The following is a 70,823-nucleotide window of genomic DNA, read 5'->3' as shown; positions in this document are numbered from 1 at the left end:
ATAGGCCAAATAATGGGGCTACCCTCTCCCTCAGAGCTTACAGGCGGCGCGCCCAAGATTCTGAGGTGATGGTAGTCTCTCTTTTGAAATGTCGGTCATTATCCAAATTATTATTGTAGGTAAACTTTGTACTGTCATTTGTTTCGAAATAGGCCAAATAATGGGGCTACCCTCTCCCTCAGAGCTTACAGGCGGCGCGCCCAAGATTCTGAGGTGATGGTAGTCTCTCTTTTAAAATGTCTGTCATTTATCCAAATTATTATTGTAGGTTATTTTTGTTTCGTCATTTATTTTTGAAATAGGCCAAATTAATTATGGGGCTACCCTCTCCCTCAGAGCTTACAGGCGGCGCGCCCAAGATTCTGAGGTGATGGTAGTCTCTCTTTTGAAATGTCTGTCATTTATCCAAATTATTATTGTAGGTCATTTTTGTTTCGTCATTTGTTTCTGAAATAGGCCAAATTATGGGGCTACCCTCTCCCTCAGAGCTTACAGGCGGCGCGCCCAAGATTCTGAGGTGATGGTAGTCTCTCTTTTGAAATGTCGGTCATTATGCAAATTATTATTGTAGGTCATCTTTGTACTGTCATTTGTTTCGAAACAGGCCAAATTATGGGGCTACCCTCTCCCTCAGAGCTTACAGGCGGCGCGCCCAAGATTCTGAGGTGATGGTAGTCTCTCTTTTAAAATGTCTGTCATTTATCCAAATTATTATTGTAGGTTATTTTTGTTTCGTCATTTATTTTTGAAATAGGCCAAATTAATTATGGGGCTACCCTCTCCCTCAGAGCTTACAGGCGGCGCGCCCAAGATTCTGAGGTGATGGTAGTCTCTCTTTTGAAATGTCGGTCATTATGCAAATTATTATTGTAGGTCATCTTTGTACTGTCATTTGTTTCGAAATAGGCCAAATAATGGGGCTACCCTCTCCCTCAGAGCTTACAGGCGGCGCGCCCAAGATTCTGAGGTGATGGTAGTCTCTCTTTTGAAATGTCGGTCATTATGCAAATTATTATTGTAGGTCATCTTTGTACTGTCATTTGTTTCGAAATAAGCCAAATTATGGGGCTACCCTCTCCCTCAGAGCTTACAGGCGGCGCGCCCAAGATTCTGAGGTGATGGTAGTCTCTCTTTTGAAATGTCGGTCATTATGCAAATTATTATTGTAGGTCATCTTTGTACTGTCATTTGTTTCGAAATAAGCCAAATTATGGGGCTACCCTCTCCCTCAGAGCTTACAGGCGGCGCGCCCAAGATTCTGAGGTGATGGTAGTCTCTCTTTTGAAATGTCGGTCATTATGCAAATTATTATTGTAGGTCATCTTTGTACTGTCATTTGTTTCGAAATAGGCCAAATTATGGGGCTACCCTCTCCCTCAGAGCTTACAGGCGGCGCGCCCAAGTTTCTGAGGTGATAGTAGTCTCCCTTTTGAAATTATAATTGTAGGTTATTTTTGTAGTGTCATTTGTTTTTGAAATAGGCCAAATTATGGGGCTTCCCACTCCCTCAGAGCTTACAGGCGGCGCGCCCAAGATTCTGAGGTGATGGTAGTCTCTCTTTTGAAATGTCGGTCATTATGCAAATTATTATTGTAGGTCATCTTTGTACTGTCATTTGTTTCGAAATAGGCCAAATAATGGGGCTACCCTCTCCCTCAGAGCTTACAGGCGGCGCGCCCAAGATTCTGAGGTGATGGTAGTCTCTCTTTTGAAATGTCGGTCATTATACAAATTATTATTGTAGGTCATCTTTGTACTGTCATTTGTTTCGAAATAAGCCAAATTATGGGGCTACCCTCTCCCTCAGAGCTTACAGGCGGCGCGCCCAAGATTCTGAGGTGATGGTAGTCTCTCTTTTGAAATGTCGGTCATTATGCAAATTATTATTGTAGGTCATCTTTGTACTGTCATTTGTTTCGAAATAAGCCAAATTATGGGGCTACCCTCTCCCTCAGAGCTTACAGGCGGCGCGCCCAAGAATCTGAGGTGATGGTAGTCTCTCTTTTGAAATGTCGGTCATTATGCAAATTATTATTGTAGGTCATCTTTGTACTGTCATTTGTTTCGAAATAGGCCAAATTATGGGGCTACCCTCTCCCTCAGAGCTTACAGGCGGCGCGCCCAAGTTTCTGAGGTGATAGTAGTCTCCCTTTTGAAATTATAATTGTAGGTTATTTTTGTAGTGTCATTTGTTTTTGAAATAGGCCAAATTATGGGGCTTCCCACTCCCTCAGAGCTTACAGGCGGCGCGCCCAAGATTCTGAGGTGAAGGTTGTCTCTCTTTTAAACTGTCAGTCGTCAACCATAGTATTATTGAATTTTCATTTTCCAGAGTTCATAGTGGTACCTTCTTTATAGTTTTACGTGATTTGTGGCAAAGACAAGACCAGGCTAACAAATTTATTCTACTTTATGCGTGGTGCGACAATCACCGTGGCTGAGTGGCCTCCAAAGTTCCTTAATAATTTGGACGCTTCTCAGGAGTTCCTTCACTGCTTGTAATCCAGAATTGGCGATTCTCAGCAGCTTGAAGCTCTTGCATTGCATCAGTTGTTCCTTGGACGACGGCCTTTTCTTGTCCCGAGTACAATATCGATTCTCGATTCTCGACTCTCGATTACCGTATCTTGCTCGTGCAAGGTTTCGGCAACGGGACCAGTACTAAGACCATTGCAGGAAAACTGTTTGGTAGAAGAAGAGTGAAATGGTGGCTTCGGCGCGTTACCTGTCTGATACTCGGTATATCACTGCCAAACTGCGCAACAGAATGCGCGAAATACCCCTCCGGTACTTGAAAAAAAAGAAAAAAACCTGAGCGATGTAATTTAGTAACTTATTCATGGTGTTCAGCTTCTGGTTTATTCAGCTTATTGCCAGTTGTAGGTAAAGTTCACGCGCACATTATCGCACTCGAACTGGGTCGATTGTGAGGAAACTCTTATGTCAGTCATTGACTAAAAACCCCCGCGCGTTAAGCCTTTGTGTGACGGACGTCCCTTAGAAATATAAATTGCCCACACTGATCGCCAATTCTACTTGCAAAGTGTTGCTGATTGAGTTGTGTAATGTATTCTAGAGTGTAAATTTAGTACTAACCTCGAAGACAAGGATGCAATGAGACATTTATTTGCGTAGTTAGGCCTACTATCCATGGGGCAAGCATCCCTTTTATTTTCTTTCGATAGCCTGTCCATGCACTAACCTTTGGGTACAGAAACTAGCCGCTGATAGTTTTGGCGTTCAATATTCTTAAAGGGTGCTCACAAAACACCGGGACTGCATCGTGCGCCTTTGGCGCCTAGGTACCCTGCGAGCTTTGGTTCATCGCGTTTTGAAAGATAGAAATTTTGATATTCCCGCGTAAAAGAAGACCGATAAAACGTGTCTTTCATTGGCTACAGTGAAACGCCCGGAAATGAAGGATGTTTTGAAAGAAACGGGAAAACTGATAAAAGTAAATATTTGTTTTGATAAGTAAAATTAATGAGAAATAACCATAAACTAGTTTTGTTGTTTTGTTTTTTAAAAGCGGTTTGTCTGGTACCAGATTTGTACAATTACTCTCAATCAAACATGAATCGGGTTTTGTTAATTATGACAGAATGTAATTAAAAAGCATTATGTTGACAGCTACAAGGCACATGCTTGCCTTAAGCTGCGAGTATCCCGCCAAGTTTTAAACAAAGGGCCTCTGACCAGACCGGCATTCTAATCCGCCACAAATATGTGAGGCACGCGTCTTTCAAAGTCGCCTAGTACTTAAAATCGGGGCTCTGGCCTGTTATGACGCTCGGTCCAGTTTTGTTCACGTTATACGTCAACGACCTTCTCTCTGTACCGAAGAAGTGCGAAGCCATGGACTATGTAGACGACACCAACCTGCTTTTGACTCTTCCCCCGACTGACATCAGCGTTGCGATTTCTGAAAGGTGATCTCCGCGAGATCGCAAAAAAGTGTTCAACAAACTATCTGTTAATTAACCCAAACAAAACTAAGCTCCTCGTTTTTGGCGTTCCACAACTAACTCGAAACTTGCCTTTACCTCCGGTCTGTCTATTAGGGACGAACATCAAGCCCTCTCCCCTTGTAAAAGACTTTGCCAAACTGTAGATGGTTTGGCAGAGTAGTCAGTGAATATATCTCATAAACACCAATGAAATACCAGGTGAGCTTTCGCGCGAAAACTTGATATCTTCACATGTGAAAGTAACATGTTATCTTCACATGTGAAAATATCACCTTTGCTATGGCTACATAATAAATCGCGCCTTTCACACCAAAAAAACTATTAAAGTGAAATGGTTTGGTATTTCATTGGTGTTTATATAATAAATAGAACATTACATGGCCGCTTGGAGATACGAAATTTCTCTTCTCGTGTTGAAAAAATATTTCACGAATGAGCGCAGCGATCGAGTGAAATTTTTTTCAACACGAGAAGAGAAATTTCTTATCTCCAAGCGGCCATGTAATATCCTCTACATATATCACAAACTAGATTTTTTATTGAACATGGTATTCTTTGGCACAAGTTCCCCCCTCCCCCCACCACTCCATCCACCTAGTCTGCTTACCTGTTCTTTGGGATTCTCGATAATAGTATGCTTACGATATTGTGATAAATTGGGTTGAGTACCGTTGAACTGCATAGAAAACGTTAGGCACATTAGCTACTTAAACTTGTTATAAAACCAAAACATCACATAAAAACATGTGGTCCACCTTTTTGCATTCATGTAAACAATAATCCCCACAACCTTTCACGGTAAAAACTGACTTAATAAGTTAAAGCAGGCAGCATGCAGACATTTCATGTCTCTAAGATGATGTGCCAGCTGTTTCTTGGATGTAACTTGAGGCTCTCTCCCCTCAGTTATTAGTTTTGGGGGTTAGAGAAGGCCATTCACTTGCAATGGGCTGTAGACTACTGACTTAGCACCTTTCTACAGGGATTCTAATCTCGGAAATGAAAAAAAACTTTGTCTATATTTTTTCAAACTATATTTCACGTTTAAAATTTGTTTTTGCGTTCTTTAACAATAACAAACACGCTAGCCAGTGACTACATTTCCAGCGAAAGCAAAGATCCCAACCAACAAATTAGACACCGTGATGATAAAAAAGGCTTGTTTCATACTACAAAGTGCATCTAGTAAAACCACGAGCAAACGGAAACCACGGTTGACGCCACTTTTTAAACAATTTTCTGGCAACCTGAATAGAACTATAAAATATGATACATTAAAATCAAGAGAGGATAAAGGGGACAGAGAAGGCATCACCCATACACACCCTATTCCATAGGTAATTCGTCTAGAGTTATTTTTAGAATCGGGGTAAAGTTACCTCGCGCGCTGCGTGGATGTTTCGTGGAGGTTTCGCATGACTAAGGGTTAGGGTTAGGGTTAGGGTTAGGGTTAGGGTTAAAACATGTTGGGTGAAAGGCAATGAAAACGTAAAGAGATCGAGAGCATTCCTGAATATTGAAGCGAAATGAGTCGGCGCTCATCTGGGAAAAGGGAATTGCTGGACTCTTTGACAAATGAAACCAGTTTAACTCGAAGTTATCGTAACCTCAGTGCTTTAATAAACAGAGAAATTTCGCCGGTCTATCGAAACCGGTCGTTTGTACAATAAAGCAAGTAGAACGCCAAGTGTTATTTTTGTTGAATAATAAAAGACTAATAAAAGGATAAATATCAAACCAGAAATTACTCTCTTCAAACTGTAAATTATAAATGATCCTGAGAGAATATTCAGTGTGTTAAGGATTTCACTGCTGTACTGTAGCTCTATACAAGAGAGTAAAGGCGATTCTTTTTTAATTTCCGTTTCGCTGACACAGCTTTAGCAGAAATCTCTCTGTAGTCGTTTTCGTCGACAAGACGAATAGCAATATCGCTCCCCGCGTCGTCCACCATTTTTTCTGCGTCAATTCGTGAAGGGCGCATGGCTATGCGCGTGGGTCATCCATGCGCAACATATTCGCGCTATGTGATTGGCTGTTGTCTAATCCCCCTTGAGATTTGTGGTGTTAAAAATAACTCGGGACGAATTACCTGTGGAATAGGGTGTGTATGAGGGATGCCTTCTCTGTCCCCTTTATCCTCTCTTGATTAAAATACATTTTCGTTAATAAGGTCCATTAATCCTTCAAAAATACGTTTCACGTAGAAGTCAAATGTATGCACATGTATTTCCACAGAAAGGAAAAAATTTACCTTTAGCCGAGAGACAATTGCCTGAACAATGGCGTCTTCATGCAAAGTAGCACAAAAAGAAAGCTTCAGGAAAACAACACAACCATGACTTAAAGTTTGTATGCGTGTGGGTTCTTAGAATGACATGAAAAGAAATATGCAGCAGGAAACTTACCGACGAAAAGCCTGAATGTCAAAAAAAAAAAATCCAATTGACAATCCACAAATTTACCCGCGAAAGCACCGGTCAGAGATATGACAAAATGGGCCGAAGCGAACGTTTTACGCAGCAAGCATCTTGGGAAGACGTTTTAATCCTCGTTGAAACTCTGATCAGACCTATAAGTGTCTTAATCATAACTATAACAAAATTCTCAAATCTGATTGGTTCTCAACTGCCCTGATTTCAGCCTTAATAGGACAGTTTAATAGGACAGTACGCGTCATGCCTAAGTAATTGGACAGTACGCACCATCACGCGCGCGCTTAAATGGCTTTTTTTTTTCATAGCTAGCGAAAAAATCTTGGAATTTCTTGTATTTTGATTTAAAAAGAGCCCTATATATCACAAATTTTGTTAAAGTTATGATTAATTGGTAACAGAACTTCGTGTCGTCCAATTCGGTCTGTAATCATACTCGTGATTAAACAAATCGGACTCCCGCTACGCGGTCGTCCGATTTTGTTAATCACTCGTATGATTACAGACCGAATTGGACTCCACTCAGTCCTGTTACCATTACTTATTTGCGGTGAAACCCGAGTCGGTTCAGTTCATCAATGATATTTTACATATCGAACTGCTCAAGAAAGTAGTATAGGAGGGATGTTTTAGGCCTCTTTTTTGGGGAGGATTCTCATTAAGGTGGTGGTGGAGGGAAAACAATAGAAATGAGGAGGAGGAGGAGGAGGGAAAAATGGGAATAAAATTATTGCGGAAGGAAAATAACAAAATTGTGAAAAGGAGAGGGGTAAGTAAAACATTGTTTGCAGTGTAAAAAAAGAGCTATTTTGCCTTTTCCCTCATTAATATGCACGATTTGCCCGCCAAAAATCAGTGAACGGGAACTAGGACAATCACAGCAGCAGCAAATAGGAGATTTGCCCGCCAAAAGTCAGTGAACCGGAACGAGGACAATCACAGCAGCAGGAAATAGGACTTGCATAATTACATTACGCCTCCGTGATTTTAAGTCACAGACAAGTTTGACTTTACTCCTCAGACAGTATGTCATAGACGCTAATTTATTCCACCGCGTTTTATTCATGAGTTCAAGACAATAGGTTATGTCATAAAACAAAAATAAACCAGTCATATCAACCAGGCTAAAAATAGAACCTGACAAACCGGTCAAACCAGTATACTTAATTAAATCCACCGCATTTTATTCATGAGATGAGGACAAAAGCCTATGACGTCATCGGCGTTAATGTATTCCTCCCCACCTTAATGAGAATCCTCCCCAAAAAAGAGGCCTAAAACATCCCTCGTATACTACTCAAGAAGTTGAGTAACTTTCTTGCTTTATTTCGGTTTGCTGAAAGGGTTTAGATGTTTCAGTTAAAGTTGCTCAGCAAAAAAAAGTATCTGTTTTAAACATGCATTCAACCTCAATAATAATTTCTTTTTCAGTTTTTCGACCTTTTTATCACGATCGAGAGCGTTTTTTTCAAGAATTACGTGTCCTGTGCTCTTCGTGGGTAAATAATCTATGTCTGTGTCTATTCATTTGTTGTACAGGAGTAGTGGTGAAGTTAATGGGTAAATGAGGCTATGCAGAATCTCTTCCTCCTGATTCTTAAGCCACTGGTTGAGAAACAGAATTTCTGTATCATTTATATGCCGTGCAGTTTTTCGCATTTCGTTGCGCCTTATGATAATGTTCAGAATAAATATGGATGATTAAAATAATTGTAATTTCGTCGTTATTACAGGATATGATAAGCTTTTAGCTCTCCGCCATGGTTAAAAGAGGTAAATAAAAGAAGTATAACGAACTTAAGCGGTTACAAATAATATCAGGCCCGTATCCAGATTTTTTTTTACGGGGAGGCGCGATCCAACGAGGAGACGGATCAAATGAGGCGGAAGGTGTAAGTCTCTAGGGGGAGGGAGCTTTGATTGTCTGAGACTGAATTGGGTAGCAAGTTCTCAACTGGGCGGCTCACTTCGAACGCGTTAGTGTGAGTCAACTAAGGGTATTCGGGAGCATGCTTTAAATTTAAGCCCTCTGAAATGGCTGGAAATGCATTTAAAACTAGGCATGGTGTGGTGAAACTTTCAGCAACAGAAAACGTCACCATAAAAAAAAAACTTTTCTTCACAAAACGCATGATGCAACAACAACTATTCTCCGAACCTTCGACCTTGTTCGATAACGGAAGTTTACCTCCATGTTGAACTAGAGCAGCTGATGCGCTTAGCGAACAAAAATCTATTTCGTCCTTCAGTGCCGAGCTGGGATACAAATAATAAAAGTTAATTTACAACCTCTGACCGCTGTGAATAATCCTAGAGGGAATTTTATTGAGCAATGAAAAAATGTCTTGTAGGCACAACAAATTCCCTTTTTATACTTTACAAAGGCTATTAAAATCATATTTTCTGGAAAGGGTGAGTCAGGCTGAGTGTGACCTTTTTTGTAGCATTTTCAATTATACTACCTAATCAGTAAATTCGAATAGAATAGTCCTACTTCACTTCGTTTTAAATCGCTGATCAACGAAAAGTGAACCACTGTTGCCCATGGAGGGCTGCGAGGGCACCCGTTGCACCCCTCTCTATACGGGCCTGAATATTACAGGAAAGGAAGAAGCACCTGTTTTACTGAGTGTTAAACATTGATAACTTTAAAACTTAAAATCGGACATCTTGTCGTCTTCAACTTTAAAGGTGCTCAGAAGACCTACAATATAAATTATGGCCAACAAATTAAGGGGCTTAACAAGATTTCAACATGGCGAAATGTTATGTAAGATGAACAAGTGAATAAAAGTGCCACATGTTAAATAAGAGTACAATAGATAACAGTGTTTGTTTGAAAAGGTGAACAACGGTGCCTGCAAACCGTGTGTCAATCAATAAACGGTTGAATGGTTCATTGATCAAAACAGGTGATGCTTCTTTATGAACTTGTTGGTTGAATAGTTTAACGGTTTTTAAGACACATTTTATTTAAACTGATCTGTAGTACAGTTATCTAAAGGAGAGTGGAATATTTCGATCTCTTTTGAGAGGAGTTATGTCTCTAATGTAACAAAATCTGTCGAGAGCCGGAAATGAACTGCAGCGTTATCGGACAGTCAACCTTTATCTTCAGTTTCCTTTATATAAAGCTGGTTTCTGTTAGTGTTGAAAGCGTGCACAATACAGGTATACGAGATTTGATGGATTCAAGAGGAGAAAAGTTTCAAAGAAAGCAAGTGGAGGTAACGTTTTTAATAAACTGTACTTTGTTCTTAAGTTATGTTTATGACCTTTAACTGTTAGTGAAATGAAGTGTATAGCAGTTCATCTCGCCAAAGTTCGAGAATGAACGCACAAGAACTCCGTTGGAACATAATCTCTCGCATGAGTCGTAACTGCTTTACTCAATGAATCTCAGAATGTGCAACGGAAAAAATATTTTTATTCAGAAGGAGAACCATTTCCCTGCTAACTGATATGATGCTTATAAGCGGAGTGGTATCCACGTTTAAAACTTCTGGTAACAGTCAAACTATCCCTTTGAATTCTGATTTAGTCTTGTTTGGTCTTTGATAATTTAGTTAGAATTCCGTAAAAGCGTTAAAGCGTAACTTGCACGCTTGGTCACTTTTAGTATCAGTCGTTATTCAGAGTATTCTTTCATGTAGATATGGGTGGCCAGCAGCCGGGCTCAAAAATAATGATAACAATGTTAACGCTCTCCACCTCTAATTGCCGTAATCGTGTGGACTGATGTAAATGGATACTTCCGAAAACGATGAAGTCACAGTAAGTGATCTCCGACCAGACAAGAATTTTTCCCTGCCACTTTTCCTTTTGCAAGAAGCACATTTTAGATTTTTTTTCTTTTAAATTAATCTCAAAGCTTGTTATTTCAGAATAAAGCTGGATCAGTGAGGCTTCCTTTAGTTCTGGTTTTGAAAATCGAAGCGTTAAACTATTTGACAGATGCCTGATACAGAAGAGTATTTCAAAGTGATTGGTGAAACAACTTTGGCGACCAAACAATTATTTTAGAGGGAGAGCAAAAAATAATCACATTGATACTACATTCTGGTGCCTTAATTGTGAAACCTTGAGGGACACGTTTCCGTCGTCAATTTTAAATAGACTTATGTCTCTTTGAGGGACTTAAACTTTCTTCCTACATTCACTTTGCTACTAATTTATATTTTTATGGCGAGCGTTTTTGAAACAGTCCTATTTATCCTACAGATAAACTTGCGAGCAGAAGACACGGATTACGCTTCTTTTTTGGACTCTTTCATCCAACCAGCAAGGATCAAGAAGCTAAAAACTGTCCAGAGAATACTGGGGAATTACAAAAGAAAGAGCGTTCCTGTGAATCACGATAGACTTGAAGAAAATATTAGACAAGCGCTAGAGCAACACATTGAAGAAATGGAACCGAACTTTCGGTCAGCGTCCTTTCTGCGGCTATGGCAGGAGTTACGAAAACCACTGACTGATGTAATAAGACCGCGAAAGCTCGAAGAGATGCTTGGTGATTTAGATAAGTGTAAACATGCTAATGTGCAAGACTTTTACAAATTTCCCTATGATGTTGACAATATTCAAAGGGACTTAACTATTTGCAAGATCTGTGAAATATTGGTGAAGGAGACGGAATCGTCATCCGCGCCTGATCACAACGGGAGTAATTACGTTTACATGTGGAGCCTATTGAAGAATCCGCTGACAAGATGCTTTAAGATCGCACGGTTGTCTTTGTTGATGGAAGAACTCGCACAATGTCTGCCTCGTTTTGAATTGGCAGGAATTAAGTATAAGATGCCGAGTAAAATGTCCGAAGTGAAAAGAGACGTAATCATTTGTAAGGTTGACGAACTACTTAATGAACCTTTTGGCTATGATGGGATGTTGGGAAGTGCATAAAAACCTTTAGAGAATGGTCTTAACAACAGCTGATAATATAACGAAGTGCAATCGAATAACCTTGTGACTACCGAATTTGTGATGCATTAGGAATGCCAAACGAGTCGTTGATTTGCACTGAATCAGGCTATTAAGGTAATACTACGAATCACGAGAAACATTTTGATTACAAATGTTTAGTATGTTTACTAGACCTTTCCCACCAACGAATAAGGGCACCACTTCCGGGTTAAATCCCATTGCCAATCTTGATGCATTGCTTACCACGAACACAAATCCCGCGAATTTCTTGTTACATGAAATTACCGATAGTTGTGAAACGCTTTTGTTTCAAAGATTTGGTATCTTTTCGAACAGATTTGGCTATCCGTTCGAAAAAGAAATGTCCGTCCGTTTGAATGACTCGTTCAATAAAAATTGTTATCATTCGAACGGCTCGAGCGATCCGTTGGAAAAAAACCGTCATCCGTTCCAAAGGCTCGGGCTATCCGCCTGAAAAAAATTGTCATCCGTTCGAACGCCTTGAGATATCCGTTCAAAACGATTGTCAGCCGCACTACTGTTCTAAACTACTTTCAGCCGAGCCGTTTGCGACGAGCCTGTCAAAAAATGTAAGGGACGGACCATTCTTTTTTGACGGGGTGGGGGGGGGGGGTGGTTGGAAAATTTTGAAATAAATTGTTTGCAGAAGTTTTAAACACTGAAATGAATTGTATGCAAGCAAAAAAAGGTGTTTGCAGAGCAAGCCGCATACAAAAAATGTTTACATGTGAAAAATTTTCCAACCCCTCCCCCCCCGGGCAAAAAATAATAGTCCGTCCTTAAGCTGAAATAACTCTTCAGCGCGTTGTTTACCATCCCCTCATGAATTTTCAGGGTACATTTTCTGCTGAATAGCCTACTTTGCTTTCATAACATTCGATTATCTATACACGTTTTATTCAAGAACAAATTTCCCGAACAAGTTGTTTTGATCTATCAAAGTCTTTTGGTAGTCTGGTATCTCCCGTGGGAGTAGATTCTCACTGTCAATAAACTTTGCCTAAATCATGTTTATTACCATCATCTTCCTGATTTCCGGTGATTAAAAGCTATTGCCACGGTACAGATCTGGAAAATAAAATTGTTCCTTACATCTTACAAGGCGGCTTACATGTTATAAACTTGAACCCAGGTGTAATCTTATATTTTGTCATTCGCTCGGCATCTTCAGAGTCGTGCACCACCATAATGACGGAGCCGTGCACGTTTCTTTCAGGTAAACCTGAAATGTCAATGGACTCATTCACTTCCATGAGAAATAATACTTATTTATTAACGTTACAGGGAAAAACACATCACCGACGCGACCACAGCCGGCTATTTTTTAGTTGTCTTTTTGTGAGAAAGCCTGGCAAAAGGGTTGACCAATCAGAGCACGCCATTTACAAAAGCGCGATTCAAAACGTTAACAAATGAACGCGTTGCATCAAGTTTGGCAATGGGCCTTTAATGATGGCAGTCAAAAATGATCAAGCATCAACGACTGAACAAAACTTATAAACTTAGATTTCAAATGCACTGTAAGCCCCCTTATAAAAATTTCTTTGCGAGTGAAAACCTCGCGGAATTAAAAAGAGGTTTCGGGCAGCGACAAAAACAAACAGACAACATCAATAAACGGTGAATGAAATCTTAAATTTTCACAGATGCCTTCTGATTGGACGAAAGTTTTCTAGAGGAGTACGTAAGAGATTAGGTCTCATTGGAAAAAGATTTGTATCCAAGATACGTGGGGTTAGTACACATCATCCTCCGAGTTCGTTCTTAGTATAGTACCTTAATAATGAAATTATAAATGATTTGAATTAAGCGCATATCTTGACCCGCTACCCAGCCAAGTTTAGATTACCTCAAGCAAAAGACGATACATCTGGAATTTTTGTGAACCTCACATATTCAAATCTACTCGATGTCGTCATCATTCCAAACTTGAAGGAATAAAATGGAAAAAATTAATACTAGCTAACAGCAAATCCAAACAAATACTGGCTCTTCTGTGCTCAGTCGACAACTAGGATAAACTAAAACCTTATATTTGAAAAATAAAAGGGACTGGCACTCATTGGGGCATGATGGTCAATGCATTTACGTAGAAGCTAATTCAGCATTTTCGGCTGCATTTCGGGCTTCTAGCTGCGCCTCGTATTTTTTTCTCGTTTCGCTTTCCTGCACCATGGCTCAAGATCCGGAAAACCCCGAAGCTGACGCTGTTGTCGCGGCTGTGCAGGCTAAAGAAGACGATGTTGAAGAAATTAATGCTGTTGCTGCAAACGCGGCTCCGCCTGTGGCCCTTAGTTAGCTTTCTACATTTTGCGTTCGTTAGTTTCCGAGCTCGTTCCCGGCTCACGTTTGTATTTTTTATCTCGGCTTCCTCGCCTTACCGTTCGTGTCGTTATCATTTATGTTTTACTCTTACGTGGCACTTAGTTTACTGTTTTTTTTTTGTGCCGTGTGTTCGTACGTTAATTTGTTCTACGCGTCTGTGTGACAGTTGTCGCAGTCAGGTCTGTGCTTCCTTCATCTTACGTCTTGCTTGCGTCTGTGTGACTGGCTGTATATGTCATAATTTTATATTAAACGGCGGATTACGTTTTTCTTCTGTGTGACATACCAACCTTTTCTCTAGTGTGTTTTTAAACGCTTGTGCCTGTACCACGGGTCTGTGTGACGGATGTCGTTCGCCTGTGTGCCGAATTTGTCCTGTCGTGTCTGTGTGACCAATTTACTTTCTATTCTTGCGTGTTTATGACTTGCATTAGTCTTGGTACGCTGTGTGAAGATTTGATTTGCGTCTGTGTGACGAGTCTTTGTACTCTGTGTGGAGATTTGATTTGCGTCTGTGTCTTTGCAAACTACTCTTAATGCATCAAAGTAGAAAAGGCTTTAGAATCTGCTCAACAGCTCGTAAGCCGCTTTCCCTTGCTCCTGGATCCACTCGCGCTTCTCGCGTGCCTGGAACAGTTGGCTATCACGCTAGGTAGGTCAACTGACGTGGACTCTGTTAATCAAGTGACTCGTCTCCCTGCATTCTTACAAAAGCTATGTGTTAGGGCGACTATTTGTGTAAGCGTATTTCTGGTGTCCTACTTGCGAAGTATCAAGTGTTTCGAAGCTCGCAATAAAAAGTTGGTCCTTCATGAACACAGGGCTTGAGCTTTCTTCACCAACCACCCGGACAAAAGACGTATGTACGCAATTAACAAACGGTGTCGTCCTCTGGCGAAATCTACTACGCTTGCCTAGGTGGTTTGCAGCTGCTTGGGGTTAAGGAAGAGAGAGACGTCACAGCACATATCAGGAAAATCTTTATAGGCGGGCACTCATCTGGGAGATCGGCGGCAGAGCCCTTTTCTGATACCTGGAAAGAGTCGCTCCGTGCTCATCGCCCGACGCCATAATTTACAGGTTCGTTTTGTCATAAAGTAGTATTGGCCTAAAATGAAGTTAATAAAAAACACATTGAGGTTAAAAAGATCCTGAAGCAGTGCGGACATCATACTGATGTAAAAAAATTAAATAATGTGTAATAATGATGCTTAAATAGTATCGATTTCGGTAGCGCGCAGAATGCAATTAATTTCTTCTTTCCCTTTAGAGGGGTCATAGCACGCGCGAAGGACCGACATAAAATTATCTGGGCGCCGCGATTTATTTTGGTCATTTTTCATCCAACCCCGTCACTTTTGCGCGACGACAAAAAGAACGATTGAGGGAGCCACTGCAGATTATTTTGCTCGGTACTCAATAAAAAAATGAGCTTAACTTCCTAACTTAATATAAAAAGGTTAAGGTTATAGTTCCTTGTCTCGATACTTGGAGATGTGTGATTAAGAACCTGAAGCGAAAGCAAGTCAAGTAAAACACTGCTCTCAGCTCCGCAATGAATAAATTTGCACGAAGTTCAAATTCTTCCGTCGGTGAAACTTCATTATTCACAGTGCACAGTGCAGTGTAGCACTCCCAACCCCCCCCCGGTTCGCAAGTTTGTCACGCCAAAGGTTTCCGATTATTCAAACAAACTTCGGCTTGGTCTGGGCAGGTGTTACCTGGAACAAAGAGCCTATTGTTGAACGTTAATTGGGAAATTCAGCTCGGTACGATGGACCATTTCTTGATACGGTGGTCTAGGGTCGCGCGCCCGACCTTCTTACAGGTAGAATGAGGTAACCCCCACACGATGCTTTCATTGCAGGCAGGTTGCTTATCACGTTAGACAGTGCCCTGTGCTAAGTCTAGTTGTAAGCAATAACTTGTACTTTTTCTCTTTGTCACATCAACTAGCGTAAATCTCTTTAAGAAATTAGAGTGGCTCCCATTTTATGACGAAGCCAAAGTTAATAAGTGTTCGTTTTAACGATATGTATTTTGGGTTCTTGATTTTTTAATTTTTGTTGTTATAGTTTAAAGTTTGAGGGCCACTAGTTATTCAGTTAAAGTAGTGTCCCGTGTTACCCTCGTTAAATAAAGTTGATTATTATTATTATTATTATTATTATTATTATTGTTATTATTATTATTATCATTGTTGTTATTTTTATTAGTATTATTATAACTACATAGTACAGTTTCCTGTATCACTAGTTTGTCTGATTTTCCTTCCCAAAGTCAACCGCTGGTATGCCTTGGAGTGGGTTGTCTAATACCCTTAATTTCTCTGTCCCTTGACAGGGTATTTCGACGATGCTTCGCGGTTGGCTTTTACCCTTTCCTATCATTTCGTTAGTTAGTTTTGCACTCGTTTTTATTTGTAGGCCTCGCCCTGTGATTAGGCTCGTTGCGATTTCCTCCCGGATCAGATATCACTTTATATTATCCGGTGGTGCAATCGGGAAGGGGAAAAGTCTCGCGTTGCAGGCCCTCTCACTTCGCCTTCCATAAGGATATCGGTGAACTTTAGAACTTTACACTAGTTTTCCCGTGAGATTGTTTCACTTTTCTCTCCCTCTTTAGCCATCGTGCTGGGACTGCCGAGAGTTTTCAATAAACTTTTTCTTTTGTGTTTTGGGGAGAGTTACGTGTTTTTTGTTTATTGTGGTAGCACGGTGTCAGTTTGCCCTAAGCTCTAGGGAAGTGGCCACCGTAGGGCTCGCCTCTTCCCATAACTCATCCCAACCCGGGGGCGTTTGGGAGTGGGGGCTCCCAGTGAGAATTTATTACTAAGTATACTTGGAACCTACTTTGAGTGTGAAGGGGTAAAATGTACCAACTTTACTTGGTGACGATGGAAACGTTCGTAGTTCAAAGAAGCCAAAGTTAGCCCCAAAGTATGGTCAACACCACACTCTAGAACACACTTGACCAATAAGAAATGAAAGCCATGTGCACGAAGTGCGCTTGCAGTAGTTCCAAGATTCTAATAAACTGGAGAGATTAACAGCTTTTACTTCAAGTAATAGACTTTGTCAACAAGTGGGAACTGAGCCATGTTTTCTACCGAGCGACTTAAGCTTCCAAGTGCACTTGAATCAAGTGCTTACCTGAAACTGACTTCCCTTTAGTATGAAGCCAACATTCATTTCAGCGTTTGTCGAATTTATTTAATTTTTAAGGGCAAGAGGCTGAGATGACTGTCTAACTGGTAAATAACGCACGCGCTGGTTGTAGAATAACTGAACAAGAAATTCCAAAACTGTACGATCCATAGCCTAGTAAAGTATTAAAGATTTCTTCTGAAGTATGTTCCAAAGTCCATAAAATGGCCGGGAAAGAACGCACACGCACACCATCCCTGATCAAACTGGCTCCTCGCGAACGTTAAAACATCACTGTGGCCTAAATAAAGCTAAGAATCAAGCAGTGGCTTCAGCATCAGCGAATTGATCGAGTTTTCTTTCTCCGAAGTTACTCCAGTTATTCAAGCTTAGATTAAAAGTCCCACAAAATTCTAAGGGATTCGGTCAGTGATAAGCTTAAATGATCAGTGAAGTCAAAACCCTCTGTTCATCGGGATAAAAGGAACAAAAGACGGAAACAAGATTCCTCAAAAATTTCTGACGTTACGATGACTTGCGCGCTGAAGCGTTACCAGTCGATGCAACTGCCCCCCGCTGAATCATCCAAAGCATCCAAAGACAAATCCAAACCTTTCCTCACACTTTCCACCATTGTGATCATCGTGGAAAATTCCTTAGTAACCACGTCTTTGTCCTTGTAGAAAATGTGACGTCAAAGTAGGAATCTATAGGAATTGGTAGTTATCGACAACCATACATGGTGCCAAGGAAAATTTAATAATTCTGTTACGCTTTTCGCGGTACGTCCTATCATTATAATTATCATAAGCATAATTATTCAGATTTGAAACTCAGCCAAGAATACCTGAAATGAAATCTTAATTTTGAAAACAGCAATATTTTTATCAAACGAGCTTCACTTCACAGAGGCCTGAATCTTGATTTTAGTCCTTGGCCAATACAGACACTAAATTTCCTTATTCCTATTGACTCGCTCCAGGGACATTAAGTTATGAGAAAGAGAGCTATGATTGAAATAGTCGGAGATGCTGAACAGGATTAATCTAGATACCGAAAAACACTAACGGAAAAACAGTTCATCAGAGTTTCAGAGGTGCTTTCATTTTCTACCAGTATACTATCAGCTACACAATCAGTTTACATAAATGCATTTATTCAAACTTGCATATTTATGAGCGAATATTTTATTCTTTAGCTCGAAACCCAAAACTAAAAGTACAGAAGATCGAAACACTCTCCTCAGCACGTCAAACGTTTTGATCTTTACATTAAATTGGTGAAGGCAAAACCATCAAAACACTTTCAAAAACTTTTGGTAGACAGTTTTCAGTACTCGAAGAGGAAAAACCGCAACACCAAGCCATAAACAGCTTCCTCAAGATGAAAGGGTTTATTTTCCTTGCTGTTCTTGCTACGTCAGTCTATTCGAAAAGGGTCAGCTACAAAAATTGTTCATCGCAAAAGCAGCTTGGAGAGACCATCTATGTGGATGTCACCCCTTGTGATGAAGATCCCTGTATACTCAAAGCAGGCGATAACGCGACGATTACCGTCAGTTTTAAACCGTACGAAACTGTCACAAGGGCCAAGCTTTTCGCGTACGCAGACGACTATCCATTGCCGATTCCGAATCCCAATGCATGTGATGGTCATGGACTTGCCTGTCCGCTGAAGGTTAACACACCCGTGAAGCTTGTGTTCAGCCAGGAAATCAGGGAGTACTACCCATCTGGTACATACACGCTGGAAGCCGGGTTAAAGGATCAGAATGGAGTTATAATTATTTGTGTCGTCTTTCACTTGAAAATTGTATAAATACATGAACATTTTCAATTTTGTGAGCGTAGGATATTAAGATAGAGTGTAACGTGCAGTGTTGTTCCATTATAAAACCTGAGTGGACATATGTATTGCTAAATATGATTTTTAATGTAAAGAAATTAAATCAGAATTTTCCGTTACAAGCTGATTCGTTTAGAAATGGATTTAGCTGGAATTGTGTGGTTTGATGGTCTCAGATAAAAATTAAAGAATAGACCGAATTTTTCAATGAAAAGAGAAAAGACAGCAATGTTCGAAACCTAGAATAAGTTAACGCACTTGTTGGAATCTGATTACAAGTATCGAATCTACCTTATTTTCGACGCGTTAGGCTACAGCTGCGGAAGCGATTCTGTTATATGCTACATGATATAGTGGAAGTTAAATTCTGTTTCCTTAATTCCTCGAGATTAAATCTCTCCTGAGTAGGAAGGTATTTAATCATTTTATAGGCACTATGCTCTTCGAATTTCAGTTTAAATGAAAAATCGAGCAAGATTTTGATTTCGTGGGAAGAGTTGAAAAATCAATTTCTTTCATTTTTTTGTCCAAAGCTAGCTTTTAGGTAGATAAGAAACCTGATGTAGATTGTTCCCGCCAGAAGCCTTTTATTTGTGAGAAAAATTAGCCTAATTTATGGGGTGAAATTCGTTAACATCAACTTTCCTCGCGTTAGCAAACGAAGAGGCACAGAAATTTGGACACTTTCTAGAAGATGCTTTCAGGGCAATAGCGAGGCTCGTCGCACTGAAATAATTCAATAATGAGAGATAGGTTTTCATGATAATAAAAGGTTAAGTTCGGTACTCATTTTCGAAAGCAATATTTAAAATGTGGTATAACTCCAAATTAGGATATTTCGCCTTGTTACATTACGAAACGAGGAAACTTGGAGCCGTTAAATAAGTTATTTCTGTCACGCTTCACTGTATTTACCGGACTTTGATGTTTTCGTTTGGAGGGTGCCTTCAGGAACCCAAGCCAATTCTCAGGTATGTTTCAGATGAATGTCTAAATGTGTGAATAAACGAGGAATAGGAAAATTTGGCGCTATACCACATGAAGAATAATGCCGCAGAAAACAATAGTACTACTAAATTAAAGTTTTTGTCACCGCAAAAACCTGTTCTTCGTTTTTGCATTATGTCAGCTCAACGAGTCTCGATATTACTTTGACAGTGTCTTCTAGTGAAAAAAAGAAGATTTGTTCTTTTGATGGAAAGTGTTCAAATTTCTCCTTGCGACTTTTCCTTGCGAACGCGAGGAAAGCAGATGTTATCAAATTTTGGGTTTGAAATAAGGCCATTTTGTGACTCCGACGACGAAATCTGATATTCACCGCTAACTTTTCTCGAAAATAAAAGGATTTTTGCTAGAACAATTTTCATCAGATTACTTATCTACCTAAAAGCTACCCATGGACAAAAAAATTAAGGAAACCACCTTTTCAACTCTTGCCATTCGCGATGCTCTATTTTTCCTGACCGTCGCTCTTAACCTGTAGAAAAGCAAAAGCAAGGTAAAGCGTCCTTATTTCATGTCGTAGCTGCCCGAACTAGTAATCATGTGACTAACCAACCTGAGGCCGGGTATGATGTGCTCATATGATGTGCTCGGTATTTAAGGGCAAATGTTTTATGCGTCAAAACACCGTATTCTCAGAGCAAACGGAATTGATCAGGATGCCTTACAGTGGAAAAGGAAACAACCTTCGAGACACCTCTGAAACTTTTTAAATTAAGACATTATAGTTCTGTCCTTTAGTCCCATTGTAAAGCAATTGTGTAAACGGACTAACGATGCATACAAATTGGTGCTTTGGTCGTGTTCGGTACCGATGCCAACTGGATTGATTGCCAATGGAAAGTAATTACAGTAGATCAAAGATATTTATCAAAAACGCTGCTTAATGGTTAGTAAAGACATTTGCTTATTCTGTAGTCTAATGATCGAGAATGTACGTTAAAAATCAAAAATAACTATGAAACAATTTGATCATAGTCACATATATTTTGCACAATCATGTTAGCTCAAGGTCCAGATCTATAAAAAGGAACTGAAAGCAGAATTGGAAACCCAGAGTCAATTTCAACTGCCATATAGTACAGTATTTAAATAAGCAGCCAACTTATTTTTAATGAAATTTGAAATCCCTTTTGATCACGTAATTGTTAGAATACTTGTCAGCTTTATAAAATGTTTAAGGCCGTCCTTTCTTACCAATCTTTGTTTTTTTCCTTTCGAACATAAGAACTCACTTTCAGTTCCTCAGGGATCGGTTGGGGGTTGGGAAATGACTTTCATTGAATTAAACCCCTAAAGGAGACCAATCTGGGCGTGGCTTAAGCTTCATTTGACCTTTCAAAGAGTCATGGTGACTCGAACTCCTCCGATAACTCTAAATAAGTCCCATTTCCCTTGGGGTTGGCCCCGCTTTTCAGGCATTTTTACTCGGTGAACGTGAACTTCGATAACTCGAATTTGCAGCGAACTCGAATAAATCTCGTCTGCCTTGATGAGAATTTACACCGTTAAGTTAAACCAGTAAACTGTCAATATTAATAACATGACTAATTGAATATTCAATGTACCTCGACAACTTGAACTGTTTCGTTTCCCTTAAGGGTTTGAGTTACCAGGTTTCTACTGTCGTTCATAAACAGACATCCAATAAGAGCTCCAATTCACCATAATTTTAATTGTGCTAAAGAAGTCTTCAATAACCGTTTAATTCTTTTCGTGATATCCTTTACTCTATCTGCATATAAAGCCAAGAGAGAATAATGCTTTTTCTCTCGAGTTGAGAATTTATAGGAAACTTTATCTGAGAGTCTCCAATGTATGTTACAGTGATGAAAAAAGGCGTTTTTAAACAGCAAAACAGGACTCAGCTGAGCTTCGTTTAAGCTTAATTTGACTCCAAAAAGAAAATTCAGCTGCGACAAAGAAGTTTTCATTGAGCGCTCTCTTCTTTCTCCATTTAAAATTCGTCTGCTGCCGTTCTTATTTAACCACTCACGTACTTAGGCCGCGAATCATCCCGAGCCGTCCTAACCAAATCTTTCCACACGACCTGATCAAGCATTGCATCTCTTATTTCTTTGGTATTGTCCAGTCCAGTGACAGCCTTGATGGTGTCACGGTGTACCTCTTGGTCTACCTCGATTTGGGTGACTGTTGGGGTTCCCGCACAGCGCTTTCAACCAATCTCTTCATTGTCAAGAGCACGGTGGCTAGGTAATCTTAATCCTCTCGCACCAATTGTTTGACCAACCCATGGGAGGCTCCATGTTGTTGCCAATCACATTAAGGGCCGTTCGCAGCATTCTGGTGTAGCATCCACACACATCCTTGAGTGATACATGTGTAGGCAAACCTATTGGCGTTCGGTTCCAAATAATACCAAAAACTGTATTTCACATTGCCTAAACGAGACTATTGACGTCTGCAATCAGTTATGTGGTGAATGTAAAACCTGGCCACATGAGTAGTGTATTGGCTTCACGAAAGCGCAAGTTAAATATTACTGGATTACTGGAATAATCCATAAATAGAATGGTCGACTGTGGCTTGTACTTCCTTTCTTTTAGGGACGACTGGATTATGTAATAGAAATGGAAAAGGAGAACGAAGATGTTTTATTAACAACGACGGAGGTTTCAAGGTTTGGAGGAAACGAAGTTGTATGTGCAAATGTTGGATCAATAAGTGAAAATGTTAAGACGGAATCCACCAGAATATTGAGTAATTTTAATTTTCAGTGAACTAAAACCTTATTGTACTAGAATAATTTAAAGAAGATTACATTCGTTTTTACATTTTTCAAGGATTAGAGATGTAATTAGTTATCTATAATAACACCAAAGAAAATTTCCTATGGGAGCCCTAGAAAATGAATGTCAAATTTCACAAAAATCGTCAAAACACAGGTAAAATTCTGCAAATTTCATGTGCAAGTTGTCATTTTGTTAAGTTTGAGATTAATTTTCTCCGACCCCCATAAGAAATTCTCTTTGATGTTATTACAACTCTGAAGTTGTTATTACAACTCTGAACTCTGTTGAAATCCTAGCAGATTTTAAAGAGGAATTAGTGAAAAGAGGTTAAATATATTAGTAGTGATTGCTAATAGTAATAGTAATAATAATTAGTAGAGAAACATTTTCGTGGAATATATTTCAAGAGATATTGAGACATTATGATCTTTTCTTTTCTTTTTAGCAGATGTAAAGGTACAAATTTCGTTTTAATTCTTTTTAAGCGAAGCACTGTACATGGGTCTTTTTTACGATTATTATTATTATTAATATTATTATCCTCATTAAACACAGCTTCTGGATGGCTTGCTGGAGTCTTCCTTAAACATCAAGTCATGCCCGTGACCTTAGGTGTCCAAGACTTTGCAAAGGATTCTGGCTGTACCCAGTAAGCACGCTCTCTGCGATGATTCCAAACGACATGTGACACCAATCTCTGCTAACCACTCTTCTGTATCTTTCGAGACAGTTCGTAATGCAATAATATGTCCCTTGCTCTCTAGCAAAGCGCTTTGTACCATAAATAACTAGTTGCAAAGGGCCTGTTTCAATTTAAATTCCACGAAATAATGTTTCACATCTTACAATATTGTATGAAACAACAGTCAAACCTCACAATACTGTTTTTTCTTATTGTATCAAGGCTATAATCAATCCGTCACTTTATCCGCAGATTGGACTCTATGATGTATGCAGAGGAAGCAAGGAAAGTCAGCAAAAACAGCCAGAAAAAGAGTCGATCAAAAGAGACCGCAATGGCACGCCATATTTTTCTGTTTTCTTCGTCATTCGGTTCACTCTCATTTTTCTTGATTGGCGGGTGTTCACTTTCGGGTCTTGAGGGCGGAGAAACCGACTCCGTATTGTTTTCCACTCTCGTCAGCTCGCTGTCAATGGCATTTCGATTCATAAGCCTTTTCATTTTGAATTTTGTTTCAGTTATATTAAGGATCTTTTTCTTCCCCTTTTTATTAAACATTCTGTACAGAGCTCTGCAGCAAGCGGGTGGTTCACTTGTTGAATGGTAGGCTCTAAGCACTAGGATGGTAGCTACCAGGACGCAGGCGATCTCCACCATGGTGATAGTGTAGTAGATACCGAGAATGGGCAGATTATCTGATTTCTCTGGGAGCATGTCCGCTATGAGAAGGAGAAATACACTGACAGAGACCATTATAGTCGAGCAGAAACCAATCCGTTCGCCATTTTCAGGAGGAAGTGCAAAGCTAAACAGAACTAGTACAGTGCAAATAACACAAGGAAGGATCAGGAACATGGCGTAATAGAACCACTGTCGCTCAATTATCAGCGTGTACTTGATGAACGAGAACTCCTGGAAAGACATTGGTCTTTTTCCACTATAAACTTCTAGGTATGTTTTCTCGATACACCACTCACCATTGCCCTCTGAAAGAAGGAAAAGAAAACAAGATTGGTTTGGCGTGAAAAGAAACTTTTTGAATGATCAACACCATCTCTTCGAAAGACTTCCCATCACATCAAGAGAATCAACTCAAGTTAATTACTTGTTACTAAATCAACAATAGTTTTTTCGTTAATGATTGTTCGTACTCTTGAAGAATTAGTTGCTGTTCCCTCAATTATTCACGCCCATGGCGGCAAGGCTTGACGGAGGAAAAAATTTATCCGGGTATATTTCAGATATTTTAGTGTTTAGTTTTTATTACCAGGTTTTACTTTGTTTTTGCGCCATTCCAAAAACAGTTCCAAGTAAATACGATACCTGTTTCGGTTCTTTTATGTCCCACTGAATTCATAAGGTGGATACGTAGTAATTCGCTTCCATAGGCCACAGATCCAAAGGAAAGCGAGCACTTTTGCTTGTCAAAAGGAAAGGAGCTGATATCAATATCACACGCACTCTCCAGGTTAGCAGGTGCGTTCCATACGCATGTCCCGTTGCTGTATAGCAATACCCAGCTCTTGAAGAATTCAGTATGTCCTGCTTGAATGACTTGTTTATCACTACTGCAAGGATATATAATTTACGGTTTGATCGTGAATACCAAGATAAAAGTAGAATTCCTTCATCAGTAGAAGTAAGCTATCGCCAGATTACCGAGACTTAATCAAAGATTTAGAGCTTACACAATTAAATTCAGGTTGAAAACGCTAATGGAAATGTAAACAATCAAACAAACAAATTAACGGACCGCAAGTAAAATGACAGACCACTTACTTATTGTATAGAATTATATCTGGAACCCATATTTCCGTCGGACTGACGTGGATATATTCAATGTCTCCGTGCTTGTTTTTGTCCCACTCAAGAAAGGGATTGTGCCATTTCTGATAAAATAAAAAGTAAAAATTAAAATTAAACTTAACAAAGAAAGAAAGAAAGAAAGAAAGAAAGAAAAAATTACTGCGAAGAAGACGAAGAATCAAAAGAGATTTGGGTGAGTTGCAAGTACTTAAAGTAGCCACTCGAGAATGTGAATGTAGTTCCAGGCTCTGTAATGTATACGTACCTACATGTATGACAGATTGTATTTTGTTACTTCGGTTTCAAGTTATGAAATGGAGTTTTATTTCATTTTACTCTTTTTCAATTTTATATTTTTATTACTATAATAATTGGTATTAAATAAATAAGTTACTGTAATACAACAAAGATACATACTATAGTAAAACAAGTTAGCCATGTAACTCAAAAAGAAAAAAAAAACACTAATAAAATATACAATACAATATTGATAAAAGCAAAAAACAAAAACAAAAACAAAAACAACAGCACATATTTGAAGTTATTAACCCGAGAAGTCACAAAACATATCAAAAATGCACAAGGAGGTCCGCTTATTTCTGTATTTGGTGTGGTTTCCAGTTTTAATTAGCGATTTCTCTTTCGCATCGAATTTTAGTTGCCAGAAGAACAATGAAAACATCGCAATATACTTGTACAAGTGTTGCACACAAACCGATAACCACCTGGTTACGACGACTAATTAGAAATGTCAAGGACAAAGACCGAACCGGAGGACAGACAGGGAGCAGTATACAAGAACAAATGCTGCGACTGCAAGAACAAACCTTAGCACGCGACTGGCCAAACACAAACGAGCGACGAGAAATGGTGACGTGAACAATCACATTGTTGAACGAAGATCACCATTTACAGACGAAACATTAAATCGACTGGGACTCTGCGACATGTATTATGTGTTCTACAGACTACTATCAACGACTTATTATTAATTTAGAAAGCTGGTTTACTAGCTTAGAACAAACGTCACTGAATCGGAATCAACAGTTACCAGCACAATCGAAACGACTTATTGACGAGATCGAGCAAAACTACACAACAATACAATGAGAACGACTGGAGAAGTGACAATTTGACTAACAATAGACGACTGTTTAACTGTAACAATAGACGGATCGAAACGCACCAATTACATTTCGAGTCTTCATAGCCAATAACACCACGGCTTAACTGACAGACGACGAATAACATCGCGACGTAATTGACCAATCGGATCAATAACCATAGTATAATACCATCAACTGACGTGATACGACTCACTTTGACTCTGAAGATGACTACCGCACAGGTTGTCGAAACGTCAGTCACTGTCAACAGCAATAGTCGATTTATTCAGGACTACGTTCACCCGGACGATCAAACTCAACCTACTTTTGAAATGACTCCTAGGTTCAAACCTTTCACAAAATGTTAATTCTGATTAAAATTATGTTGAGGCCACCCTTTGCTATTGGTCCAGTCAGCGTATTTCTTTTGATTTTGGCACGTTTGAGATTCCAAAGAAATGGGAAGGCTATACAATTAACTTTTCTAGCGAAATTGTTAGGTACTTCAAGTAAAGAACAATTATAAACCAGTTTTGAGAGTACTAGTGTTTTGATAATGGCAAGTCTTCCCAAAATTGTTTTAACAATTTGTTTGTTTTAAAAATGTCGGCCGGACCAAAGGCTTAAAACTTTTTTTAATTTACAAGCTTTTCGTCAAAGTTGATTTTGTCACCAACGTCTTTTTCGTAAGCGAACACTACACCAAAAGTATACTGCTTCGGCCAAGAAATGCCAAAAGGTTCATCGTTTCCTAATCTACTTTTCCACGATCCTAGCCACAGCCCTTCGGTTTTTGTTTTGTTTATTTTCAACCCGGAAAAGGAGCCAAATTTTTCAAGCAGAGAGAATAAGGATATTGCAGAGGAATCGTCGCGAGTAAAGGTAGTGGTATCGTCAGCACTACAAACTAAGTTTAGTCACGCAGGAGGTTCTACAGCAAGAATGAAAAGTAACGCTGAGAAAGGGCACCCTTGTCTCCAGAAGGAAAGAAATAAGTCTGAAGTATATCCATTATTTACAACGCAGCTCGTGGTGTTTTGATAAAATAATCCAGCTGTGGAAATTTGGACCAAAATCATTGTGTTTAGAACCTCGAAGGGGTAACCTCATTCCAGGGAGTCAAAGGCTTTTGCAAAATCGAGAAAAAGAATCGCCCCTTCTTCTTTTTCATTTTGTTTGATAATGTCAGAAATTAGACGGATATTTTCACCTGTAAATTCTACCCTTGATGTAACCTGTTTGGTCTCTTCCTATGACAAGCGGAAGAACTTTCTCCAGCCGTTTTGCGTAACATCTCGTTGCAAGTTTGTAATCTGCGTATAAGAGAGAGATAGGGCGCCAGTTTTTAAGAAGCAGTGGGTCCTTATTCTTTTTTGGAATCAAAGGAATGATCCCTTGTCTCTGGGAGATGGAGAGCTCTGCAAATTACTCCCCATTATTGAGACAGTCAATCAAAGGGTTGGAGATCTCATTCTTGAAACAAAGGTGAACACCGCCGATAAACCATCCGTTCCGGTTGTCTTATTACTTTGAAGTGATTTCGGGGCAGATAAACATTCTTCCTCAGCAATCGGACCTTCACAGGGGCTTTGCTTTACATTGTCTGAGTCTTGGCAACGATTCAAAAAAGTTGAGAAAATATGAAAGATATGCAGGTGCGTGGCCTTGCGAGGCCATAGTTGTTCATAAAAGTTTCTCATTTCATTTAAAATTAGTTTTGTGTCTTCCGAGACAGAACCTTCAGCATGTTTCAATTTTGTTATAGGCTTTTTGTTATAGCTTCTTTTCGAAAGATCGAAAAAATGTTTGTTACATTTTTCACCCGATTCATACCATCGATTTCTGCTTCGGACAATAAAACTTTTAGTGTTTTGTTCAGCAATTTGGTCTAATTTTATTTTTAGCGTTTGTGTTGCGCTGACGAGATGATCGTCATTCGAAGAAGTTCCTGCTCTGTGTTTCTTTTATCCTTAGCTTTTTCTTCGGTGAACCGAATGAAGAAAATCCTGATCTCCATTTTCAGTATTTCCCAAAAGTTCCTAGCGTGGGTAACGTCTTTGTATTTCTCCTTGGCGTTTATAACAATAGACTTCATTTTTAAGGCAAATTCTTCGTTTTCAAGCAAAGACTTGTTGAACTTCCGAAAACCTGGCCTTCTTTGTCCTTTGTGACGGGAGAGTGATTAGAGTCATAGTAGGCGTTCATGCCCATTTTAATGACACGGCACAGTAATTGTTTAAATCCTGTTATGTTGTATTTGAATTATTTGTTTCTAAGTATTTGAGCGGAGTGCCTGTAAACTAGCTGAATAAGCTAGGTGCACTTCCTACTATTAACAAGCCTTTAATCCTTTTTTAACATTTTAATCGGAAAAAGTCTACTTGCTGGGTTTGGTCATTAGGCACGTAAATACTGACCAAACATAACTCGCCTTGGTTGATATTTACATTTGTGACAAGAACGAGGCCGTTTTTATCTGCGGTTGTTTTTAGGACATGGACGTTTAAAGGCAGTTTTAAAAGAATCATCACACCCTTACTGTGTTTAGAGCCATGCGCGAATAGTATTTCACCGCCTCACTATTTCATTTAAATAATTAACCTAGAACGCAGGTAGGCAAGAAAAAACTAACACATATAACAATATAAGCACTATAATTAAGCTGCGGAGCAGCTTGTTGTTTAGGAAGAGCGATTTTATGCAAAAAAAGCATGTGAACCTTAAGGCGAGGAAGAACAGAAAGCCCGCTTCCTACTTACCGCTAGTAAAAAATGTGAAAGTGAATTCCAACATGGATAAGAGGAAAAAAGGGCGAGGTGTCTTTTTAAAACTAAGGTGGCGAGCAAAGATGAATTTTGAAAGATTTCAAACTGTTGTCGGGGAAAAAAATTACAGCGAAAAAGAAAGGATTTAGTAGCAAGAAAGAAAAAAAAAACGATTAACTAAGTCTTCTCAGTTCTTCTTCAGCAAAAACCCTCTTTGTTAGGTCCTGCTTGTTTTTCTTGATAGTTTTAAGTAAACCTAGCTAAGAATGAAAAGCTTTACTAAAAAGATGCGTCTTTAAAAATTTTTTGAAAGTGTCAACAGATTTGGCCATTCTAATTTCCAGAGGTAAATCATTCCAGAGTTTAGGCACCGCAGCAACAAGAGCACTGTCACCCAGGGTTGTTGAAGTTTTAAAATTCGGGTGACACAGCAGTATTCCGTCGTTAGATCGCAAGCTATATCTTGAGTTTAAAGGCTTCATTTTAACAAGATCATTGATATAGGACGGTGCTAATTCATAAATGGCTTTCAAAGTTAAAAGTAAAATCTTAAAGTTAATACGAAATGAGAGAGGAAGCCAATGCGGCTGATGGAGCACTGGGGTAATATGGCAAAATTTGCCCTGCATAAAGACAAGTCTGGTGGCTGCGTTTTGAACTCTCTGCAACTTTTCAATATGGCACTTAGGCACACCATATAATAGACTATTGCAGTAGTCTATTCGGCTACTAACAAAAGAGTGGATAAGAGTGGCGGCTGCATCCATTGAAAGGTATTTCCTTATGCGTCTAATGTTGTGCAAGTGATAGAAAGCAGCACTGCTTATTTGGTAATGTCTACGATCATAGTAAGTTGATCATCGAACCACGCACCTAAATTCCGCATAACAGACACTTTGCTTACATCGCAATCCCCTACCCTGATAGTGTTAACAGCAGCCTTTTTCAATAGTGGTGATGCTTTTAAAATAAATTCGGTTTTGTCGTCAAAAGGATAAGTTTGTCCGAGGTCATCCACTGCTTAACATCCAAGATACAGGTTTCCATTGATCTAATCGCCTCATCTTGACTAAAACTAAGCACGGCTTGGGTTAAGCGATAAATAAAGCTGGGAGTCATCTGCTTAACAATGAACTTTTGGAGGGTTACGACCGACAATGTCAAAGATTTTGCTTGAATATATGTTAAACAAAAGTGGACCTAGGCGTCATCCCTGGGGAACGCCACAACGAAAATGAATCCATTTGAAAGGGCTCTCTGAACAGATATTCGTTGTGTTCTTCCAGGTAGATAAGAGCAGAACCACGAAAGAGCAGTTCCATTCAGACCCAGCTTTGATCTTAAACGTGTTAGCAAAATACTAGGGTCGACAGTATCGAAGGCAGCGCTCAAGTCTAACAGAACGAGGAGAGTCACATGCTGCTTGTTCATGTTTGTCAGAATATTATTGTGAACTTTCATCAAAGCTGTTTCCGTACTATGAAGTTTCCTGTATGCAGACTGGAAAACTGGACACAGATTGTTCTTATCCAAGTGCGACTGAATCGTATCCGCAACAGCACTCTCTGTGAGCTTGGAAATATACGATAGATTACTAACAGGACGAAGATTCTTAAAATTGGACGAGTCAGATGCACACTTCTTTAATAAAGGTGTCACTATTGCCTCTTTCATACTTCAGGGAAATGACCAGACTGCAAGGATAAATTAATAATTAACGTAATTACAGGCACAAGTTCATCGATACACTTAACTACCAGTGACGTGGGTATAGGATCTAATGAACATGACTTTTTTGAAGATCGCATAATAATGTGCCGTACGTCGTCAATTGACAGCGATTTAAAGCTGGTAAATGAATTAGAAGCAAGATTGTTCTCCATGTCTTGTGTCGACACAGTAGAACCTGCCTATGCTATTCGCAACCACCTCAGCGTTAGATCCACCGGGCAGGGATGATTTCTTGGATTCTGATAATAAGGAGGTAGTGGCTTTAAACAGCCTGCTCTGGTCGAAGCTGTTTTTCTCAATGAACGCATCGTAGACCATTGTAATATGTCCAACGCGCCTGGTTCATCAGGAGTATTGGATGATTCTTTTGCTGTTTGAATGCAGAATAATGCATTGGAACCTTTGTAGCCCTCCATTTCCGCTCCGCTTTTATACTTTCTCTGATAGCAGCCTTGATCGAATCATTAAACCAGGGCACACGAGGCCTGTTAACCACGGTTCTAGTCTTCAAAGGAGCGTGAGATTCGATGAGTAACGAAAGGGTTGAATTATAACTGGAGACGAGGTTATAACTTAAATTGACAATGTTTTCATTACACAGGGCTGATTTAGCAAGATCACTTTTAAAAGATTCAATGTTAACTGACTTGAAGTTCCTGTTGGTGACAGTTTTGACACTTGCTTCAGGCTTTATGGAATTAAGGTCACAAAGAACAGCTGCACGGTCAGAGAAAAATTGACCGATTGTGGGATTATTCTTTATGATCGAGTCAGATTGACGAGTGATTATCAGATCCAAAGTATGACGGGGTTGTGAGTAGGTCCAGCTACGTGTTGTTCGAGGTCCATGGATTCCAGAATATCCAGAAAATCGCCAGCGACTGCATCACCAGCTACGTCAACGTGAAGATTAAAAGCGCCAACGATCAGGATTGGTTCCGTGGATAAAATAATAGATTCCAAATACGACGTGAATTCACTAACAAAGGATTTGGTGCAAGGAGGATGATTCATAAGCTTGTAGCCAGAAGGAATAATCTCTAGTTTCGCGGCGGTGTCATTGGCTGTCAACCAGCTTTCAGAAAGAGCAAACAAATCAGCTTTGTAGTCACTCACTAATTCCAAAAAGTCGGCAGCAAGAGCCATGGCTCTTGGTGGGCAGATTTTGTTCAATAAATGAACTTACCGTCCTTGAAGTTACCTATCCCTACTCAAGGCATTAGGTGGTTTTCAGCGGTAAAGCGCTTTTGAAAACTACTTCTGCTGCAGATTGGTCTCCATTCTTAGCAAGAGAGATAGCCAAGCTCAGCGCTTAAAATAGACCGATTTATCGATACCGTTCCAGTCCCGGCGGGGGAGTACTCGACCAATATTCTCTACTCTTAAGGATAGACTTGAGCGAAATTTTATACCCTGTTAAGGACAGACTCAGGCAAAATTATATGCCATGTTTAGGAATGAGAGGACGAAAACCATACTCTGTCCAGCGGCACATCCCCGTAAAGGCCATACAGGTGAGGGAGTACTCCCCGGGGGTTCCAGTGCCATGCAGTGTAGCCTTACACGACCTATACAATCGACGGAGAGTGTTGCATGAACTGAATCTAAGACAACAACAGCACATGGAAAGCGTACCGCTGACGTTTTAATGGATATAAACCCAATAACTCTTTAGTCGAAAACACGACATAGCCCATCAGAGTGGAATAAATCTCGACTGCAACTTCGCAAACCTTCGCAAACATCATTCACGAAGGCTGCGTCTGTCGTCGAAAGACATTTTGCTCTTAACGAATGATCTTCTTTAACCTTCGGCGTTTTGTGGCCTTTCCAAATCTTTCTTCGGAAAAATGGACTCACTACCTAACTTAAGTACACTACATGATGATATGTAGAGTTGGTATTGCTTAACTCCTTGGAAGCTAAAACAACAGCCGACAAGATGAGATCAACTTACCTGAGATATCCACACGCTGGTGGAAAGTACTTGTCGCTTGTTATCCTGAAAAAAAGGTCCCAGTATGAACTTCTAATCTAATTATTAACTAAGATTTGATTATGATTCGAAGTCGGTCTTCGTGACAAGTGACAGGTGATGTACAAATGACATTTGTACCGTGGGCATCAGTTCAGTGTGAGGGCTGTTGAGGTGACAGGTGAAGAATAATTTGACCTACATCTGACCCCACATTACGCGCTTAAGGGCATTTTTGGCCCCTTCAAAGTTTATTTTATTCTATTTTTTTTTTAAATTTAGGGTCAAGGTTAGAGCCTTGTGCAGTCGAAAGCACTCCTTGTATCTTAACACTTATTCACTTTGTAGCGTTATTGAGAAATTAACCAGGGAAAATACATGATAGGGAGATTGTCAAAGTCCCTTAATGGTTGAAATTATATGTTTTATAAAGTGACTCGTACCAAGCCGTTTAACGATCTGACAACCAATGAAAAAGATACATTAGTGACATCACTGTGAGACTTGACGGGGCGAACCATTACATCCATATTTCCAAGAATCTCAAGTCGTAGTTTGTATTCAGTCGAGGCGTCTATTTGCAGACCGGTTGCTAAAAAAGGAAGAATTTCAATAGTGATTGGCAACTGCTTATTGGAAGAGGGTCCATCGATGGTACTCTCATCTAGAATTTGACTAAACTAACTCCAGTCTTACTTCAGTATTGTTACTTAAATCCTATGTAAAACGGGTTCGACGCTTCAGTTACCAGGATTTCTTTTCCGAGTCGAAAAAAAAAAACAACAAAAAAATTCATCTTTCTTTCCCTTAAGTGGGATAGTAGGGACCGGATAAACTGGTTGACAAAAAACTATAAAAGAAGTATTCATTAAGAAACCTTTTTTCTTTTCCAGTTTTTTAAACTTTCTGTGTAGATCCTTAACGCTAGAAATTTCAACTCCAATTCCTATCTATACAAAACGAAATTCAAATACTTTATGATAAATGCAACTGGAATAAATGGAAAGTATTATCAAAATTTGAGGAATAGTATAGATGCTCACCCAAGGAAAATCACTTTTTAATTGATTTCACGTATCTATCAGCGTTAAAACACTGATGATACGTGTTATATTATTGATATTATCGATAACTTTCTATAAAATTTGAATCCTTACCTTTGAAAATGAGTAGTCCGAAAATGCAAAATAAAATTGTCCATGAGGCTGACCATTTGAAGGCCATCTATGACGATTAAAGATATTAAAGTATGAGCTGAATTGCACTATATAAGGTTTCCAAATCTGGAGTAAAACACATACGATGAATTATGATGTTTGCTTTTATCAGTTTTGAACTGAGTCTGTCCAGCTTCAGCTTTACTGAAATAATAAGAATGACTTTAAAAAGGACATAAAAATAAAATAGTCACAACCAGTATTCACAAAATCTAGAAGCGCCTGTAACTCTCCAGGCTACCTTTTTCATTTTGAAACAAAAAAAAAAATTATCTTATTATTAAACTCCCTAAAAAGCAATTATGATTTTGCTTCTATTAAGACCTCAGAGTTTATTACAAAATTTACATAAAAATCATGCTATTTACTTTTCTCGACCGCAAGGCTGTCAGGTCGTTAACTATTGCAAAGCAAGTGAGAGGTGACTGATGATGATCGAATCAATGATGCATGCTGGCTAAGAGAATATCTTTTTTTTCTGAAAGCAATGTAAAGGAAACTGGAAAAAATTGTGTTTTTTGAAGAGAAGTATAAAGCTAGCAGTACACCCCGCTTACTATGACCGCGATGCATAAATGAGTATCTCCACTTAGGTTGATTAATTTTTTTCTTTAACTTGAGATCCATGGCTGTAATATTTCAGTACTGATATAGTTTTCTGATTAAGTTAGACTAGGCGAAAAAAAAAAAAAGGAAATAGCCTTTAAATTTAATTAAATATGTGTTAAAGAAAAGGTTCTCACGATAAAATTTTAAATTAAGTCAAACCTTATGATTATAGGGACATGACTTACTCAGTTGACTGCAAAATGTCATTTGCCCTATAGACTGATCTGGTTGATCTAACTAATGCGGTATTAAATAAATTTTTCGCTATGCCTTTGCTTTAAGAAAGATGAAAGATTTGAGAAACATCGTTCCTATCAGAGTTATCAAGTCATGAGACTGTTTTTTAAAGCGAGAAAGGGCCGTGTAAAGTTGCTTACCTCTCTAACGCTGTACCTACCTTATCGTGTACAAAGCATTGAGTTGCACCGAAATAAATTTCTATTTATCGACTCGATCTGCTGATGGTGACCGCTAATGAAGGTTACAACTTAACTGGCGTAAAAATCTGATGTTCATAAGCCAACAAAACAGTAATCAGATTCTGATTTTATGAATATGATCAGAGCTGCCGGTCCGCCGCCAGAGCTTTTCTCATAGATCTGATTATGAAGGGAGAAAACATCACATACAAAATGAGATGCTGAGTAACGGTAGATATTAATTTACGTTACAAATACACCTGCTTTGAAAATAAAGGAAAACCATGGTAAAAACAACTGACCTAAGTTTGGTAATTCTCCTGGGGAAAAATAAATATTTGCGCAAGAGGTGGTCTTCTGTTGAAAGGGAATTTAATATCAATTTCCAAAGTAAGTTCCAATTAATATTCGTCCTCGCTCAGTCTTCCAATAAAAACAAATACTGCAAAATGCAATCAAATTCACACTTCAAACACAACACCACCATACTTATCTTTTTGAAATGAACCGTTCAACCTTCAAAATGACGTAAATTAAATATTGGAACCGCTTTAAAGGCACTTGACATCAATGTTTAATCTGTATGCAAAGAGTTTCCCAATCTAATTTACAAAATAAATAACTTTTTTGACTGACATCAAATGATTTCTATTCAAACTTTCTGTCATTATTACAATTACAACTTGGAAAATTGACTTTTCCTTCATTTTGTTTATAGCATCACACACGGATTTCTATCCAAACTTACATGACAAGCAGAGATATCCATGTCCAATTATAGGTGTTCTTTGACGCATGTGGCTTGAGGTTTAGGCTTGAGGTAAAAATATTTGCAATAAATAAAAAAGCAATAGAGAGATTTAGAATTACGTTTTCGGCAAACGTCAAACGTAAATTTATACCACGTGACCAAGTTTTCCCTTTATTTGTCCTTTATCGTTAGTCTCCTTCGCAGCCGTTTTTAGGCTCGTCACGCAAAGCTCCTTCCCAGGTTTGTGGAGAGGAGCGTTGCGTGACGAGCGTAAAAACGGCTGCGAAGGAGACTACTCTACTGTTCGCTCCATTTTTATCCATAAGAATGCTTCGTGACAATGGGTCCTTGTCACCTCTGGAGTGCCCCAAGGGACTATTCTAGGGTCCCTAATGTTCGTCATTTTTATATTTTTCATCTACCTAATGCTGCAAAAGGTGAAGTAAATACTGCGCTTTATGCTGATCAAGATGATTCGAAGATTTTTGGTGCTGTTAAGTGTGCTCGAGATTGCGAGGCTGTACTGTCCACTCTATCAAATATGGCCAGTTGGAAGCGTTGTAACAACATCCAATTTTAACAGCTCTAAATGCAAAGTCCTAACAGTCACACGCAAGAAGCAACTCTTCAGATATGACTACACCCTCAACAAGGTGCTACTGAAGAAAGTGGCTGAGGAGAAAGCTAGAGAAGGACCTTGGAATCATTGTCACCAGCACACTTTCATCGGACAAGCATATCAACGCTGTTACCTCGAGAGCAAATAAGCAGCTTGGACTACTAAAGCGCACTTTCCCACTATTGACAAACGTGGCAGTCAAGGAAAATGCTAATTAGACTGGACATCTTACCACAAGTATATGATAGAGAGCTTAATAATATAACATTTTTCTACAAATGCTTGTATGGGCAAATAGATCTAAAAGAACATAATTTCGTTTCTTTTGTAACTCATGGCCGTACCAGGCAAAGTGATTTCTTCAACTTAAAAATTCCTTTCTAAAACTTCCACATTTGAGGCCTCTTACTTTAAAACAGGATTGTCAAATTATGGAATTTAACTTGTAAACTTGTGCCTAAAAGCAGTTTCTCTAGTATCGATGACTTTTAAAAACTTTTTACCAGTGAAACAAACTCTGACAAGCCTTCTGCAAACAAAACGTGGAACGCCCGTGCACTTGGTCACAAGATCTTGCACATGCCATTGCTCATAGCGCAAACCTGATATTCCCACCAGCACCAGCATCGAAAGTGACCTCGCAGTTTACTTATTTCGACGTCTCTTCCAAGTTTCATTTCGTTCGTGGAAGCCTTATAACTAATAGTTGACGCTTCTAACCGCCGCCCGGTTAGCTCAGTGGGATAAGCGCCGGTCTGCTAAGCGGGAGGTCGTAGGCTCAAACCCAGGCCGGACCAACACGCGGGGTCTTTAAATAACTGAGGAGAAAGTGCTGCCTTTGTAATAATAACATCTGCAAAAGGTTTGACGTTCTAGTCTTCTCGGATGAGGACGATAAACCGTAGGCCCCGTCTCACAAGCCCTTGCACATGTAATAAAAAATATGTGGGACGTTAAAGAACCCACACACTCTTCGTAAAGAGTAGGGCACGTAGTGCCCAGTGTAGTGGTCTATCTCACTTTCACACCCATGTATGGGGGCATCATTACTCATTCCTTTCATTACTTGTAAACTGCACCTTAAGCAGTCTGGCAAAGTCCCCCAACCAGTGTTGTAAATTATCCCTGAAAAGCCCTAAGGGGAGTGGATAACACGATACTTACATATTTACATTTACACTCCAACTCCTTTTTCCACTGACCAAAGTACGTGAATGGGGGATTAGCTCAAATGGGAGAGCGCCCGCTTCGCATGCGGGAAGTACTGGGATCGATACCCAGATTCTCCAACTGAGGAATTTTTTTCCTATGTCTTTTTTCGTTAGTCACTTTACGTAGTGCTGTAAGGTTTCAATATAAAGCTTGTTGAAGACGATCCTCTGTATTATTTTACCAACAGATGCTACAATTACAGGCATAAGCCTGTAATTGTTTGGATCAAACTTCAGTTTTCCTTAAACTTAATTGGTGATACGCAGCTGAGGAATGTACCTTGAACACGCACCTGAATCCCGAAACCAACCGTATTGATGTAATGACAGGCTACTAAAATGTACTCAATCTACGACCCTGTTGGTCTGGGGTGCGTTGTATATATATTTTAGAAAACACAAGGCGTTTAAAAAAGGTTTTAATCATGTTCATTTACTTTGTTACGCTGGAAAGTACAACAGTACTTAGTAGTAGTTATCTTCAAATGGTATCATTTCTAACAATAACTCATCTTTGGAGAATTTTACAGGAATGAAAGTGAATAATAAAAAGTATCTTTTCAAAAAACGTTTTGTCAAAACTTAGAACAAGAAAACATAGCATTTTGATTTCAACAAGGATCAAAACTTTCTGAAGCATAGCATCACAATGGTAGTGGTATTAGCTTATAAGATGAATGAAATTATCAGTGTTGCTCAAGTAAATTACAATTACAGTAGTTAGCGTAAGTATTTGTTTCCAAGTCTTTCTTTTCTATTTTTTTGTAACGTAGATGTAGGTTCTGTAGATGTATTATAATAAGTGAAAGTACTGTAAATTTTTATGTATTGTATTGTAATATGCGAAAGTATTGTAAACAAAGAATAATTATGAAAAAAAAATGTTGCTCGAGTTCCTACCTGATTGGGTTATTTCATGATGAAGTGATTTAAGGACACGTTCCAGAATTCATTTCGAGTTTTTTTATTCAAGAAGTTATCTAAATGAGGTTTTTACTGACGAATCTTTGTTTTCCTCATTAGCATAGGACTTCTTATTCTCTTGTCACTTCACAAAACTATTACCGATTTCTAAATATCGAGAAGAAGTGGAACCATTATTTTTCACTGAAAACTTTGTTGACCGATATATCAGATATTCCTTGTGCAACACCGTCCAAAGCCGCTCAAAATAACTACAAAGAAGGATGTCACACACAATATTTGTGATGAGGGCTTCGCCTAAGCAATGGCTTATCATACGTCAAGGTTACAGAGTACAATTAAATAAATGTATATATTAACACTTGCACGACATACATTCCGCTGAAATTGTTTACCACAGAGGATGTTTGGTAAACATCCCCTTCCACTGTCTTGATTCTGCCTCCTGTATAAAGGAAGAACAACAAAGAAAAGATGATGATGCACTACAAGCTTCATTACTTTATCAGTTATGAGCTGGTCAAACACGTCACACACCTGAAGCTTGGAATTCAGGAAGCTCAATCTCTGCTCTAAGTGTTTCATCTCCTGTTTGTTGAAAACGAAAAACAACAATTTATTGATTAGAGGAACTAAATTTGATTAATAGCAAAAAACAAAAACAACAACAACAAAAAAAGGATAAAACAAAAGCAATGATTTGAAACTGGAGCAGTTTGCAAAAATTCGCGATTCACTTTCGCAACCGACAAAGCATATGTAGTTTGCTGGATGATTATTGACCGAACTTCACAACTGTATCTAATTTAGCTTCATACTATGGGACTAACTTGCACACTTATGAACAACGTGTTCATTTCTCTCAATAGACTGAATGTTTCGATTTATTTCTCACTATGATTATTATTTTTCACCTTTGTTGGTTACAAAGGCATAATATTATGAGGATAAAGTTAAATTGTTTGAGTCTGTTCTCTCATGGCGAGTGCAGACAAATGAAGACATGTTAACAACACTTACACTCGTATCTTAAAGTTCTCAAATTTCGATATCAGTTGTTAGTTTTGCTTTCACAATTTTAACACTGTAAAGTATTAAAGTTGTGAAAGGGCAGTATAAACTGTTAATACTCACAGAACTGAGTTTTGCATCTCGCAAGTGAGAAAGTTTCGGAATCGTCTCCTCTAGTTTGCTTATCTGAAAATACATGTCACAGTAAATAGTAAATAGTAAATAGATGCGTCAAGGCACCTGTAACGACTGCTAAAAAAAAAATACCGGTAGAATCTCCATCATTGAATGCTTTGGATTTTTTTTTTTTTTACTTAAGCTCTATTTCTCATGGATTTATGAAATAAAAGCTATGTAACTTGGCGAGCCCCCATTTATTGAAATTCCCAGTATTTTGAATAAATTAATTTAAAGCTGGCCCTGGGATTCGCCTGTGAATGCAGTCAATTCTCACATACCGAACACGACTCAGTATAGGACGGACACCCCTCTGAAACGGACACCAAGTAGCGGCAAATCGGGACCTCCAGATTAGAAGGACACCCTGGGCCTTGGTTTGATCTAAAAATGCGGGGGTGAGCTCCCTAGGTTAAGCTAAATCTCCCCTTAAGTGTAGTTCTGCCACTGAATGACCTAGTTCCAAGGTGCAGTAGTACTCAATATCATAAAAAGTATTTGTGTAACTTTTTCGTTCGTTACCATCACTAAATGTTAATTTGGTAAACGATTGTACATGTAGCTATGCATAATACGTTTGTTTTTTATTTTTACCTTAACAATGGTACATCATGATGATCCCGGAAAAATCACTTCTTCTTATTGGTTTTAGCTTACACATTTGATTATTACAACATATAAATTTATAGAAATGACATAAACGAACTGTTTCACACCCTTTTGCCAAACAACTGTAACTTCCTCTTGTAAGTCTCATTGTAACTTGGAACATCAGCTCTTCTGGGACAGGGTTTTACTGAAAAGATGACACACAGTTGAGAAAACTGTTTACACTTAAGCAACCACGACTGCCACGCCAGCATAAATGTCACTTAACCATTTAACTGACAAATTTTTTGAGGACATTGCATCACTGATAATGTGCTTAAAATGGAGGTACTAAAGTGTTGGGACCTCACTTGGTTAAATTAGCTCCGTGTCCAACCCCCAAACAATGTTAAATTTTACAAACAATGGGTGGATGGGTGAAGTTCTTTTTTTGAAGACAACATTGCTTGAAGAAGGGGGGCGGAGTGGGTGGAGGATGAAGTATCATTGTCAATATTTTGTCCAAGTCTTTCAAATTCAGTCAACTCTAAGAGAAAATTCTGCTTCTAGAATTTCACTCCTATTATCTCACCTCATTCAATACGTCAAATGTTGGCACCCATCAAAGTTATGTACTAACCGTGACATTAAGGTTAATAATAAAGTACAATGCATTCGCATTTTATAATAAAAGTCATTGCTTTTTTGTTGTTCTTGCTGCTGTTGCTGTTGCCATCACTTAAACTCCCTTTTCTTTATTGTATGTAGGCAAACCCAAGCAACAGCAGATTGGTACGTGACATGTTGTGTTTCTTTTCTGTATCATTATTCTTAGAAAAATTTGGGCATCCTACTGATGAACAGTTGCGACACGTAGATATATATTTTTTAGCAACTAATATAATTTGCAGTCTGTCTACTTTGAATGCAATGACAAAGCAAATAACTAGTGACACTTATGTGAAAACTGCACTTTGAAATTTAGGCCTGTAAGTTTTGAAAAAAAAAATTGTTTAAGAGAACTTGGAATTTTGATTTCTTAAAAAGGTTTTAGTTTTTACCTGAAGAGTGTCTCTTGCAAACTTCAAGAACATAAGGGCTGTTCGAACAAAACAAAAATACTGTTAACTTTTGATAGCATCCTACATGTAATGCAAAATTAATGTAGACAAAATTCTGTAAAGATCAATACTTTCATTGCAATGTATACTCTATAAGCTGTTCGGCAGATAGCTTTAACTACTCAGAAGATAGTTTCATCTGCAATGCAGACTAGTTTGAATCCCACCTGGGAAATTTTTTCTTTCACTCATGAGTCTGCAACTTAACAGTTTTAATCCAAATTAACTACAAAGGTACTTTATTACTGAAGATAAGTTTGAAGTTGCCCTACACAACAAGGAACCTCAGCTGGAAAAATGGCAGTTCATGGTTTGGGCAAATGTTAACATTTGGTAAGCAATATTCAGGAGTGGTAAATCTTAATTTGGAATCACCTTTAGCATTTCCACAAATCAATTCCATTTACTACAAAAATGACCATGAAAGACTGAAACTGGTATCAAGGATGACTTTGAAGTTATTGAACATAATTTTTCTCTTTGAAACATTTTGACTGGAAAAAAGGACTGTCTTTTCAGAAATACTGTTGCTCTCAGAATTTTTTTTACTGAAATGACCTTCCAACTGGATTTTTCTGAAACCTTTTGTGACTGGTAAACAACTGGTGGCTCACTATCACTGCAGAATAGATGATTTTACAGTTAGGCACTTCGTAGCCTAGCCTTCGATTGAGTGTGAGGCTGAGGTTGACCTTGTTTTAAGACAAACCTCCTTTATTTGTTTTTTTTTATGGAAATTATGCTTGAAAAATACTAGTTGCATAAGAGCAGCTTGATTTACATAAGAAAGCAGGAAGGGTTGTATCAAAACAAGGTCAACTCCATGCAGCCTCATTTCCATCTATAACTTTAAAATGGCCTAAACAAACTAAGTGAGACCTTAGGTCATGTGATGGCCTTGTAACCAGGCACAAATGACTGATAAGGTTGGTTAATACACCATTTTACAGTTGTGGGGTTAGTTAGTATCCTAGCCTTTGAGTGACCTTGAGGCTGAGGTAGAGCTTGTTTTGATAAAAAACATTTTTCCCTTTCTTATGCAAACTATGCTTTAAAAAATATTATTAATTAGCATAAGAACAACATGGTTTACAGAAGAAAACAGGAAGGGTTGTATCAAAACAAGGTCAACTCCAGCCTCATTTCCCACTGTAACTGTAAAATGGGCTATTTTATACCTCAAATATTTTGGAAGAAAACTTGTTTATGTTTCCAGTTATACTGTAATAAAAATTCCTTCCAATTAGATGTCTTTAGGGAAAAAAGGACACCTAAAATATTAGCAGAACTAACCTTGTTACAGTATTTTCTGGAGTTCGCCTGCTTAAAGGTATCAGTGATCCTCTTCCGTTTCTCAACTGTTACAATAACAAACAAAACAAAAAAGAAAAAAGAAAACAGCTGAAGGTTATTTGAGTCAGTTATAGTGGAACCCTGCTCTTACGAAGTGCCACAGTACCAAAAAAATTGTTCATTGTAGCGGGGTCTTCGTTATCATGAAGACCCCATTAACAGCAAAAATATTGTTATAGCGGGGTAATTTAATAAATAACAATTACCAAAATTCAATAATGCATGTAGAAAACATAATATGATACTGTAAGTGTATGGTGCTGAAGATCAAGATATCAGATTCAAAAACACTTTCAATTGAAGCAAGCTGTGATTTCAACTCAAATCTGTCGTTTTTACTGACTGCTGCTAACGACCAGACAAAATATTTGTTACAGCGGGGTAAATTGTCATTCTATTCATTATAGTGAGGATTTTGTCATTATTTATAGCAGGGTTCATCATAGCAGGGGTCGTTTGTCGGCTTTCAGATGTTTTTTGTCATAATGTGGTCTTTGTTATGGCGGGGTACGTTATACAGGGGTTTCACTGTACCTAAAGTTCCCCAAGGATTTCACATGTACAATCTAAACAAAAACACACACTCGCTAAAAATATATATTTATATTAATAACAAAGACACAAACAGGCAAACAAACCAAAAAAAGAGTAAGAATCAAAAATGAAATGTGACAAGCAAGTCAACATTATAATTTCAAACCTTGATTAAAACCACTGACGATGTGTTGGATTGCTAGCTGACTGATATGAACCATACCTATTTGCATATTTTGACACTAAGACTTAAGGTGCAAAAGGGAGTCAATGATCATGATTGAAAAATAAATGACAATGCATACCCTCTTACTTAAAGAACTAGATCAGTACAGTGCTACCTTAAGAACATTTCCTTTCTCTTTAACAGATATGTCAAGCTGTTCAACAAGAGCCTGAAAAAACAATAAATAAATTGAATGCGGTAATTTGCCGGTGTGCAGGGCTGTCACTAAGATTTCAAGTTGCTGGGTAAATACAACAAGTAGGCGGGGAATTAAACAGCTAGGGATTTCTTTTGGTTCTATTTTTCTTCTATTTTCCAATAAAAGTAGCCAGGGGCCACTCTCTTAGTAGCTGGGGGAAATTCCCGGCCCCCGCCTCTTTATGACAACCCTGGGTGTGCATTGTACAGAGATACCAACCTGTGGAGATCTAAAATCTGGAGACTCCCTCTTTTTCCCTAGCCCCCACCCCCCGCCCTGTAGGTTCCTGTAACCCCTTCATTTTGTCTAGTATGTCATCGAAATGCATCAGAGACCACATCATCAGCTGACATAATTCGTGTTAAGAAATCGTAGTTCATGGAGTAGTCTTCAAATTTAATCAAGAACCAGGCTTCATCAAAAAAGACTTTATTCTGCATCATGGCAAATACTACATAGCCTTGCTGGTTTGAAAATGCAGAAAACTAGGACTAAGTGCAGTTTTGTGAAGATAGGCATTTTGAGGCTACACATTGGACTGATGGGATCGAAACAGACCACTAATAAATTTAGATGCTGGAAGATTCTTATTCCAACAAAGATACTATTTATATGGAAATGTATATTACGGTGGAACCTCTATAACGATGTCCTCGGTCTAACGAACTATTTTTTTCACTCCAGTAATGGTAAAATATAGGGCAATAGTAAAAAGAACCTTGATATCTTGGTATAGGTTAACAACCCTCGTTATAACGAACGTATTTTGCCACTCACTTCCCTTGGCCCTTTGTTATATCGAGGTTCCAATGTACTTATTTTATTAATTTTTCAAAAAGTGGGGGTCCCTGCCACACCCCCCCCCCCTCCCGCAGAGGCCCTCCCCCTGCGGGGGCCCTGAAAAAATCAGTAAGCTTATCAGCGATGCATATTTGATATTGCAAATGACGCACCTCCAAGAACTTAGCTTTGGCGTATGTTTCATCTTCCTCTTCCGTTGCTTCAGTGAACTGGAATTGTTTTAAATCAGACACTTCTATTCACAAACACAAAAAAGGCGATGAGTAAGAGTAAGCTTAAAATAGATTAACGGAGATGAGGCGACTTTTAAGCTTAATTAAAAACTTAAATAAGGAAATATTTCTTGAATCTGACAAGGAACCAATTTGTTCAAAAAATGCGAGTTGCGTGGGGAGTTATTCCTCACCATCACCAATCCTAACGATAATCCAAAGTGTTCTTTTTTCACTACTCATCCTCATATTAAAGAAACGAACAGACAGCACTGACAGCAACAAATTAACAAACGAGGTTATTATTGGCCAGCGGTTTTCTGAAATGAAGAACTTTGGGTAGGTTTATATGACATAGTTATCAGCAATTCAACATGGCGGGCACACCTCAAGAAGTCCTCAACTTTGTCGAAGTAAACAAAAAAATCAAACTGGTTTTCTGAACATTTTTGTGTCTATGTAGGGAGCAGGAGCTGAGGAATACTTTTCATTTTTTTCTCTTTTTTAGCTTACGGATGAAGAGAAGGCTGTTCTTCAAGAATGCAGAATAAATAGCGTTTATTTCAGAGGTAAGCGTGAGCTTATATTATTATTAAATCAACCGTACGACTTTGCTCTTTTATCTTCTATTGAAACCTTCTTTAAATGTAGGGTTAGAAATCACAGTAAGGGTGTTAGTTGTAAAAAAACGTCAGTAGTCCATGGGGGAGTAAAATGCAAAAACAAAATGTTTTGTCATCAGCTGAGTCGACAAGTAGATTGGTCACTGTAACTGAGGGGGATTGGAGCTGAGGTTATAACTTCAGCTTCTCACCCGCTTTCCCTACATCAGACTACCTTATAGCCCTTTAACTGAGTTGATTAGACCAACTTTATTTTGGTGATCCACACTGTGTGGGCCTTTCTTGTTCAAAAGCTTAAGGAGCTTCTGTTACTAACCCCTCTGTAATAAGCCCAAATGTCCCCCCAGAAAATCTCATGCATATAGGGCTAAAGGTGCATGCGGCATTAATTGGACTGGCTCCACAAAGCATCAACAAAGTAGATAAATTAAGCTAACAAGACATTGATGTAAGACACAAGTTTCATCATGTCTGTGACTACAGTAGTTGACGTCCATTAATATAAATTACACTGTATGATATCACATGTGATGTTTAAGTGACAACACAGATCAGGTGTAAAAATGGCTAAATCGTACTTCAAGCACCTCTCAGATGTGGTTGGGCATCTAATTAGGCTCCTGGAACACAGGGTTTTCACTAAAAATTCCAGTAGCAAGAGAGAGTTTTAACATCACAGGACTGAGAATGTTTTGAAAGAGGCTCCATGTCTAAATAAAAATCATCATAGGCTACCGAATATGAGCCGGAGAATTCTGCATAAGATCTCCAATGCCTAACCAATGCTCTGAGTACATCACATACTTTACTTGATGTACTCAAAAAGAGATCTGTGTATGGCTGATCAGAATGAGTTTCTTGCTATAATGCATGCTGCCAAGATAATATGCAGATACTAAACCAGAGAACCTGTCTGCTACATGGATCGTTAAGTTATATAATCACTTTATTAATTTTTATTAATAAAAGAAAACTCTCACAGCTCTCACATTTCCCCCCAAATATCACATTAATTTTTTCTTGAACTGATATTTGCCATAGGACTTCCACTTGGAGTTTGTTCTGTTCTTTTACTAAGGCAGGCAGTAAATGGTGGTAAGACAGTTTAGTAAATTTTTTGTTGTTATTGTTTTCATAATGCACACTGAGAATTTTGGGTGAAAACTGTTGACCTTTGCCAGGGCCAGAAGTTTTAAAAGTTTTATTTTTTGTAGGTTTTGCTTGTATCTTTTAACTGCAGAGAGGTGGCTGTTAATGAAAGAAGTATGGGTTTAATATAAAACCAGTTTAGAAGGAAAGGGTGAAACATTTCTATTTAAAGTAAAAATGCCTCAGTGTTCTAGCTTGTTAATACAATCAGTCAAAATAATTGTATATTAGTAAACAGGAAACAAACCATTTGGTTTGGTGAAGTTGTTTGATTTTCCGTATTTACAAACATGACTTTCAATGTTTGAAAAACATGGGCATAGTATTGTAATCTTGATTAAATAATAATTTATTTCAACTTTGGTTAAAACTTTACTTTATTCTGTCTTTAATTATTTTCAAGGTTATTTCCCCCATATTAAAAGATTTGCAGCCTTGTACTATACAGGTAAAAGGATTTTGTTCAACACAGCAGTCATGTAAATTTCAAATTTTTCAAACTGTCATGAAATACAATGTATTTCAAATCCTTAAGCATTATGGGGCTCAAATAATTATGGGGCATTATGTTTAGCATTATGGGGCTCCATTTAGTTCATAACAGGCACTTAAAGCCCTTAAATGTGTAAGGGAAAGATTTAACAACAGTTTAAAAAATATTATTTCATTGACAAAGAGTTTTATAGAAAACCACTCAAGTGTGACTGGGTGGCAAGAGTTGTTTTTGTCATACAAATCCTTGTAATTTTTGGTGGCCATTGCAATCACTACTTTTGAGATATACAGCTGAAAATTTGCAGGTTACCTAATTTTAAAATGCTCTTTCAGCTCATACAAACAAAATTTTTCAAAAGTGAACTGTTTTTGTGTTTACTGAAAGTTTGTCACTTGATCAATTTCCTACTCTCTAATAAACACCCCATATTCAAAAATTATTAATGCCCCTTGAAATTTCAATTTCTTGTCATCCAAATAGACAAAGGTAAGTTTGCAGGAACTACTGGGATCTGCTTAATGCTAAACAGGTATGATATTGTTAATCAAAGATGTACCTGATGTTTCCATAGGGCTATTTGGATTTGGGTTTTTGGCAGGTGTAAGCTCTTATAAGAATACTTGTGTGGAGAAGATAATGAAGTTAGAAAATTCCAGACTTGCTGATCAAGTCAAGGCAACACAGATGTACGTATAGCATTAAACTGGCCTTTTATAAGTAATTTTGTTGAATTAATAGGAATTGAAATTGTTTCAGTTCATGTCAAATAACTGCATTTGCTGTTTTCAACATCACCTTTACTAACTCAGTTAGTTAATTCTTCCAAAAAATAATTATTAGAATTCTAAAACAATGATGTTTTCATGTTTAATAGGGCTGGAAATCGCAGATCTCATTGGGAAACAGAAAGGGTGCCATATGAACGGCAAGATGTTGAATTACAAGGTTAGTTGTACAGATTGTAAAGATTTGTGTTGTTAAAAAAGGTATAGCTTTATTCATTATACTTTCAAAGGGTTGTGTTGATTTGTTTTTTTGTGTGTGTGTGTATGTGTGTGTATTCACTTGCAAATTGAAATGATCAAGCTCGAATTTGGAACTTAAAAACAGGACCATGAGTTCTCAAATTAAACACAGTATTTATAAGCCAGGACAAAGTGAAATTAGGGTTTGAAAATGGCATAGATAATTGCACTGGAATTAGATTAGCACTCGGAAAATCAAGCAGTAGCTCTTTAGCAACTATTCTGAGGGCTGCTCACCATCCACCCCCCCCCCCCCCCCCCTAGTTGCTTGTCATACTGTAATGTGATGCACTACTTTTATTAACACAACCTTTTGATAACAGGAATGGGTGGTAAGCCCAGTAACCGGTTCAGTAGTGTTCCCATGACTCAAAGACCACCAGCAGAAGCAAACATTCCTTATCGCAGTGACACGGCTGTCACTCCTGTACCAGAGTCTACTGCAGGGGAAGCTCCTGCTGCACCTCCAAGCCTTTATTTTGATGTGGAAAAAGAAAAGGAGAACAAGCATACATCTTTTTCAGAATTGAGAAAGAAACATCGTGAACGGTGGACGCCTCCGTCAATGTCTCCTTCGGGTACCAGTCGGTCAGACCAGGTGTGTATGTGTTTCGGGACTTAGTTAATAGTCATCATTCGGTGGCCTGCTTCAGGCTCTGAGAGAGCTGGGAAAGCAGCAGAAAATTACAGATATCATTCAATTTGTGTTATCTTTGTCTCTGGTAATGGTTCCGTACTGTAATAATAATAATAATAATAATAATAATAATAATAATAATAAAGGTTTTTAATTGTTTATCATTCATTGCGCAAACAGACGTGTAACAATTTACATGGCAAGAAAATTAATAAAGGAAAGTAAAAAAATACATAAGGAAAACGACTAAATAAATATTAGTTAATAAAAACTGATTTGTTCATGCTTAGCGTGCGTATTATCGAGTTATGGATGCACGCGGGAAGTTTAGAGAGCAATAAAGATGCGTAAGAGTTGCTCGAGGCGCAGCTGAGAGCAACTCTAGCTTCTTGAGTGCTCTCCAAACTTTTCAAGTGCATCCATAACTCGATATGCGCACAGCTAAAAGCATGAGCAAATTCTTTTATAACAAAGCTGACAAAAATGCTTGCTTTTTGATTAACTGCAAAATTCTCGTATTGCGCGACACAATAAAAAACGCTTCTATCGGCTGATTACAAACACGACACAATCGTCTGGTTTGAATGAAAATTCTTTCTGTAAACTGAGAAACAAAAGTTCCCTATTTATTCGTTAACGAATGGAAACTAAGCAGAAACAATTAAGGTAAAAAGAGTCTTTAAGTCCACCTAAAGTTATAATACTCACATGTTCGTAAGAAGTCGTGGAGTATGGTCTGGATTTGCTGAAAAGATTTTTTTTGTTTTGCTCGACAAAATCCAGAAAACTTGTTTTTTAGCGAAGACGACTGTCATCCTACCTTAAACTTATATTCGTTTACGAACAATGGCTGGCATTACGGCTTCTTCAGAAGGCCTGGCAGCAGTTGTTTTTGTGAGTAATAAATTCATGTCTTCTCGTGTAATTTGTCTTGTTATTTCAAGAGAAATTTTCCTGCTTCAGTCGGATTGTCCGGCGATAACAAGAGTGCATAATTTTTCGCTATTGAGCTTACTTTATAATTAACTTGTTTTGTAAAGGATAAACAAACGTTAAAAACGGAGGACACTTTATACAAATTGGATATTTTCCGACACAGACCAATTTGTGGTCTATTTCCACTTAAATGTCAGTCTTTACGGCAGACTTTTCAACGAATCAGTCAGGCTCTATTATTTGCGAAACATCTGCACCGCTTTTGCTGTTGGTTTGAGTGGTTAGAACGAAGCTAAGTTCCGCAAAATCTAGAAAGTTTTTCATCATTGCCGTCGATTTTTGGGTACTTAGGAAAAGAGACGAAAAACACAACTGAACACGTCATCATGAAAAAAATCTTTATTTACGCACGGGCGTGGGTAAAGAAAGACTTTGTTCATAGCGGCTCAATAGGACTTAAATAGGGCAAGCACGCGCGCTATGTTTTCTTAATTTAAAACGACTTGTCCGAACATTAGGTAGAATATAATAATGCGACCTAGTTCTCATCTGCCGTGTTCTCTGGGGAGGTAAAAAAACTCTCAACGCAGTGTTGGTGGAAGAGATGCTTGGCCATAGCTTCATATTTCTATTACGACGAATGTCCAAGATACTGTACCGCTTTAAGCAGTAACCTAACTTATAACACCTAGCAAAGAGCTTATCAATTCTACTTAAATATTTAGTATAAATAGCGCACCCTCAGACCTCAATAGCATATGTGAAGACTGAAAGGATCAAAGTAAGTCCAAATTCTCAATAGAGTACCCATAATATTTACATATTCTTATAATATACAACCTACTGCTAGCCTTACTAAGTAAATAATCAATACGAGTGTCCCTGTAGCTTGCAATGTTCCCCCTGACTATTCACATCGACGTGCATGAACAATAATCCTGCTCCAGTGTGTACGCTTGCATTTCTTGGTTTGTTTTCATGGATGAAGATGTTAATTACCACTAAAAAAAACGTTTCAGCAAATGTGGTCATCCAAATGGATGAAAAAAACACTAGCCAAGAAAAAACTGAAAAATGTAGCTATCAACCAATGACACACCAGGCCCCGGTTGTTCAAAAGGCTGATAACGCTATCCACGGGAGTAAATCTCTATCCACTGGATAGCGCGATTGGTTTTCCTTACTTTCCCGTTGGATGGTGATTTATCCAGTGGATAGCGCTATCTAACTTTTGAACAACTAAAGCCAGCCAGAACAATATTAAAACGTCTCTAAAAATAGCGTGACGGTTAAGGTGAATCTTGACCTTTTATGCATAGAGATTTTGGACATTGGCGTAAACCTTTTGATCTCTGTGTTGATTTATAGGTTAGACAAAAGCATGATGGAGAATCGCATTCTAAAGCTGCAGCAGGATCTAGTGATACCCCGTTGTCGTGGACGTTTGACATGAGCAACAGCAGCGCCGAAGGGAGCAACCAAGAGGGTCAGCGGGGTAATAATCTGCAAGAGAGGCCTTCATATAGACAAGGTATTTTGACAATTCTTTAAAAATGAGATTTCTTTACCCAGTGAAAAATGTAATCTTTCACCTTGCCAATAAAATGTGCCTACCTTACTCACTTAAATCAACACAACGTATGGAAGCAAAATTTCCTGTTATTAGATGACTGGCTATGCGATCCTTGCAAGATGAAACGAATCCTGTGCGGTATCTCATTCACTGCACTAGTGAGGAAGATGGGCCTCTTTTGCCCAATCACCGGAATTGCCCACTTTGTCCTGAAAAATAAGTTTGTTTTAGTCATGTGATCACTGAAATCTTTCATTGACCAAATTTGTACGAACAAGATTGGTCTATGAAATCAGGATATCCCGCCTATATGGACCTCATACTTGGTCGGCGGCAATAACGCTTGTTACTGACATTGTTGCATTGACATTGTTTAATTGACTGAATGTTACGTTAATCACTTCACCACAGGTCCACCACCAAGGAAAAACAAATATGGCGATGTTATAGAAGGGTAGTGAATGAAGTGGATTTCTAGCTCCAATTTCGTCCATTTGCTGATCACGAGATGTCCTTCTCTTTATGGCAAAGAAAAAAAAACGTAAAAAATTTTACTATTAACTTGTAAACTATAGAGGACTAGACTAATGTACATATAGCTAAGAAGTAACTGAATGAATACGCTGTTCTCCGTTTTAAATGTTGGTTGTAAGGTAACCGGGCTTTAAACTATATACCATCATGCATTTTCTCCATACTGTTCTCCGTACATTTTCTGTAGTAATGATTAAGAGAGTTTCTTCAACAGTCAATGCCGCTATTTGTTGATCATTTCCTTTATTTTTATGACCTTTTTGTTTGATCAAGCAGTATTATGTTAAGGAGAAATTAAATGCTGATCACTTTTAAAAGCTTATCGCACAAGTAAAATAGGTGAAAAAGAAGTCTGGCGATTTAATCGTCGATCTTCACTTTGTCTGATCACACAGTAATTTTCAAGGAGTTATAATAACTCCTCTAGTGGGGTTAAATTAACTCCTTACAGTGGAGTTATTTTTTGGGGGAGTTATTTTAACTCCCAAAAGGAGTTTAAAGAACTCTTTTTCAGGAGCAAAAATCACCCCAGATATTGAGGAGTTAAAATAACCGCCAAAAAAGGAGTTATCCTGTATCTAAAACTTTTACTCCACTTTCACAGTTAAGTAACTCCAAAAAGAGTATAAACAACCCATGTAAGGAGTAAAATTAGCCCCATTTTTAACTCCAGACTGGGAGTTAAAAGAACTCTTTTTCAGGAGTAAAAATGACCCCAAATTTAGAGTTAAATTAGGAGTTAAAGTAACCCCGTAAATGGGGTTATCCTGTACCTAAAATTTTTACTCCATTTTTGGAGTTATAATAACTCCCTAAAAATCACTGTGCCGTTTCAAAGAAAAACTTATATGTACCATCAAACTTGTTTTTTGAGCAGAGGGCAATTTAATAAAACTATTACAAGTTAGTGTATTAATTTTAAAGCGTAGCTTTTATTTTTGCAAATTATACTTGTGAAAGTTTTATTGAATTGACCCCAGTATCGGGCAATTGACTGCGTTTTGATAAAAAGGCGATTTGAAAGTGACGTCATAAAAAATTAAATTTGTGAAATTATGGGATTTGTCGGGATATTCTGAAAGAACCATTTCTGAATGGCCTACTTGCCAAACACAACAGGGGTCTTTTTTGCATGAGCATGCGCGACCGCTGACTTGTCAAAGAGCACGCGACCAGTGACAGTAACCGTGCTGCATAGTCATAGGAACTAAATTGTTCACTTTGAAAGCTTGCTTGAGATTGAAATGGTAGCAGGAACTTAGGAAAGACCTTCGTTGTACAAAATAAGTAAAGATCTGTTGATTTAAAGTGGAGACTGATGCGCTGAACGAGGTGAAAGAGCAAGTTTCTCAAGGATGTCTGACACGAACATGGCTGCTTGTTGTTGTTTGGCGCTCGACTCGTGTCTTGATTCCCCTTTAAGAACCGCAAAGTTTGGCATAGAATGCATTGCTGATGCGTACCTATTGAGCAAAATGTTCTTTATTTAGTGTTTGTCTATAAATCGGATGTAAATCGGTTTCTCGATGCCGTAGAGCATTTCTGGCAATAACTTGTTAATAGCTGATTTAGCCATATTTCGGGAGTGGAGTAATAACGATCAGCGGGCGACTGCCACGCCGTTTTCAGTTGGAATAGAGAGTTTTTGCCTTAAGTATTTTAGCGATACACAGTTTGTTTATAGGAAAATTGTAGAACTTCATGTTTTTGCGTGGACTAACATTGTAACACATCTTTTACAGGAATTTGCTTTTGGCCAGAACTTAAATGTTCTAATGATTTTTAACTTTTGGTCGGCATCACATGTTTACTGTACTTCTTGGGAAACCTAACCGTTTGTTTCATCAAAATCGGTCACAAGATTGGACTTTAATTTCGGTCCTATTGAATGCAGTTTTGACTGTGTCTCATTGATATTCATTTTTTTATTGTTCGGAGACATACAGAGTGACTACCACCAACATCTCACCAGGTGACTAATCTACGTCTCGTTTGCTCTTAATTTTGTAGCTTTAAAGTGCTTGGAAAATTGTAGAACATATATTAATTCACTGCTGAACTGAACATCGGCTTTCGCGCACTTCGAACCCGTTGAAATTTGCTGTTTTTTAATATTTATCTTCCTTTCCCATTTCAAAACAAAGAAAATTGAAAGTGTTTACTTGCATCAACAAACGTTTCTGCACTTTGTCTAGACTTTGATGAGGTCAGCGCAATCCTCCAGGCACTACATATAGGCGCGCTGTTGTCCAGGTCAAGTGGGGAGATGAAATTTGATAGTAGCTCGTGTATGTTAAAGCCGGTCTACTTCGCTTTTTTTTAGACCATGTTAGAGTTTTTTTTTTTTGCAAACTACACATTTTGTTACATCACGAGTACATTCGCCAAGACCAACGAGCAAAATAATCGCTATGATAGCTTTGAGACGCGCCATTTTGATGAAGGCAAACCCTGTGGTGAGCCTCCATGCACATCGCTTGTTCAGCGGTCGCGCATGCTCATGCAAAAAAGACCCCTGTTGCCAAACACTAGCATTTCGAGGCAATTGTCTCTGATATAATATTAGCCCAGTTATGCTCTGATGACCCCATACAAATCACTATAAATTTGCCTTTGTTGTTAACGTTATGAACCGAGTCAATTTTTTTGTTGTGGAGGGATTTGTGATTGGACTCAAGCGAGCATAACGGTCATGCTTCAACCGAATCACAGTTATATGTGAAGAGAACCCCAGCCTGACCAAAGTACCTTTGTAATAGCACAATCCTGTCCCTTTATTGCAATACCGCTTTTCACTGTTTTTGAAAGGAACATCAGTTCCAAATCATTTTGTGTAGTGACTCATGGATTGTCTCACCTAATACGGGTACACTATGGGTAGAGAATAAAGTGTAGGTATTAGTGCGGACTGAAATATCCTCGGCGTCAGAGCTTGAATCGTCGTCACTGATCAATTTTGCTAGATCAGACTCCATTTCACTGACAGGGAGCGGATAAAAGAAAGAGAAGATGGCGAGAGAAGTTGGCGGGGGGGGGGGGGGGATTATTCGAGGGAGGCGATTATTTTAAATATTTCCGTCAAAGGGGGGCGATTATTCGAAGGAGGCGATTAATCGAGGGACGCCTATTATACAAGGAAATACGGTAAAGCGGTTTTCTCTTTCTTTAGACCTATAGTTTTCTTTCACCATCTTATGTGTTATAGCACAACCTTTCTACTAATATTTTTGCTGTTGCTTCCTTGATTTGCTTTTTCGTTTATTCATTTTCTTTCCCGGCTTCGAAACTTTATATTATTATTGACTATGATTGTATTGTCACCCACCGAGAATAAAATTTTGGAAATTGTGGGTAACTGTGAACCATTTACAAGGCTAAAAATATTTTGTGAAAACCTTTGGATTTTTTTGAAAATATAGATTTTTTAGCCTTTTAAATAGTTTAACCCTGACCCTAACCCTAACCCTTAAACCTAAGCTAATTTTTATGGACTTAACTGTAGACTATTTTCAAATTGATGAAAATTTTTGTTGTTTTTGTGGTTGTCAAGTAATCAACCTGCCCAGTTGATACCTTGAATTTGCGAGAATAATTCCAAGTTTACAGGGATGATTTTTTTAATAGCCTAAGGAGCTTCCTAAAGACTTAAAACATAACAGGTCAGAGAACGGATAAAAGCAGTGGTGTTATGGCGATTTGCAGGTGAAATTTTGCAGTTGCATAAAAGAGAAACTGAAATACTTTACGCCACAGGTGGAAGGAAGACACGCATTGTATAGAACAAAACCGACCCAGTTTTATTTCACACGTATTTTTCTCACAAAATCATCTTCTTTCCCTTTAGAAGACATTCTCTGTAAGATTTCTCGATTGGCAGAAAATAATTTTTAGTTTGTTCACTCGTTTTCCCATGGCCTAGTTAGCGACTCATCATTCTCTACGGAGAGTCCAAGATCTGATTCTCATTATCGTGTTGTGCTGGGGAGCTGTAGTTTCAGGTAAAATGTCGAAGATTCCTGAATTTCCTACCAAAAAGGCCGCTTATCGAGGTTGTTCTGTTATTTATTGTAAAACTTAAACTTCTTCTTCGAATAGACTGTATGTCAGTGTTTTCATAGCACAACATACCACGATCCTAGGTCGATACTCTTTTTCTACTCTTCGTTGTCCCGGAGAGGTTCAACTGTATTTTCCTTTTACTAAGAACACGATATCGACTCTTGCTTGTGTAATCTGCTCTCTTTACACAAAAGACATTTGAAATAGCCTGACACCCTCCAGGTCTGATGCGCACATATATACTGGCCTTGATCAAGATTTTTAAGAAAGGATACTTAAAAAGAAGTTGTATATGGTTTCAAGTTGCAGGAATTAAGGAATGTGGACAAGGTTTAGGTAAGTGTTATAGTTTCCGCTTTCAAAGCCGCAATCTCTAGTGGTCGGCTATTGGCCACTTTGAGGTTGTGCGTGAGACTGGGTCGGTGTTGTGTTGATCGGATTGCATTGTGGAACTGTATTGAGGCCGAGTTTTAATCCAAAGAGCAAGGAAAAGGAGATATTTTTGTCCTTATGTAGTATTTATTTACTGCTGCTCGCTACGCCAGCATAAGACCTAATTCACTGAGATACCATTTCAAAACTCGCTATATGTTAGTAGGACATTAATTTGGCGTAGGTTTACTGCGGTTCGGCTACACAGCTGACCTGATTGCAACACTGGACCAACCGTCTGTTTACTCCCTTTATTTATTTGTCGAGTATTTCGATGAACAAGTATGTTATTTCTTATTTTAGTCGCTGCTACAAAGTCACTAACAGGAGTTCCAGGGCTTTTTTTTTTCGCAGCACCGGGGGCATCTACAAACTTCTTTGAATGGGGAAACACTGTAGTTGCGAGATACAGCGACCTACATGAGACGATGCTCATGTTAACATAACCTGATATCGGAACATAAAAACAATATAAGCCAGTTTTGGTTCAAATCGAACCAAACTGAACAAACACTTGAAGTTATAAACAAGTCGATACAAGAATGCGCTTAATTGACTTAGTTATTATTCTTTGCGATCGGTTTCATGCTGACTTAAACTAAAGGTTGAAACATGATGTTTATCCTGGCGCTTCTCGAGACTTTCTGCTGGACCGATTAGAATTGCTAAATATCATCTATTTTTACCTGTCAATCATTTTACTACTTTTTCGACACTACAAGTAATCGTAGGCCTTTTTCTCTTGATTCAGAGCACGCAGATGTAAAAAGTACAGAATCTGGGAAATGAAAGGAGGTAAATGTGCAAAGGCTCTCGCCAAGATTTAGGTCAGAGAAATACTTCGTATATGAGATATCGGAAGACTTTCGGACGACTGTCGGAAGAAATGTTTTACCGAAATTTATCGATATTTGCACGGGGACGCCGTGCAGGTGCCCATATGGATGGGTACCAACATGACGGACGGAAACCAGCAGAAACATCTTTCACCGAGTTGTGCTACAAAAGCGTGAAATATTCCTCGAGGAACTCACAAACATTATAAAGTGATACTTTTTCTAGCACATGAACTTTTTAAATAGTAAAATTCCCCGAAATAAATCCCTTTTTCCAACCTATATGAAAGCTCTCTCTTTCGGCCGTTATGTGCATGCTCTGTCACACACGCAAAAGCTTAGAAATTCAAGCGTACTCTATCACAAAACCAAAAACCCTGGTCTAATACAACGTGAACCTAAAATCTCAGTAGGATCAATAGTTTAGAAGTTTAATTTTAGTGACGTCATGTGAAAGGCAACAAAAGGTCAGTTCATGTTCAAGATTTTATTTGCTTTAAAGATCACCTAAAGCCATATGTAAGGGCACAATCGCATTTCAAACTTTTCATGTAGACACCATGCGAAATTGATGAATCCCCTAGTTTTTCCATCATTTTTAGTGATATTACGAAATATGAGGCTTGTCACTTATATCTACTAGTTTCATTCTAACATACCGTCAAGAGACTACTTTCAAACCAAGGCCAAGCTCCGCTCGGAAAATGGAAGAAGAGGGACCCTGGGAACGAGTTTGGTTCTAAGCCTCGTGTGTTTTCATTCACGAAGTCATCATCTATGAAAAGTTATTGGAACAAAAGAAGGTGTTTACCAAAAGAAAAGAGTGATACACCTACAGGATGTGTTTGAAATACCATTGGCCGCCCTTCCATTGTTTTGGAACATGATTGTGGCCGCCATGACGTCATGAAAAAGCTCTACAATATAACTAGCGATAACTTTGCGTGTCGCCAGCCGCTAGTACTGCTTTTTGTCTTCCGTAACGTTTATCACGTAAGTTTTTTCATAATCTTGAATTACTTTTTATACCTTACTTCTCTTATTTGTGTTTATCATAGTTATTACTATTATTATCCCTTTTTAAGTAAATGCAGTATAAGTTGGTGTTTTTTTTATCGTGTTGAATGTCCTAAGTTCGAAAACCCAAGCTAATGAAAAAGAGTAAAAATAGATGCAAGAAACAGTTATTGCATACTATTTCCTAAAAGTGTCCAGAAAGCATAAAGGAATTAGTACTGAAGAAGTATTCAGCTGACAAACAATGCTCATTTACGGATTTTGCAGTTTTTAATCGGCGTGTCAAAAATGTTACCATATAAGACATGGGTACGATGGATGCCTGTATCTTTTCCCTCGAAAAAAGACCTGTAAACTGCTACGAAACAAAAGAGAGAAATACAGCAAATGTAGCTAGCCCTAGTGCGCAAGTTGGTACTGTTTTGTTCTCTCCAAGCTTCATTAAAAGATAAATCGTACTGTGCACAGGCGAAATCAAATTTTAACTAGAGTGGACTAATTTACAGCATATGCTTCTCTTCTCTTAGGATTTGCTTGAGCGTGTCTGAAGTTTTCAACCTTGTTGACTTTAACTAAAACAATAACGGGCAAAATGCAGTTATGCTACAAATCATTATTTGTTTAATATTTTATTTTCATATCTGTTTACTTGTAGAGATATTATGTGTTTGGTATTACTTTAATCCCCAAGAGTAAGCAACACTTAAGACTGTTGACATAACCTACAATAAGAAGTTCGATATCGCACTCGTCGTCGATTCGACTGACGGGGCTCACTTCGAATAATCACCTTTAACAAAACACTCCTACTACGCTATGCTATTAAGCCTTCAAATATTCATTTATTAATTTTTTTAAGCCTTTTCGTGTTTAAACAGCATTATTTATACCAGTACACGAAGCACCGGGAAATGTCTACTCAAACAGGTTGTCTGCGCCTCTGTTATGTACTCCTATCTGTGTTGCGTGCATTAAGGTCATTTTCTGCCCAACGGCGCCATTTTTTTAATTACGATTTCATTTCGGTGCACCTTTCTCATTCAAATTTAGTAATCCTAGTAAATTTTACTGTCCCTAATTTGCACACGCACACACACACAAAAAAAAAAACAACAAAGAAATATCAGGCTCCTGAAGCAATCTGCTGGTTGTAGTGGTAAAAACGACCATGACACCACACCTTTTCGTCCTTTTGCGTGTTTTTGTTTTTAATTCATAGTTTGCGGTCCCTAAGGTCCGGTAAAACGGGCAACAACAAAAAAGCATATTTTCTCGCGTCATTGCTGCAAAACCAGTTGAGTAGCGATGTTGCACGTTTTACCACCCACATCAAACCTGTCTTGCCACAAATCAGGTTGCTTACAGTTTTGAACGTGGCTAGTAAAACGCGCAACAAAGCTTTTCAACTCGTTTTTCGGCAATGTTGCAAAACAAATTGCACGTTTCTGTTGCCCGTTTTACCCAACCTTAGTCTCCGTGTTGAGTTGGTACTTTATACTTGAGCTAACTGAGCAAAACTTTTAAGAGGTTGATTTTGTTTACCTATTTTTGCATATCTGACTTTTAGTATGGTTTTGTTTTTTACCACCTCTCGTCGTCTTCCCCCACATTTATTTTTTTGTATAACGTCGTTTTATTTTATGCAAACTGGCTAGTCCTTTTAGGAACAATAAAACCTGCCAAACTGAATGTACATTACAATCATCGAACTTATAGTCTAAGTAAATTAAGGCGTTATAATTAAGCCATAAAAACGAAATACTTATGACCATTAGCTAACTTATGCTTTTGTGTAACGTCAACTATTTATGTGCCATTTCAGTCCGGCCTTAGTTTGAATTCAGTGTGTTATTGGTAGTGGTGATCCAGGTGGTGGTGATCTAGGAAGAGAACTCGATTGAAATTGCGAAGTTGCGTTCAACAACGACAACAACTGATCTGAGTTATGCTGATATAAATAACAGTTCAGACTTTATTGTGAAACAGTTGTGTTTCGGTACTGGTCCATCACGTTTGTAAGTGCTGGGTTTAGGTTTGGATTGTTCTTACAAATGATGCTTTGTGAGTCATCAGTGCATCAGCGAGCACAAAAGCTCAAATTCTACGATCGGGAGGCACATGAAGGAACAACACTCACGGACAATTTCTCGTTCCTCAAAAAATGAAGAAATAAATTCGAATGCCTTGTCTACGAGATGCTGTTTATACAAGAACGCAAGCCTTCACTGAACGTGCAATCAAAGTCGATTCGCGCCAAGCCGTTCTATTAAGAAATCTAGATAAAAATGAATGCACGAATTCAATCTACTTTATTCAAAGTTCAAATCTTAAAACAACTTTGAAAATTAAAATTTGTCACTCTTGAGAATGATGTATCATCGAAACGTCGAGTAACGTTTTTAAGTTTCATTTTTCTTGAAAAATCCCTTGTAATTATTGAATTTTTTGCCGTGAACAACGATTGTCTAGTCATTGCTGATGTTTTCCAGTCAAACGATCCCAGAAGGGATGAAGGGGCAAATTAAGGCTTGGCGAATATGGTGCGGAATCGATCGCTGCTTATGCGATACATGACGGCTCACGAAGGTGGGTCAACGCGGGATTTTCACAGTTTTCTTGGCCCTAAACAATGTATAGATGGTTTTCACAGTGACGTCAACAAATAGTAAAGTCAAAATAGCGAGGCTTTACGAATTCTTTTTTACACTAGGTTGAAGATAAGCAAAAAATAAATTTTGGAACAAGTTTCATTCCCTTGGCATAGTTCATTTCCAAAATACAGTAATTTGAACCTTCTAAATTTCAGAGTGCTTGACACCAAAATAGGTATGCTGCCTCGTTGAAAAAAAGTCTCTTCTCTTGATTTCAGCAGTACAACTATTTCAAGTTTTAGAAAATATGTTTATGCGCACGTATTCTGGTTCTCGAGTGAAAAAAAGAGCTTTTATAGAAAAAGTGAACTCCAGATGTTTTTGTTGATTTCCGGCGGCCATATTGGTGCACCAATATTAATCTTTTGATTAATATTTATTAATATTAATCGTTTACTGTAGATTTTTGTCATCCTAACAGTTTATACTGAACAAATTTGTGTACGATTTGATAATGTCTCACAAATACGTTTTACTGATTGTTTTTGTAGGCTCAGACAATACAGGTTTCTCGAAGCATGCTCAGAGATATGTTTCTCGAAAGTTTATTCAGTTGTGTTGCCGTGTCAGGTAATTTTCAACAATGCTATTATTTTATAATTAAGCACCTTTACTGACAAACTCCCTCTTGTTCGCCCTAAAAGGTTTCCTGTGACCTATACAGTTAATGCCAAGTTCGGTCATTTATTGCAATAGACTTTGCCCCTGTTATCCCATACAGTATCTATCGTCATCGTCTAAGTCAAATAAAGTGTTTGGGGAACATGTCAAGGGAATTCACTTCGACTTAAATGATAACAGAGAGCTCTCCAGGGCGTACCTTCCTCCTAGACAATTATGTACAACTTCTGAAAAACCTTAAGCTCAAACACGACAAAGTCGTTTAAATGCAAATATGTTGTATGATTTGAAGTTGCAGGGGCAAGAGAATGCGGAGAAGGATTAGGTAAGTGTAATATTATTCTTTAAAAAAGATATGAAGCATCTTTCTTTAAACACTGCTGAGCATGTTGATTAACGAGAGATCTCAGTTCTCAGTAGCCTGAGAAAACAGCCGATATTTGGCGACGTTACCACTGGTTTTCCCGCCCTGAATGACATCTGAGAATTGAGGGCAGAATTTCCATACTGATCGCGTCACTACCCAGATCTGGGTAGTGCTTCTGATTGGTCGAATCAAATTTCCCACGCGGCACGACCAATCAAAAGCACTACCCAGATCTGGGTAGTGACGCGTCATCAGTATGGAATTTCTGCGCTCGTTTCTCAGACGTCATTTGGTGGGGAAACCAGTGGTAGCTTCGCCAAATGTCGGCTGTTTTCTCAGGCTAAGATCTAAGGTAATCGATAAAGTTGCAAATTTCGTCACTGTTTAGATTAAAACAAAACAATTTGTTAAAAAGATCGTTGCATATCTACTTTCTGTAACTGCAATTCAACAGAATGTGGACCAGAATGCCAAAATAAGTGCCTCGAAATGCATAATTATTACCGGAGTCTACACAGTTCTCCACCACTGGTATGCGACCATGAGCTCGCTAAATCTGCACAAAAGTCCACTGACCAACGAGTCGCAGGCAAAAATTCGGAATGGACGGACAAATATACTGAAAGTATTATGTCCTGGAAGAGAGGGGAATTGGAGGGAATAGATAAAATGAAGGGAGCAATACCAGGAGCAGTTAGAAGCTGGTATTCAGAGATCAAGAACGACTACAATTACCAAACGGGCAAGGGAAATGGCAAGGCAATAGGACACTTTCAAGCAGTCGTTTGGAAAGGAGAGACAAGATTGGGATGTGGACTCAGCATTACACGTAATGATGGAACTTACGTCACAGCAAATTACGCACCACCTTCTCACGCGAGCATTGACAACGAGGAACTAGCGCCAGATAATGTCAAGCCAAGAAAACAACCAGGTGAATGACTGTAGCCTATTTAAAATTTAAGTTTTTGTAAAGAATTCTCCAGGACCTCAGCACCACCCTAAAAAAAATATGTAATAAAATAAACAAACAAATAAAAAAAGCAAAAAAAGACATCAATTTTCATTGCGCCAAATGTTCTATTCTTTATTCTAAAGAAGAGAGAATAATTATTGTTGGATTGCTTAATTCTAAACCAAGAATGAAGGACACAGGCTTTTACAGTGGCCAAGCCTGAGATCTCTCGTCATATACTCACAGTTCATAAGTGACAGGGATACTGCCTTCGCACTTGCAGGAAGAATTGAATAACATTTTTAGCGGAGCTCCACAAGCGGTACCCCATTTGGTAATCTATCGATCCGAGAAATTTTGGTAATCACGTGACCATTCGTCCGTCCATCCGTCCGTCCGTCCGCATCACAGGAAAACCAATGTAAAGTGTCAAAATTTCTAGCTAGTGTGGGAGCATGTAACAGAACCCTTGAGAAGGCAAAACCACAACGACAAACCAGTGAGGGTCAGCCATATCTTTGGCAGACCTGTGTCAGTAATATCTTGTGAAAAAAGTGAACGTTAAAAGTATGCGATAACAAATAAAAGAAATAAAGAATGTATTACATTTCATCTTTCTTTGTTATTATTTATTTGTATACTATTTTTACATTTCAAATTTCTTTCAGATCACCACTTCAACGGTTTTTGTTTTCGCATACTTTTAACGTTCACTTTTTCTCATTTAAATTTTCGCATGTTATTATAGTATCATATTGCACGCTATTCTTTATTTCAAATTGTAACGTCTTAGCTTAAACTTCTTCATTAGATGTAAGACCCTGAAGAAGAAAGGCCGTGCCTTCCGAAATATTGGTAACCAATATATATATTCCCGACTGTAAAATCAGCCTTGCTTCTTTTGTTTTATATTTTCACTTATTGCTGATTGGATCTTTTATTAGGGTCCGGTCCTTCTTTTTTATAAGCTGGTCCTTGCTTCAAAAATTGAATATGATCCAGCTATTTGAACTGCTTGTAAAGTTGTTATCTTTCCAATCAACAGAGCCCGGTTGTAACGTCCCCTCTGGACAAAGAGTTCTTTGCAACCCTGATCTCAGGGCGCCCTTTGTGAATCCAGGAAATTGCACTCAAGATGCCTGTTGTTATGACGACATGTTCATGAGCGAGCAATCGGTAAATTTCTACGATGCCAGTGGAAGAGCTTGGTGCTTCACGAAACAGTGACAATATAATTGGTTTTTTGTACTTCTTTGTATATTGTTTATTCATAGCATAGTAAGCTTACACCAGACAGGGTATATTAACCATCCTAAGTGAAACCGTTCGTGAGTCAAGAAAATTAATTTTTTACTGGCATTACAAAAAACATATCACCTTATGTCTTCAATTATTTTGCGCCATAAATACAACTACCAGCCTAACTACCAGCCTCCATCTCCATCAGCCAAATATACGGTGGAGGATTGATAAATCAGTGTAAAATAATTTTTTAAGGTGGCTGAACATAGTTTTGCGGGCAGTCAGCGGTAACTCGCGCGACGGCGAGTGTTTTAAATTAGACAAAAAAAACATGGCGGCGAAAAAACAATGGTAAACAGAAGACGATTTCTCAAAATCTACTCATTGAAATTTTGTGATATTTGGCAGAATTTTTACTTTTATTGTATTCAAAATAATGAGAACTTTAAAATGAAATTTGAACAGACGAATGTTGTGACAAATTTAATAATTACAGTACAATTATATTGTTGATTATCTAAAAACCCGTTTGTTAAATTTGGTCAAATAAGTTTCAAATGGTAATGATTAATTATAGTAAGCTGAATGCAAGTTTATAGGAAAATCTAATGAGCAAATTTTATGTAAACTGAGTAAAAGTGAAATTTTAAGGTTGTATTCAATCGTTCATGGTGCCATGGAAATTACGAAAACGTCAAATTTTGCTTGGCAATCAAAATATTCCATCAGTATATTTTTCAGCTTGTGAGCAGCAACCCTTCACTTGCCATGATTTGGCGAATGACATATACTCACAAACTGCCAAAACTGTGTTCATGCAGCTACCTTAAAAAATATGAAAGATGTTTCTCTGACCACCCTTTGCATTTTAATGAACGGGAAACCTCAGATTGTATGTATTAGTTGTAAATATTGTTACTGAAGCCAGCATTCCCAAATACAATTGGTAGAATGTGTTTTCATTTTTCGTCCTCTCTTCTAATTAAATTTACCCTCAAGTTTGGTAGATAGGTCTGTGAAAAAAGGTAATTGTGATTGAGGACACTGCCTTAATTTAAAAAGAGACACTGTTGGAACAAATGGTTGTATAAATCTAACTTCCATTAACTCCTATTGCATTACAGCCTGTGGACCAGAATCTCAAATTATAATATTAATATTAATGTATTACCGGAGTCTGTACAGCTTTCCACCACTGATATGTGAGCACCAGATCGTTAAAACTCCACAATACTGGACCGACCAAGAAGTTAAAAAAAGGAAATTAAGTAACCAGCCTGGTTTGTCGAGCACAGAAATCGAGATCTTGACTAACATGGATAACATTTACTTTATCTTTCTTAGCCAACGAACTGAGGCAAGATCTCGGTCAAAAGACCTGCGACCTGCGTGATCGTGGGAATTTCACGAGGGATTAAAATATATTCCCTTGGAAAAAGCTAGTATATCACACCGTACTGTTTTTAGTTTAAAGTAAAGAGCTATTTGTTTATTCGACATTAAAGAAAGTAGCATATTTGAACACTTGTATTTAACGAACCATGAACCCATTCCCTACTAAGTATGATAATGGCACCAGTAAATGAGTGAAACTATGTCTTTAAATGTAGCACCTGTAGAAGCAATAGCAAACACTGTAAAAGAGTGCTCTGAAAACATTATTTAACTGTAACTCATAATTTTTCCACTTGGAATATATCAAAAGCCATAAAATTGACAAGCTTTCGTTTTTCAGTATACTCTCTTTTACCCTAAGGAATATGGAACAAATGGAGCAGGTACACCCGCGTTGTAACTTGCTACGTTTCGTTGTTAAAACAGGTAGTTCTGTCTTCGCCTATGACATTTTCGTGAAGTGACGTGAGTAAGAGGTTCATGTAGGTGATAATTGTTTTGTCTCACAGAAGTGCTTTTTTTTTAACAATTTTACAACCAATGCAAGAAGATTACGCAAAATTGAATGTGAAAAGACTAAGGTAACATAGCTTCTTGCTCTTACTTAACTTTTGATTGATTTTTAATATGTAGCTAGGAGTGATCGTTGTCGACTGTATGTCTTAAAAGTTTGATTTAACTCTAGTTTTTTGCCAAAGATTCTGTGATTTCACGGTGATTTTAAGCCTGTTAAATGTCTCACGAAAGATGAAGTTTAAAATAGTAGAGAGTATTTTCGTATACGAAGCAAGGTAGTTCGTTCCTTTAAGTTCATTTTCTATTTAGCGTGTGCTCAAATTGGCAGTAGTTATTAATGTTGTTGTTATCATCATTATTATTATTTTAATTATTATTCGGAGATTCTTAAACGAAATTATTGTTCGAGCCTGATAAAACCGAAAATAACACATGTTTTTCTAGGCGGGGCACCACCTGCAAATTTCAGTAACCGCTGCTTCTTATGGGCAAAAATTGAAAAACATGATAATTTTTGTCGGCCGGCTTATCGTCTTATTTACTTTCTCCTGTTTATAGATTGCCTCTAAATGACACAGGAGTAGTCTGTAGGATTAGGTTATAATTATAATTGACAAGCGACTTTCTCCGGTTTATAAATTGCCTCTAAATGACACAGGAGTAATCTGTAGGATCAGGTTACAATTATAACTGACAAGCGCACATAACACTTCAACTCTTCCAAAGATTATAACAACAATTTAATTAGCATTTCTCTTATCCCATTTTTGTTTGTTAAATGACTATTTTTTCATACACTATATTTCTGTTATTGTATTTTAATAAATTTACAAAGAAGATAGAAAAATAAAAGGATAAAAAGAGTCGCGAGTTTTTCTAAACCCGGCTATTAGGCTAAAAGAACTAGTTTTCTAGAAAACGTTTTACTTACTTTTGTTTTCAAAAAGAAACCTGCTGATTTACCATAGCCGCTTACCCCAGGCCATGACCTTTGGAGCCGGACCTTGGGACAGCCTATACAACGGAAGAATATTCTGTGCAGGCAAATGTTCATTACACCAATAAAGAGCCCCCTTACTGTTACCAAAAAAGACATAGCAGTTTCTCTGTTTTTTATTATTTTTGTATTTTTCAGGCCAATTTAGATAGCTTCCGTATAAGTTTATACTATGTAGCCATCGATCATCTGGCGAGATATTTAGAGATTGTTCGCGAATTTCAAGAAAGGGGAGATTGCAAAATTGTACGGCCATAATTGCAAGTCACGAGAAACCGAGGCCGTTAACCGCCTTCTTTATCCTACATGTAATTCAAGCTGGTTTCTTTTCTTTTTGCGTAGTCGCTAGATACTTAAGCTCTCTGCTACCTACCTACCTTAACCTTTATTTTACGACCCTGCTCAGTTATGAAAAACCGGCGCATCAGAACTTTAATTATCACCTTTTTTAGAAACAGCAAACTCTCGAGTCAAGTCATTTGAAATGGCCACCATCTCAGTCACTTTGATGGAATGGACTACTAAAAGGTTGTTCGAAGAAAGATCAGCGCAATTGTGGAGCAAGTTACCATGGTTACTCGGCGGATTGGTCTGATTACAGCACAGCATTAGCACTGACCGGGCTTTAAATTCCCCAGGCAACCGTTTCTCTAACGTCCCGGCCAGTAATTACTATGCCCCCAAAACTTCCCGTTTTGCATTCAAGGTCAATGTATTCAATGGTTATTAAAGTAACGCAATAAGACTATAAAACCACTTGGTAAAAAAGGAACGGACCTCGTGGTTTCAAAAAGGGCTACTATTCTTTAGATTTTGATTTTAAAGGGTACTGTACAGCCCCTAGTCTGCTGCACAGCCGTTTTTAGTGTCGTCACGCAACGCGACACTAAAAACGGCTGTGTAGCAGACTATATAGCCCCCGAAATGATCCCGCCCGAATTGATCCCCAACCCTGAAATGATCCCTAAATCGACCCCGAAATGATCCCCATTTCTCTTCACGTCGACCCAGAAATGATCCCCAGTTATTGGAATGGAATGTTATTCTGTCGTGGAATTATTACATGTGTGTTCCAGCGTTTACGTTCTTGAATCACATTTAACATTTTATTACAGTTTATGTGTTTTTTTTAGCGCTTTTGTCATCTATCGCCTTTATGTTTACTTTTACATCTTCAACATCATTTTAAAATTTAAGTGTTAAAACGCCATTTTTAAAATTAAATATCCAAGGCATGCAGTTTTAACATCATTTTTAGAATTTAACATCTATGCAGTTTTCTCTATAACTCGGGCGATAATCACAAGTAATAGTTTAAAAAAAAAAGTTGTGTTTCTTTATGTTTATTATCAGTTGCAGTCCATGGTGTTACTAAAAATATACTAGACTTTGTGTATTAAATAATATTTTCGTTTAATCCATTTCAAAGTGTAATCCCAAATCAATGTCATTAAAGAATGTGGGCAAGTGAAGATTATTAGCGAACAGTTATGATGTTGTGCATTTTGCACGATCCATAGTTCTAGGATATCATTCTATTCCTAAAATTAATTTGGGATCATTTCGCGTTCGATTTGGCGATCATTTCACGGTTGGGGATCATTTCGGGGTGGGGACCATTTCGGAGGCTGTACTGTACTTTCGAAACAGTACACACTCTTTCATATATGAGGTACAGAAAAAAAAATGTTGCTTTTGTGGTATTGTTTTAGTGCCTTTTTGGCCTTAAATGTCCCTTGGCCTCAACGACCGACAATCACAATTTGTAGTTTAGGAAATTCGTTCAAAGATCATTTTGTGCATTAGCAAGTGTTTATAATTCTGGTGCATCTACTTCACCCCGGGTCAGCTGTCGTCAAAAATTGATCTCTTTCAAACTACTTTTTAATTTTTATCCGTTTGGGCTGAGACTTTTTCACGATAATAGAACTTCATATTTCCAACAATCGTATGGTTCTGAATTTTTGATCTTAAAGTTTTTGGCGAGAGAATGACGTCGTAAGATTAACAGCAAAAAATAGTTTCGACTTATAGCACAACAAACTAAAGTTTTAAGAGAGCTCACAGAGATGAGCTCAAATGTGAAAAAATTATTTGTAAAGCTTAATAGGTTGAGAAGTTATTGAGCTGTGAATTTCGTATTTTCCGCCATTTTGTTACTGTTTTTAGAAATTTGGTGATCTTTAGAATATTTCACATTTAAGTTCTTGTATGAGGATTCTTTCAAAATCGCTAACTTCTCAGGGTATAAGTTGAAAGTTATTTTTTGCTGTCAATCTTATGACGTCATTTTCGCGCCAAAAACCGTTAATTTCAAAAATCCAAAAACATACTATTGTTGGGAATACAAAGTTCTATTATCGTGCAAAGTCTCAGCTCAAACGGTTAAAAATTGAAAAGCTACTTTGAGAGAGATCACTTTTTGATGACAGCTGACCCGCCGTGCTTCTTGGGAAAAATTTTTGTTACTGTTTCTTTGACAAAGGTTGTAGCCACATGTACGTGCGCATCGGTGACTGGTATCATGACGTGACGGATGTCCATTTAAACGCTGACTATAAACCTCCATTTCTTCCTGTTGTATCATAGCATTACCAAGGAAGTGCGTTAAAGAATGGAAAAACCACTCACAAGCATTTTGATGATTTTATTTTCTGGAGTTATTTCAGGTACAAAAACGTTCTTCAGTTCTTTCTCGCCGAAAAATTTGTACAGTAAAATGGTCTTGGTTTTTTGTTGTTGTTTTGAATGTAGCCATTAATTTTTACCACGAACTTTATTTGCTTACATACAACGCAGAACAACTTACAATCACATTCGAAAAATAAAATTAATAATTAAAAAAACTCCAAGGAGACGATAGCTCTTCTAAGAGAGAGATTAAGTTCAGCTCTTACAACTCTTACCTTTATACCGTTATGTTAACTGCGTTCAAAGAAGCAATGGTTGAAATTCCTTGTAAATGAATAGGTTTACAAACTTAAAAAAGACTCTTTTTGTCATAGCCTTAGTTAACATTTTCGGATTATCAGCCATCATCATTAATAATAATAATAATAATAATAATAATAATAATGATAATAACAATAATAATAATTATAATAATAGTAACTTTTTTTAAGTCCAAAGTCTCAAGTGCTGAAACTAATCAGGAAGACAACCCCCCAAAAAATAAAATGAAAATAAATATCAATAGATATAGTCTAATGAATTAAAATAACTAGAAATAAAACGTAATATTAGTGATGAGACCTAAAATGTAACACAGTTCTTAGACTTTTTTTAGTATATCCTCTACATTTGTGTTACATATGGCTCTGATAAAGCTGCCAACCGATGGTTGAGATCTAAACTTATGATCCAACTTTGACCACAAATACGGCCCGAAATATCTAACACTGCTCTTCCCATGATGTATTGTATTAAATCTATGAGTACGAAAGTTACTGTTCCTTAAATTGTAGCTACGGATCAATTGTCCTTGACGAAAAATGCTTTGGACTATTTGTGGAGCCAGGTCATTCTTTATCTTATACATCAAAGTGTCAGTAGACTGTAATCTCTTGTTAAGCAGTGTTGTAAGTTTAGTTCTCCTCAGGAGATCCGAATAGGGAGCATTCTAGTCACAATAAACAAGTCTTAATCCCCTTTCATTCATCATAACGCGCCGTCCAATCACATACGAGAAAAGAGAAATGAACCTCTCCATAGGCTTATGGAGCTATAAATATTTAGCTGCCATATGAATATTGTTTACATTTTCCTTTGTTAACAGATGCTTAAGATAATAGTTTCCCTTTTTTACTCTTAGCTCAAGATTGGAAAAATGTTGGGAGCTGTGGAGCTGGTTTGAGTAAGGAATGCGGTTAACATAGTTTTTTGAATATCTTTTTAAGGTTATTTAGCAAATGAGGCTCAGTATGATCTAAAGAATTATGCAACTCGACTTGGGATCGGTTTAGAAAATTCTTCTGACCAATCACCAATACCTAAAAAAAAATCACCTCTAGAGTCATTTGATACCAACGGAAATCCTATTTTGAACATAACCAGGACCCATAACATGAATGTCCAATGTAAATTAAAAAGAGACAGTATGTGTTACAGTTCACATCCTCTTATATGAGGGGCCGAAGTATGGACGGAAGAATTTGTCAAGACCAAATTTTCTTAGGAATTTTATTACCCATGGTGCTTCGTTGCACGGACTTTGTACCCGCGAGAGCTCCGCTACTAGAAGATGCTTACCTCGATCGGTGTTAAGTTTCCGTCCTTATTTACATGTTCCATGGCAAATTCAGGATTTA

General features: G+C 38.1%; 6 protein-coding genes across 8 annotated transcripts in view; 4 read left to right on the top strand and 2 right to left on the bottom strand.

Annotated features, from left to right (window-relative positions):
• The window catches only part of LOC140949220 (uncharacterized), a 13,822-nt gene extending 2,076 nt beyond the window's left edge, over nt 1–11,746 (top strand). The window contains exon 3 of the mRNA XM_073398448.1: nt 10,625–11,746. Within this exon, the coding sequence (XP_073254549.1) occupies nt 10,625–11,305 (681 nt within the window). The 3' untranslated portion in view covers nt 11,306–11,746. The remainder of the gene's footprint in view (nt 1–10,624) is intronic.
• A 10,897-nt stretch (nt 11,747–22,643) lies between these two features.
• LOC140948252 (neuronal acetylcholine receptor subunit alpha-5-like) lies at nt 22,644–35,128 on the bottom strand. The gene is made up of 7 exons (XM_073397477.1): nt 34,707–35,128; nt 33,641–33,707; nt 32,927–33,075; nt 32,466–32,510; nt 24,880–24,989; nt 24,424–24,668; nt 22,644–24,086 (listed from the first exon to the last, which is right to left on the bottom strand). Exons 2-7 carry the CDS (start codon nt 33,705–33,707, stop codon nt 23,338–23,340), a joined length of 1,365 nt encoding a protein of 454 aa, XP_073253578.1. The 5' UTR covers nt 34,707–35,128; the 3' UTR covers nt 22,644–23,337.
• A 2,584-nt stretch (nt 35,129–37,712) lies between these two features.
• LOC140947552 (uncharacterized) lies at nt 37,713–44,721 on the bottom strand. Its single transcript, XM_073396693.1, has 9 exons — nt 44,650–44,721; nt 44,396–44,478; nt 43,359–43,412; nt 42,424–42,488; nt 41,071–41,108; nt 40,138–40,217; nt 39,368–39,430; nt 38,771–38,821; nt 37,713–38,678 (listed from the first exon to the last, which is right to left on the bottom strand). Exons 1-9 carry the CDS (start codon nt 44,702–44,704, stop codon nt 38,625–38,627), a joined length of 543 nt encoding a protein of 180 aa, XP_073252794.1. The 5' UTR covers nt 44,705–44,721; the 3' UTR covers nt 37,713–38,624.
• Nucleotides 44,722–44,825: 104 nt separating this feature from the next.
• On the top strand, nt 44,826–51,745 carry LOC140948435 (OCIA domain-containing protein 1-like). 3 transcript variants are annotated; one of them, XM_073397673.1, is made up of 9 exons: nt 44,826–44,868; nt 44,964–45,024; nt 46,120–46,173; nt 46,631–46,675; nt 47,295–47,409; nt 47,598–47,668; nt 48,273–48,346; nt 50,690–50,852; nt 51,306–51,745. In XM_073397673.1, exons 1-9 carry the CDS (start codon nt 44,830–44,832, stop codon nt 51,350–51,352), a joined length of 669 nt encoding a protein of 222 aa, XP_073253774.1. In that variant the 5' UTR covers nt 44,826–44,829; the 3' UTR covers nt 51,353–51,745. The 3 variants fall into 3 exon arrangements, with proteins under 3 accessions (XP_073253774.1, XP_073253772.1, XP_073253773.1); XM_073397671.1 differs by having other exon boundaries at nt 48,072–48,346; XM_073397672.1 differs by lacking the exon at nt 46,631–46,675 and having other exon boundaries at nt 48,072–48,346.
• An 8,564-nt stretch (nt 51,746–60,309) lies between these two features.
• LOC140949219 (Golgi-associated plant pathogenesis-related protein 1-like) lies at nt 60,310–63,593 on the top strand. The gene is made up of 4 exons (XM_073398446.1): nt 60,310–60,358; nt 61,343–61,369; nt 61,866–62,345; nt 63,412–63,593. Exons 1-4 carry the CDS (start codon nt 60,310–60,312, stop codon nt 63,591–63,593), a joined length of 738 nt encoding a protein of 245 aa, XP_073254547.1.
• Nucleotides 63,594–65,519: 1,926 nt separating this feature from the next.
• The window catches only part of LOC140949218 (uncharacterized), a 26,473-nt gene continuing 21,169 nt past the window's right edge, over nt 65,520–70,823 (top strand). The window contains exons 1-3 of the mRNA XM_073398445.1: nt 65,520–65,584; nt 69,106–69,185; nt 70,328–70,369. Of these exons, the coding sequence (XP_073254546.1) occupies nt 69,131–69,185; nt 70,328–70,369 (97 nt within the window). The 5' untranslated portion in view covers nt 65,520–65,584; nt 69,106–69,130. The remainder of the gene's footprint in view (nt 65,585–69,105; nt 69,186–70,327; nt 70,370–70,823) is intronic.

The sequence above is a fragment of the Porites lutea genome, chromosome 9, assembly GCF_958299795.1.
Source record: "Porites lutea chromosome 9, jaPorLute2.1, whole genome shotgun sequence".
Classification (NCBI taxonomy): Eukaryota; Metazoa; Cnidaria; class Anthozoa; order Scleractinia; family Poritidae; genus Porites; species Porites lutea.
This window is presented reverse-complemented; position numbering and strand designations above follow the sequence as displayed.

Coding starts and splice junctions, on each gene's coding strand:
- LOC140947552 (XM_073396693.1), bottom strand. CDS start 44,704: ATGAGGATGAGTAGTGAAAAAAGAACACTTTGGATTATCGTTAGGATT. Junction 41,109..42,423: donor CCAGAAAATACTGTAACAAG/GTTAGTTCTGCT, acceptor TTGTTCGAACAG/CCCTTATGTTCTTGAAGTTT. Junction 38,822..39,367: donor GAGATGCAAAACTCAGTTCT/GTGAGTATTAAC, acceptor TTCAACAAACAG/GAGATGAAACACTTAGAGCA.
- LOC140948435 (XM_073397671.1), top strand. CDS start 44,830: ATGGCGGGCACACCTCAAGAAGTCCTCAACTTTGTCGAA. Junction 44,869..44,963: donor AAGTCCTCAACTTTGTCGAA/GTAAACAAAAAA, acceptor TCTCTTTTTTAG/CTTACGGATGAAGAGAAGGC. Junction 47,410..47,597: donor CAAGTCAAGGCAACACAGAT/GTACGTATAGCA, acceptor CATGTTTAATAG/GGCTGGAAATCGCAGATCTC.
- LOC140949219 (XM_073398446.1), top strand. CDS start 60,310: ATGGTGCGGAATCGATCGCTGCTTATGCGATACATGACGGCTCACGAA. Junction 60,359..61,342: donor ATACATGACGGCTCACGAAG/GTGGGTCAACGC, acceptor TTGAAGTTGCAG/GGGCAAGAGAATGCGGAGAA. Junction 61,370..61,865: donor AGAATGCGGAGAAGGATTAG/GTAAGTGTAATA, acceptor GCAATTCAACAG/AATGTGGACCAGAATGCCAA.
- LOC140948252 (XM_073397477.1), bottom strand. CDS start 33,707: ATGGCCTTCAAATGGTCAGCCTCATGGACAATTTTATTTTGCATTTTC. Junction 24,990..32,465: donor CCAGCGTGTGGATATCTCAG/GTAAGTTGATCT, acceptor TTATTTTATCAG/AAATGGCACAATCCCTTTCT. Junction 24,087..24,423: donor ACATAAAAGAACCGAAACAG/GTATCGTATTTA, acceptor TCCTTCTTTCAG/AGGGCAATGGTGAGTGGTGT.